The sequence below is a fragment of the Xiphophorus couchianus genome, chromosome 3 (genome assembly GCF_001444195.1).
Source record: "Xiphophorus couchianus chromosome 3, X_couchianus-1.0, whole genome shotgun sequence".
Lineage (NCBI taxonomy): Eukaryota > Metazoa > Chordata > Actinopteri > Cyprinodontiformes > Poeciliidae > Xiphophorus > Xiphophorus couchianus.
This window is the reverse complement of record NC_040230.1, coordinates 5,099,782-5,163,435: the sequence shown is the minus strand read 5'-3', so window position 1 is coordinate 5,163,435 and position 63,654 is coordinate 5,099,782. Positions and strand designations below refer to the sequence as shown.

The following is a 63,654-nucleotide window of genomic DNA, read 5'->3' as shown; positions in this document are numbered from 1 at the left end:
TCAATTTTCTTTGTAGAAGCAGCACAGTTTAACGTCATTTAAATTCAGCCTCCTGACCTGCTTTTCACAATTCACTGAACATGTTTTCTTTTCTGCAAAACAATTCTCCCAAAAGCTAAACAAATAGCTTTCATACACGAGTACACATCTGCATACAAATGTAGTTATGGACGTGCATAAGCAGCATGTTTCATTTATGATTCTTATGAATATGGAAACACACGCACGCCCACACCCACCCCCCCACACACGCCCCCATACCCGCACACACACACACAAACCCCTGCATGGCTGCAACATCCCCTGTTGCACAGCCCCTCTCTCTTCCTTTTAGGTTTTTTGTGTGGAAGAATGCCTGCGACCCCCACTGCGATCATTACCCTGAGGGCCCTTGAGCATTCATCACCATGTGAGCAGACCCCCCATCTCCCTAATAACCCCCTCTGCCTACCCATCCTCTTTGTTTGCTCCTCTCTGAGACACCATTAAGCAAAGCTTATTGTTTTGATGACGTTTTATTCCTCAGATTATTATTATGCACAATATTAAGCAGCTTCCTCCTCCTCAGTTAGTCTAAGGATGAAGAATGATTAATTTTAGACAAAGCAAAATGTAGACTGAGATCCAACGCTTAAATAAATGACAGAAACTTTGGGGGAAATAAGGGAAGAATCTGTAAAAGTAGAAGAAGCTTTGAGGGAAAAAAGGTCAACATAGAGTTTCGGTAGCAACGTTTTTGTTAAATGAGAGGATGGAAATAATCTCAACGATACAAAGAAGTGAAGGGAAATTGAAAAAGTGTGGAGAAAATGTTTCCTGGAATGAAGCAAATAACTGTCTATAGAAAACAGAAAGGATTTTTTTTTTTCCAAAACAAAGAAGGGAGGAAGATTAAAAACAGTCTGAAAATGAAAAACATTTAGGATGTAGAAGTTTGGACACGTGATGAAGAAATACTGGGAGAAAGTTTGTCATCGATCTGAAGTAAGAAGAATTTTCATATGAAAAAGTTTGGAATTTCAAGATTTTTAGATATAGAGCTGCACAGTATGGAACATTGCAATATTATTGCTAAATATTATTATTATACTTTTACCTTCCACACATTCTCTCACTCTAGTCTTATTTCATACCGTCTGACCTGGGTTGGTATAGATTATTTGTGGGTGAAAATGAAAGTAAAAGTCTCTCCAAGTGACGAAATATATCATTTTAGAGATGAAATTGATAAAATGTTGCAGCCAACAAAATCTTGCATCCAAGCAGTTCTTTATAATATTGCACACACTGATATTCTGATGATCACTGAGATTTAATACATGTTGCAGCTCTTTTTAAAGATAAGGAAAACACAAGCAACACAACATCTGTTTAAATGTGTTGTCAGAGAAGGGAGGGGAAATCAGGAAGACATTAACTTCATTTGAAACATTTTAAATTAGTAAAACTGATTTAAAAAATATATATATATATTTGAATTTAACCAATAAAATTATGGGAGCTACTGCTTTCCCCCCTCTAGGTGAGGATTGTCGGCTGGATACCCGTCAGGTCAGCAGTTTTCCCTACGATCATGTCATAACATAATGTTTCTTTAATAACAATACTTTGTATTGATCTTCTTGAATATTCACACTCACTACGCAGCTGAAGACAGAGCTTCAGGAACCACCATATTCAGGACAAAGACTACAAACATCACATTCCTTGTGCTCAGATACAGAGAATCTGGAATATTATCTGGAGGAAGAGAAGGGACAGATAATAACAAACCTTTGAGTTTCCATTATTACAGCAGCTTTTTTGTAAATCTTAACACCTCAGCAGAGCCGCGGGCTGATTACCTCCATTTTGCTTTGATACAGATATTCATGTTATTTGAACTGACTGTATAAATGATACAATAACTTTTCAGTATTTTGAAACATCTAACCTTTTTTATTGGTGTCATGGAATATATTAATTTTTTTACTAACTGTATTGAGTGTTTTCATTAGCTACGAGCGATAATCATCAAAGTTATCATAAATTGTTTTTCCTGTCATTTGTGTTTCTTGGCCAAACTTTTTCCTTCCACTCAATGTTCCCTTGACATTCCTGAAGATGATTATTTTTAAACAGCCATCTTCTTCATCAACATCTTTTGTGAATAACCCTCCTTGTGGAGGTTGTCATTGTCTGTGTACTGGACAACTGTCAAATCGCATTATGTGTCCCAATCATCCCATTAGATCTCACCCTTTTAAAAAATTATTTTTTGTTGACCTAATATAATTGTCTGGCTTTAAGAGAATATAAATTTAGACTACTTACAAGATGTAAGCTATAATCATGAGTATTAACATAAAGAAAAAGCAATCCCTGTTGCACATGTGACCTTTTCTGACACACTTTTTCCTTCCACTCAACTTTCCACCTTCTTTGGGACGTACATCCTTGTGAATGACAGAATATTGCTCTCTATGATTGTGTAAGGCATGAGATGGATATCATAGCATTTTGGTTTAGCAGAAGAAATATCACAAAAAAATCTATATAATATCTAAATTTCTTCTTTTTTTTATTGTGTTGCTGAAACAAATTAACCTTTCATTGAATCATCCATTGATACTCTACCTGCAAACGTAAAAGACTCAACAACTGACTGAACCAGCCTCCTCAGATAAACCACATTCAAAATGTTTACTTAAGTTTTGATTCTGAAATGAAGGAGCTAAGATAAAATGTAATTTCTTTGGCAAGAAATGTACGAACTAATTTGTTTTATTACAAAATTGAAAGGAACTTAATTCCTCATTTTAATTGTAAATCAAAATTTCCTTGTATGCTATAAAAGTATGTAGTCATGTCTTAAAAGATGAGGAAGGTGACAAAGTGTGTAAGAGGAGTGATAAAGTTTAATGAAAGGAATGGATGGAGAGACGATGAGAAGGTGGAAGTCGTCTTGGGAAAAGTAGGGAGGGAAGAAAGGAGGAGGTGGGATGAGGATGGGGGAGATGAAGAGGAGGAAGAGGAGGCGCATCAACAGTCTCTCCCTCCTCGCCCCCCTCCTCAGACGATGAGAAGGTTGCCGAGCGCGCTGCAGACCGCTGTGCGTTTGTCTCCCTCTCAGCCACACAAAGTGCCCCAAAAAAGCACCGATCCGAACCGTGACTTCGTTCTGTGCCACCTCGGAACCAGCAGCCCCCTCCGCCTCCAGCACATTTTGTAGCAATGGAGCCGTAAACGCTGCCACAGAGAGCTGAGCCGAGTGAGCGAAACAGCGGCGGAGATCAAGCGGCTATGGAGGAGAAGCGCGGAGAGGCTGGAGTCTAGACAGAAACCCTCAGATCCATCAGCCCGGAATACTTTCCGCAAGCTTTCCGAACTTTGCTGTCAATAACCTTTTTTTAAAAAAAAAAAAAAAATCCAGGTTTTTATTTCACTTTTGACCGTGTGCGCGTAACATTGCACAAGAAGGATGCAGGGAAAGAAGAAAACGAGCGGCTGCGCGGGATGCTGGAGGCAAATGCTGCTGTCGTGCGTCCTGGCTCTGCACCTGATCCCGCTGAGTGTCCACGGTAAGACGCTGGCCCGTCCACTGCGCGCGGCAATCGTGCTAAAACATTCTCATTAATTAGTTATTTTATTTCTGCTGTGGCAGCACATCCTCTCAGTGGATTCAGGGTACCGTAACATTCTCCCACAGGGCAGACAGAAGGGAGGTCAGTGAGGCTCAGAATGTAGGTTAGGAGGTTCTTTACTCTGATGCTAATATTAATGAACCTCTGCTCGGAACAATCTGTTAAATTCTTGATCAGAGCGTCTTTGAACCGACACTTGATGGAAGAAGATGTATTTAATCACATTCTTCAAAGATTTAGAGAGCACACATTGTCTGTTTTCTTGATTCGTAGAAAGCAAAGGGTGATTTTTTTTTTAAATGTCAGTAAATGCATAAAAAAATCCAATTTGCCACAAATGATAAAGTAGGTCAGGTTAAAGTCTTGAGGCACCCAATCGATATCAGACGAGCAACATATTACTGTATCATTATATGCAAAAGTCACAAAAATAAATACATCAAATCTTCTCAGATGGTTCTTTCACTTTTCTCCGTTCCCAGGTCTGAATCGGATAAATCAGGAAGCTCAGGCAGAGTGGTGGAGAAATTCTGGTATAGGAAAAGAAAGACAGTTAGTGAGGAAGATCTACGTTTATCCAACGTCATGTTTTCCAAATATCACCCAAATAAGGTCAGGACGCGTACAACTGCCTCTCTATCAGCTCATGTTGAGTTAAGCAGATGCTTCTATTGTGTGAGGTCTAAATTTCCGCTAAATTCTCCTAACTGAAGGAATAGGGGATCAAAGCGGTGGCACTTGAAACCAGGTCACTGTTTTAACACTTCCAGCACAATCTCCAGGATCCACACAGGACCCTGAGGTTTGTGTGACAGTGACAGCGTCCAGCAGCAGATGCAGCAAACCGGATCCCCGAAGGCGCGCAGGCACCACGGCTTCACAAAAGGCGAGGATTAGAGCGGAGGGGGAGCTGATGAATTATTCATGAGGGGGGCTGAGAGGACATTCTGATACACACGCAGAAAAAAAAAGAGAAGGAAAAACTCGAGTAAACATGAGAAGAAAAAAAATATATAAAACGACACAGGGGCCGTAGCTCTTTGTCTGAGGGCCGATGCACATGCGTCAGATTAATAATGCAGGAGATGAAATCGGTCTGGCGTTATAATCAAATAAAATCTCGTTGATTCGTCCGAGCGGCTGAAATTCACATGGATGTGGTTTTGCTGTCATTGTCTGGTTCATTTGGCGCAACAAAGAGCTCCACATCCTCTGACTCAACAGGAAAACTTGGTATTTCTTTCAGCTTTTGCATCATTTTATCCAGTAATTTCGTAGATTAGAGTGTATTTCTAAAACAAAACAAACAAAAAATCATTAAATATTGTTAGAAAGGTTTTATAACAGTACAAATAATATTTTGGAATTTTTGAAACTGTTCTATATTCGCTAAAATATATTCGATGACTTGAACAGACCAAATTAAAGATGATCTTCTCAGTTTGAAGGTTGAATATGTTGCATAGCTTCTCAATATCTACATTTGACACAGATGAAAACAGTGACAGTGAAAATCAGAATCACAGTTGAGAAAGAGAGGAGTGAGTGGACTCTATTATCATGTTATTCAACAAACATAATGTAACTGCATGACTTTATAACATGAAGCTCTAGTTTAATCCCGTTTTTGCAAAGAGTTAGCACTCAAGGCAGTATCTGGAACTTGGTGCAAACTTAATTTCACTTATCATTTTGTATAAATATCATGGATTTCTCAGCGCTATAGGCATGTTTTCCTTTCAAGTTTAAGATGAAAGGTTCTTGGAGGCATCCTGTCTTCTGTTGCTACTAAGAACTTTAGAGGGACTTTTCTTCTTAATAGTAGCTCCAAAGCTTTCAATGGACATGCAACATATGTTTAAAGGTAATTTTTATATACTGTGTATTATTTCTGCACATTTGTGTTGTATGTCAGCAGTGCTCCTTAGTCATTGTCATGCTTTATCTGGAAGGTTTGTTGTCATATTTAGACATGCTTTTTGTTGGTCTAGATGAAGTGTGTGTCTCTTTTTTTTCTCCTCTGTTTTGTATTGTTCGTGTTCATTGGAACAAAGGGGAGAAAATTTAGTGTGCTTCAACATTGGGAAGTTACTTTGGCAGAAATGTCTTTATTTTTTCCATATGTGAGAATTGCACATCTGGGCATGAATGTTCAACTCTATATGCAGTCTATGAGTTTGAACAATTGCTGGCAGACGGTTTACTACAAATGCTACAGTATCAGATGTGTATGAGATGTTGAATGTTAAAGTAGCCCATCTTCCTGCTCTATTGAATCACAGCGCAGATGTACAATAATGGAAATGAAAGCATGGGTATACAATTTTCTATTACACTTTAATAGTTCACATAATTGGATACTTCTCAGATTAATGGGATGAGTCACCCTTAAACTCTAATGTTTAATATTTACAGTTAAGCTATATAAAATTATCATTTAGGTATAGAAAATTATAAATTTAAATTATAAATGTAGGTATTTATTTTGACAGTTTTCATAATTAAATGGCACCACAGTGTGTCTAATATTATGCTTGGTGTGTGTGGGATTTGCATCATAGGCAAATCCCACAATGCATTAGATTGGAAACCGCTTGAGGTTGACTTACAACAATAATCTATAAAAGATTAAATAATCATTAAAATGTTCAGTTATTTTAAGTTAATGTTCTTTAAAACTCTAAATGTAAACCATATTTTTATTTCATCTAGAGATAATCAAGGTGTAGCTTTATTAGCAGCCAAGCTCATGTTTCTGTTTGCTTAACTCTGCTGTGGTCCTTTAAAGGATTCTACAAACCAGCAGTTTTACAAATACCACTTTATTAGTTTGGCAGAAGGAGCGGTGCTGCTAAAATTCCCCTTCTTGGCCTCATGAATCTCAGTAAACATGGCAAATGTTTTTGAAATGTTAATGACAGAAAAAAGGCAGACCTAGTTGTCCAAAACCAGGTCAATAAGATGGAGATTCCTTCACTGCTTCAGGGATAGCACAGGATATTAAAATAATACAATTCACCATCATCATCTTAGTGTCAGTTTGAGTAAAAATTTCCTCTCTTTGTCTGGTGTTTTTGTCACTTGTCAGATTTCAGCTCAGGTGCATGTACAGTAGAACAAAAAGAAGCTGGCAGATTTGGTGCAGACATCCACCTTGGGCTAACCCTCCCCTCCCTCAGCTCCCCCTGTTCTCACCCATCAACACGTCTCACTTCACCGGTGAAGTGTAGAGATGGCAGCTTGCCCCACATCTGCGAAGGACAAAAATCCAACCATGCTGAACTGACAATCAGAATCCGCTCGTTCTTTTCCTCCATCCATTATTTCCCCCTCTCCTCTTCTTGTGGCCATTTGTAAGCCCCCTCCCTCTGTATGTTTAGAGCTGATGACATGCAGCCTTCCTCCTCCTCCTCCTCCTCCTCCTCCCCATCCCCCATGAGCGGTCGAGGCGGATGGGTTGATGGCTGGACCGAGGAGGATGTCTGCTGCTTGTGTTTGGACAGAAACTCGTGGATGTGTTCTCCTCTCCTCTCCTCTCCTCCTCTTCTTCTTTGCTGTGTGTTTGCTCCTCTGTCCTGCTGACACACATATCTGGTTAATCTTTAAGCCAAATCCTCCCTCCATCAGCCCACTAACCCACTCTGTCCCTTTTCATCGTAAAGGATATGAAAAAAAAAAACACAGACAGTAATCATAAAATTTACTCATCTTGCAGTTCGTGTTCGTAGTCATGAAGAATAGTGATGCACGCTCCGTCTCGGCTTCTTCCTTGTGGTCTCCATGGAAACCGTGCACATCCCAGCGGCCAGCAACTCGGTGTGTTCATATCGCTGCCATGATGTGTTTGAGCAGTGAATTTCATTAAAGGGAGAATGTTTGGATTTTGGCACATGCTCATATTTCTGGTCAAACTGGGTGGCCTTGTGCCTGTTGGCTCTGCATGGTGTGTGTGTGTGCGTGTGTGTGTGCGTGTTGGGTACACAAACGGTTTCAAATCAGATGGCCTTATGGGTTTTGTCACATTTTTTGTGAGATTTTTTTGTGGTCACACTCAGATTTTTAAGACATGTTGACATTATCATTGCTTCAGATGAAGCGTCACGTTTTCTGATGTTTGCTCCTAACAGATTTCTTTTGTTTTTGCTTTTTTTTTTTTGGTAATGCTTTATATCAAAAAACAGATTTTAATATGAGATAATGCTAATCTAAGTAAGATCAAAAGTAGTATCAAAAGAATAATTTCATTTATTAAGGGAAAAAGCTATTGCGTCCTAAACCTAAAGGGTTTTAAAGTTCCTTTTTGTGCCGACCTGCCAACAACTACCATCGAGCATTTACAAATCTTTCTGCTTCGCTGGAGGAAATTTGGCTCACACTCTGCTTCACAGAATTGCTTTAATTCAACCACAACAGAGCGTGTTTTAGCATGAATGGGATGTTAAAATTCATTCTACAGCATCACAATTGGATTTAGTATGGACTTTGACTGGGCCACTCCAAAACATTTAGTTTTATTTTGAGCCACTCAGAAATGGACTTGCTGTTGTGCTTCGGATCCCATTTTCATACTGACTGCTTTTCTAGACTGTTCTTAAATCTTTCAACTGGAGTCAGATGTTTTTCCTATTGAGATCTTATGACCTACTTTGTGTTGTTATTTGTTATATAAAACTGATTAATGTTTAAGTATTTTCTTTTGACTTGTTGGATTAGTTTGCGTGCTTATATTTTGAAAATAGGAAAGTTCCAGCAGTGAGACTCTTTGACAGATTCATTTGGAAAAACCCACCTTTACTTGACTTTTAATTGAGAGAGAGAATATTTCTGTACTGGTAAAAATACATTGAGTGATGAATTAAAAAAGAAACAATACTCACTCTAGCGACTAAACAACCAAAACAACTGAGCTAGCAGGAAATTTAGATGCTTTTTATTGTGAGATACTTACATGGAAAAAGAAGGAATGATATCTGGATTTACTGTGGACATAATGTGCCTCATTCCAGCACATCTGTTTGTTGGGAAACTTAATGATCCTAAGGCCGCTTTCACTACCTTCCCACCTGGCTCAGCATGCAGGCCAACGTTAGCAGACGTAGGTGGCCACAGGCTCGACTCGAGAAGCTGTAGTGTATTTGTTTGAGTGCATGGAGGTGTGTTAGCCTTTTAGTGCAAAGTAATTACCCAGCTCTGCCAAATTAATAAAATCAAATCACAACACACACTTTAAAATGTTGCACTGATATACTCTATATTGCCAAAAAGAATTCACTTTCATTTACTTGAGTAACGTTTTGGGAAAAATGCACTTTTTTACTTTTACTTGAGTGATTTTCTTATGAAGCATCACTTCTCTGACTTGAGTAAACTCTCTGGTTACTCTATCCGTGTGAGTAACTTCACCGAAAGAAGAAAAAACATGTTTTAACAAAATAATCACCAGACACACACGCATACCTGCGGTTTTTGTGAAAGTTTCATTAGTTTTATATTAAAATAAATTTATTTGGATTTTTTTCTTTTGTCTGATTTTGTCATTTTGTAATTATGTTGTTAATATGAATTATTTTCACTTTGGTCTTTAAAGTACATTTCCATATGGCCTTGGTCCTTCTGATTATGTAAATTTTAAATGAATTACATTTTGATCAGTTACTCAATACTCGAGAAGCCTTTTTACCAAATACTTTTTTACTCTTGAGTAATTTTTCAGACAGGTACCTTTTACTTTATCTAGTCTACCAATGTGTTGTTAATGTGTACCAGGTAAACTTAATGATCAATATGAATATTTTTCCACCAGTTTCATGACTTGCATGGCTGCCTTATTCTAACCTTAAGTACCTCCTTCTATATGCTCCTCTCTTTATACAGGAGAACCACTCAAAACACTGAGATACTGAGTCAATGCTGGAGAACTAACAGAATCCACCTACACTTGTTTTTCATTATCCTGCACCTATGAATTACCACCCACAGCTGGCATTTCTGCAGCGATTCAAGCTGCTAATGTTCATTGATGGCTGCTTATGTAATGCTTTGTATGTAAATGGACAAGGTTGTTGCACAAAACAACCTTTCAGTCAGAGTTTTACAGATTCACAGACCAAGGATTTTGACAACACAGAGATACTGATGACGCAACCTGAAAATAAAACATCATTATCAATGATCTATTCATAAATACTCCAGTTTAAGAGTCCAGTTTTAAATGCTCTTCTGCTTCATTGCATCTCCCGCAGCATGTAGGTGTTATTTGTTTTTGCTGCTTTGATTCTTACTTGTAACTTTTATTTTTGTTGCCTGTCCTTCCTGGTGGTCCTGCAGAACCTTTTTCATTGTGGTTTGGAAAAGGAAAAGGTTATGAAACAACTTTCACAGAGTTTCATGACATCTTGACAGCTGTGTGCTTCCGTCTAACAGATGAAACATTGTGGGTGTGCTTTTTTAGCAGTGCTGAGTTGGCATTGTCCTCAAACTCTCGATGCCCTTGAGTGGTAATTTACATGTTTCTGTCTTATACGGGAAGTGAGTGTATATGGTAATGGGATACAAAAGGTGAAAAAAATATGCAAAATGCAAATCTTATCAGTCTAAATGTTTCAATGCACATTCTTCTCCGTGTTCATGTGCCATCTTTTCCCCTGGTCTACGAAAGAGTTTTATTTAATTCATCAGATGCTGCACTGCCTGTGTGTCCTTGTTGAAGCGAGTCATTGAGTTCATGCTCGTGCACATGCTTCACTCTCCTCGTCTGGCGGCGCCCGCCCGCCCGCTCTCCTCCGCTGCAGACTGTCACATTAGCATTCAGCTCGCTCATCACAGTCGTCTATGAACACAGACACACACACCCCCGCACGCAAACACCTGTCATGGCAACAGACCACATTTAACAGATAAATAATTAGGCAGACGTGTATGTTTGGTTAGTTGAATGCAGAGTTATCCTCATTGAGACAACAACATAGAAACTACTTCTACTCTGGCGTTCAAAGGTTCTCGTTATGTAAATATACCAATTATCAAATACAATTAAAATGAGCTTTTCAAACTCCATTATAGTACTCCTATTACTTTTTTAAATCATAATAGATGACACATGAAATGTTTTTCTATTCTAATGTAGGTAAATGTTTCACAGATGTCCAAAGTTCAACTAATAAAACTTAATGGGATAGCCATACAAGGCTGATCATAACCATGCTCCTCATATTATTATTATTATTATTTTCAACTTATGTAAACTGTTTTCAAGAGTCAAGCAATTATATTGAAGACACCTGTTTGTGTCTTCAAAGACACAAAACAGGAATTGAGTAACATGTTTTTCTCTAATGAATACATGGCCAAAACTATGCATGCAGGGTAAAATATATGGACACAATAGTACTAATGTTGAGTAAAATGGTCCTTACCAAATTGCATATTTCACCACTCTAATTATCCAAACTGTTCATTTAAATTGGTTGTTTTCCTGGCCTATTGGACCAATTTTCCAAGCATATGTTCATTTATTTTCAATACAGCTAAGCTGCCATTCCACAAAAAGTTTCAAATCACTATGAGAACACAACTTAATTCAAAAGCTTCATCTTGAGCTTTTGACTAGTTGAATAAATTTCCCATCTACTTTGTGCAATCCATCTGTGACTGACAGCAAAACAACCCCACAGCATGATCCTACTTCATGTATTATGAAGTAAAAAATCAACACAATATAAATAAACACATGAATGAGTTTTTCTAGATCTTGCTGGGGCATTAGTTCTTTAATCCTAGAAATGTTTTTCAGGTAAAAGAGAGCGGACTTGGTAACTGCCTTCATGTGTCTCTGAAGGTTCAGATCTGAGTTCATCACTACACCCAGATTTCAGACCTACTCAGAAGTTTCTGGTTGTAATAACTGAAGCTGTACACTGAATCGTGACAGTTTCTCTTTAAGACCAAAGGTGATAACTTCAGTTTTGTTTCTGTTGAGCTAGAAAAGTCTGAAAACTGGAATTAGCTGGATGTTTTGGCATCCAGCTAAAAAACAAATAGCATCACTGCTTCAGAATGCATAAACAGGCTAACTTTAAGCATCTGGAATGGTCTTGAAAGTCCCAACCTCAAACCTGCTGAAAATTTGTGGGCTAAGTTTCAAAGCTAGGGCCATGTGAATGAATGAACCATTTTAAATAACGTGACCAGAGAGAATAACACCAGACGCTTGTTGAGTGATAGAAAAAGTACAAGGGTGCAACATTTAGTCATATATGGTGTTGTGTATGCATATATTGTTTGTGTTTAACATGATCAATATTGGGCATGATTCAAATGCATGACCTATTGTAACCAAAGACAGATGGTAGCAACTACAAATGTATGCACTGCCTGACATGCTTGATAAGAGCCGGTTGATCCAGAAAACAAGATGCTGATTCAGATTCTTCAGTATGATCTGCAGAAGAACATTAACAAAACAAAATTATACAAAGCACAACCAAGTTTGGTCTTTTGTACAGTTTATGTTATATCTTATGTCTTTACATTAATTTTAAACGTATATTATAGTTTAGATTGCCCTGTTTTAAAGTAAACACTGTCCTGCAATATGATGAGATTTAGATTTTATTTTCTATTATAGCCAAGTTTTTTATGTACAGCTTCTAGACAGTATTTAGTCATTCAAGCACACAGCTGCAGCAGTAAAGTAGAGAGCAACAAAGATGAGTTTTTTGATGCAATAGAAAGCTGTTTTGCCAGACCACATAAACCACTGTTGTCATGGGGATTGCCATCTATAATGTGAATAGTTACATATAAATTGGCAGAGACAGTATTATCTTTTATGAGCAGACAGAGACCCAAAGACATAGCATTATACTTCCCATTTCACACAAACCACAATTCTTTAAAGGTAAACACATTATTCTTTGGTGCTTGACTCCATCTGTGAGCGTCGTCTGTAGATCTTGTTGAGTTTACAGAGCCGCCCGCATCAGCTCCAATGAGGCCAGCATTGTTTCTATGGCGACACATCCCTTCTCCATCCCACCACCTGTGGAGTCAGAAATGAAAGCTCTTATGTCACAGAGAGTGAGAAAAAAAGCAGATGCTGGAGCATCGGAGAACAAGAGCTGATGGAGGGAGAAACATAGGTAAAGGGAAAAGCAGAAGAATTTTCAAAAATAATGAAGAGGAAAGAGGAGGCACAGAGAACAAATGAAGAGAAGGAAAGAGAGATCTGCATGAGATGGAGAAAATGTGTTAGAGTCAGACTTGCTGCCAAATGCCGACCTGCACATTTCTTCTTTATGTTGAAGTTAATGAGCAGCGTTGAGTAAAGATAAAGCAGCCTCGAGAGCTATTCATTAGACTGAGTGAATGTGGAAGTGAGGAAAAATTATGAGGATGAATGTGTGTTTCTCTTGAGGTTTAGGTGTTTCGAGCTAAAATCCATCTGAATTGGATAAAGAGGTTTTTATTCAGGTCTTTATCATGTTTTCTTGCCCTGTTTGTGGTCTGCTCAAGTTTCCAACCATCAATATAAACATATCTTCGTATGGGCATTAAGCCCAAACATACTGTTAATCTCAATAATGAAGGAAATGTGATCTGGGAAACTGGCTAACTTCTCCTGGGCACCCTTTAAAAGAGGTAAGACAAGGGAACATACCATATACCTGAGGGACATGCATGTTTATCTTTATAAATCGTAAAACAGTCAAATATAATACTTACTCAACTAAGCATGTTGATATCTACATTCAGAGCATCAATTAGCATATTTAAGCTTTCTTGTTTTCTTTAGAAAACAAAGTGTTAGTTATACTACAGCTATTGTAATAAGTGATATACTGTATTTATTTTGAGGTTTTTTGGAAATCATCACAAGGAGTTCTAGTATTTGTATGTGTAAATAAAATATATGCATACAAATGAAATTATTCATTTTCATCTCCAAAGTTATGCGCTATGACTAACAAACTATTCTTCCCACACTGCAAAAATACAAAATCTTAGCAAGTATTTTTCTCTAGTTTCTAGTGGAGATATCTTATAAGACTTGAAATAAGACAAAACTAACCTATAAGTTGCTTTTTATTTAGATATAATAGTTTAAGTCAATAATCCTTAAATATTGATAGTTTCACTGCCACATTCTTTCACCTACAACAAGACATTTTTCCTGTCTTACAAGTGAAATAATCTGCCAGTGGAACTAACACTTATTTTGATCAATGTTGAGGAATGATTGACTTTAGTTCCACAAGTTTTTGTTCCATTATTTTTATTTGGAAATTTAGGTTAAACCAGAATTACTCAACAATTTTGATCAGAAAACACGTTACTGATGGGTTTGCCACGAGCATTTACACATTAAATGGTTCAGAACATTAAAATGTTTCCTCACCTAGAACTGCCATGTTGTTTCTTCATGAGCCTGTGATCTTTTGTTTGTTTGTCGCCAACTGGCTGACCTTTCCCCGTCTCCACGGTCTGGGTCACCAAGCTGGCCGGAGGACCCTAACTGTCACCACCAATCAGCTTCCTCTTTACAGTTTGTCATGACCAATCAGAGTGCCTCGGGTCTGAGAGAGGTTTAGTGGATTCCCTTTCGAAAATGATTTGAGCTAAACAAAAAGCCTGGGGAGGGTCGGCGGCACGCCAGCCCTTGGCCTTGAGAAGCCATTACCCCCAAACAGTCACGCAGACACACACACACACACACACAATTAGGGGCAGCTAAGTTCTTAACATTATGATGATCCACACCCTTCACCAAAGAAGCTGGAAGCCACCCTAATCACCACTGGGTTATGTTGGCAGAAAGACAACACACAGGCTCTTACAAAGCAAACAGAGTGAGGAATCTTCTTATATAACACCGTCCTCTTGTCTCATTCAGGTGGGAGGGGAACAAACAGAGAATCTTTTGTTCAGTCTGCTTTGTCTCTTTTTGGTTCTGATCCGGTCTGTTACAGTCCCAGCCAGAGTCTGAAGTCTGAAATTCAGAATCATTTCAATTCAGGTCAAGTTTGCCTGTTCCAAAGCAACCAATTGGGCAAAAGACCCACAGCATTGCTAGTGTGGGTACGGACTTGTGTTTTTACAGTGTTCCCAAGTCATGTTGCCTCATCTCAGGCTGTAGTTTTTCTAGCAGAAACACATTACAGGTAGTGATGTCCAAAAATATGTTCAAAGTGGGCATTTTCTGCAACCCTAAGAGATGTTTGCGGGTGAAAATCCCAGTTATAAACATCAAACAAGCCCATCTGGCACAAACAACCATGTTACGTTCAAAGTCACCCTTTATTTCCCATTCTGGTGTAGGTTTGAAGTCCTGATTATCACATTCACTCAGTTCCAACCATAAAATTTATATTAAAAAGTAATTAAACAAGTGTATCTAATAAACTGACCTGTAAATATTTTTGCTTCATTCACAGAAACCCAGATTCTCTTGTTCCGTCTTTGTTATCAACAGCGGTAACAAAAATCAACACTCTTGTTAGAAAATACTAAATGTTCTCAAGTTTAGATTTTCAAATTTTAGTTTTTAAAACAGCCAGGGTCAAAATGGGTTTGCTTTTTCTCTGTAAAAGAAAAACAAAAACAAACAAAAAACCCCTCAAAGTTTAGTCTTCTGCCTTCACCTGTCACCTCCACTCATGCTGCCATCACTTAATGCTAAGGGAGTTAGCTTTTAGTTAGCAATTCTGAAGAGTTGTCTAGTTTTTACTGTTTATCTGTGATTGTTTGTCATATTTATTGCAGTGGCATATAGTTCAGAGTCTGCCCACATAAAATGGTATGTTAACTGATATAACTGTGCATCTAACTGAAATCATTTAGTCTGATCTATTTCAGTGTCATTGGTCCGGTTTTGGTCTCAAGGTGTTTCCACACCTGACAGTCCAGTTGACTCGATTTGATTGGGGACCAAAATTGCAGTATTACATTGTCAGACCTCAACTTCTATTAAAATGGACTAATCATGGCCGGTGTAAATGCACCAGTAGTTTTGTCTTTGGTCTTGACTTCATCTAAGGTTAGGTTGTCTTGCCAACCGCAACTTGAACGTTTTACAATAGCACACAAGTCTGTGCTGCATAGTTTATACTTTAACCACAATGTACCATAAGGTCTGAAAGGTAAACCACCCACATGCTGCAGAAAATACCTTAACAGTTGTCAGAGAGCCACCATGCTGCTCTAAAATCGGCCCGTCAAAAAAGTTTCTCTTCGTTAATCCAATTAAGCTAACGAGGTGTTGAAACGGAGACAGCTCCACTTAATTGGAGCTCAGTTCAGTGATGCACTGTGAGGATTCTGGCAGGATGACACCACTGTGTTCTCAAAAAACGTACCTGAGCTCTGAAATTACTTCTATACTGTGAATGGATATTTTTCTGCCTCTGTACTCAACATGTTTCATTTAGTAATGCCAATTAATATTAATAATACATTGTCTCACTGATGAAAGAACTGATGCAAAATTGGTCAATAAAATGCATCATTAAGATTCATTTGCATATTATCTTCGCATGGAAAGATACAGTCGCTCCTTTTTTTGCTAGCTGGTCAGATGTACAGTACAGACCAAAAGTTTGGACACACAGTTGTGTCCAAACTTTTGGTCTGTACTGTAAGTTTAAAAAAGTATGTAAATGGAACAAAAAACAGAGTAGATGTAAAGTAACAGAGATGTAAAGTAATAACCACTGGACGTTTGCCTGCTGAGACTGTGTTCAAGTTATATCTGAAAATTAACACAACAGCGATTGAAATATAATGTCTTGGATTTTGCAATTTCCCATCTCCCCAAAATGAAAAAGAAAAAATGTCCTGGATTCAAGTCAAACTTGCATAAAAACCTGTTTGTTGATATAATAGAGTCTGAGTTGTGTTGTTTTGGGTATCCATATGTGATGAGATATTCCTTATGTGTCTACAAAAGTCAAAGGAGTCCAGACTAAAAGCAGCATCTTTTAGTAACAATTACCCTTTGAACCAGGATGGTGCTCCAATTTAATCAAACTGAGGGAATCTGTCTTCTGAGTGCAGATAAAAGATCTCTGGGGTATGATTCATTCCTGACAGATGACAGACTGTCACAGTGAAAGCTAAAGTCAGAAAGTCTATCAGAGGCCATGAAAGACTCCTCTTCTTTCTGCCTTCTCCAGTCAGTCTCTTTCACCATCTTTTCCCATCAATCACAGCAAATGTCACCTATTCCCTCTCTTTATCTTTCTGTCTCTATTCTTTGCTGTCTCTGTGTCATTATGTTCCTCTTCTCCCCATTGTTCATCTCCACCTCTTCCCATCATAATCTGTCATCACTCTCTAATGTATGGGAAACTTTCCTACACTACCTTACAATCCCTAGTAGTTTTGCACTCATCTAACTGGTTCCAGTTGCAGCATAAGGAGAAGTGAAATTGGTACTTAATTTTTAGTTGCACATTAAGACCAGAACGTTTTTTGGCTTCAACGTTCAGTTCCTGGTGGAGAAGTAAGCATGTTTTGATTGATAAAGTTGTATTTATCCATGTTAGAGTTAAAAAGAATATGTTTTTGTTTTTTATCTCCTGGCTGCTCAGTTGATGCATTAAACAGCAGCGGATTGTGAGACTGATGGATGAATTAACATCAAGTTGAACCCAAAATATTTTCAATAAACTCAAATTTTTCCTGTCATTGTTTTTTGCACAGACATCCCACTGGATGATAGTAACAACAAGAAAATAGTTACATGCTAAGGTAGTGATAAATCTTTTAGACAAGACCTTGACCAAGACCTTCCTTATAAAAGTCTCATCTTAACATTGTTTCTCGTCTATGGAACCGAAACATAAACGTAAACTCCATGCATATATCCAGTTTAAACTGAACTACTGCAGTGCAGTTTTAGTGATGTGCCATAAAAGCCTCCTAAATGTCATAAATAATCCAAAGTAGTTTTCTCCTTTCACTGGCTCAGAGTTTAATGTTCCTCTTAACACCCTGAGATATGAGAACATTTTCAACAGAAGTTAATTTCATTATTACAAATGTTTTATTAGCAGGTTTTAAACACTGGTGATCTTGACATTCTCAAATTAAATATTTATTATTATTTAGAAATCAACCAAATTAGCATTTTTAACAGTTTCAGCATCTTAAAAATGTTTTAAGACATAACTATAAATTCCTAGGATCTTTGTTGAATTTTCTTGATGGCTTTTGATTTTATTTTATTTATTTTTTTCACAGGTTTTTTAAAAAGTACAAAAAAACAAGCACTCAGTAGGACAGAGAAAACATGTGCATACATAGCCAAGAACAAAATAATTCGTTTACCACTACTTTTCTGTTTGAAAAGGAGTAGGAAGAAATGAGCACTTACTTAATCCTCCCCCTTATCTAAATTTAATGAAATATATTACTTGCTGACTCAATATTGATGGTGGACCACATGTTTATTTTAAAGAATCTACATAGAAGATATTTGTCATTGCTTTACCTTTTATGAGTAACATTTTTTTTGGTTATTATGTCTCTTAGCCATCTCAAAATGACATAATGCTTGCCAGCTAGTTCATGTGTATAGGAAATTCATCAAATTTGACAATTTTGATGATGGCATTTGACAAAATATGATGATTATTGCTTTCTTCATAATTGCTGACTGTGTTGTGTTTTTTATGGTACAGCACTTTAATTGCCTTGTTGCTGAAATGGGATATAGAAATAAACTTGGCTATATAGACTGCAACTTGTGACTGGCATGGGAAATGGGAAAATAAACTGCAGTTAAAGAGGCTCAAAAGGTTGTGCTGGTTTGGTTTTTCCACATCATTGTCTCCAGAACATGCATTCATAACTGCAGTGAAGGTTGTGCCCAGTTAGTTGCCCCTGCATTGACAAACATATTAAGACTAAACTTAACAGCAGTCAGCAATGATCCTCACATATGCTATTAGGAGGTTTTCAAACAAAGCTTCTTATGGGACCAGCAGTGCATTTCAGCTCACAGCAGGAGACGATGATGGGCTTGAATCCCCAACCACTGGTTACTTTTTGCCCATCTGAAACAGGAACTCCTGATTTTTACTGTTGCTCATACGTTGGATGTTTAATTTTGTGGGCATAATTATCTTTTTATGTTAAACATCATTTAACAGATTTTATTGCAGACAGAAAGAAAGCTATTTACATAGACATAATAAGTTTTCTGTTTTTTAGACATTGAATAATGAAGTTGGAACTGTTAGTGTAGAAAAATGTTTTTATAGGTTTTTTTGTTCCAGTCTGTCCAGTTTGTTGCCTCAGTTTGATTGAGTCTGTTGTGCCAAGTTAAAAAGTAAGTTGCTGAAGTAATAGCTAACTTTCCCTTCTTTTTTGACCAAATCTGTCTTGACACTATGAGGTAGCCAGACTCACTATAGTGTTTATTCAAGCTGTCGAGTCTACTATGAAACCTTAGTTAAACATCAGTTTACGTCCCTTGATGAACAACAATACAAGCTCTTTTGGTTCTGCTCACCAACACAGAAAAAAACCCTCAAGTTATTAACATGTAGCCTAAAATTAGGCTTACGTTTGCTCAAAGTAAACATTCCTAACAGATCTTTCTGTAGATGTTTATTTTTGCATAAATCCAGCCCCTGAGTGGAAGTGGCAAAAAATAAATAAGTACCTAAAATGAAGGCTGAGCCAGTCATTTACACAAGACAAATTATATGATTTTTTTGGCAGTTTGTCTTTAAAAAGGTTAAATAGAGAAGCATTAACTGCTGAAATTAAATATGGCCTGGTTTTAGGCAGAGAAATTTGGAACTAAATGAGAACAGGAATCAACATCCAGATCAAGGCTGATGTTCACAGGGTTTCTACCCTCTGAGAACCTGATTAGCTCAGCATGATAGAAAAAATCTCTTTAAACCTACAAATTTATGTTTAAAGCCAACTCACAGGAGGTCCTTGATTTTATTTTCTTGCCAGTGTAGGTAAATCATTCCTGCTGAGATGTGTACAGAATGTTCAGAAATAAAGAAAAATGTTCAAAGAGCCTCCAGATGATTAATATGAAACCATAAAATCCAAATAGGTTTATTGGCTGTTAAAGGTGTAGTTTGGTAAATTAGTGTGTCTCAAATACAAAAATTTTTTATGTTTTCATTAGAACAAATGAGGAGGTTCTGCTAACTGAGGCTAACCATGAAGTACAAAAAAAAGAAAAGAATGGAAAGTCAAATAGAGGATCAAAACAATTTCTCTTTCAGACACAAACTACCAGTGATTTATTCCTCATCATCACCCTTGACTAATCTGATTCTGCTGATCTTAATAACAACAACTGCAAGGGATTAGCTCAGTATTCCTTCAGATTGCACCGTCTACGCACACAAAGTGCACCTATGATGGACTGGTGATGGATTGTTTAAGTGACGTCACGTTGGCATTAAGAGTGCATTCACACCAACCCTCTTTAGTCCACTTTAATTGAACTTTAGTTTGTTTGCCTAGAAATCTGTCCAGACATTGTTTTGTCTGAGTCTCTCTGAGATCATCAGCCCCCACCCCTACAGTGAACCCCAAAATCCATTCCCTCTTCAAACCAATAATCCCTAATCCCAGATACACGCCATTGAAGTACATTAGTGAATTATTCCTTTAATCCAGAAGTAGGAGTGACCCTAAAAGCTGCTTTTTTTTTGCATGGGTCCCTGAGCCGCCCTCAGATGAAGTAATCAACTGGAGGATACAGCCAATTGTGTGTCATTTTAATTTGTTTCATCCCCCAGACGCCTTGAGATTGTTCTGCTGATTTTGTAATCCGCAAGAGTTTAAAGCATGAAGTAACAGTGTGGCACACGAGGGGATGCTTGACAAGGAGGTGTTTTAAAGAAAGATTCAGATTGAATGGCATAACATAACAGTTTCCTGTAATGTTTATGTTTTAGTTTTATGTTAAATTACTCTTATTTTTGTTGCTTTCGTTTTCTTTTTCAGATTTTAGACTTGTTTTTAATAGGAGATTATGAAAAAATGCTAATGTTTGGTTTTTTTTACCATTAAAAAAACCCCTAAACTAAACCACCATGAACTTTTCATGATGGTTTAAGAATCAGACTTATGTAGTAAATAATCGATTTAAATTTTGTTTGTAGGTTATTTGAAGATGTTTTTTCATGTTTTCTTTGTTAGAACAGTTTGCATTGGGTATTCAAGTATTTAGTTGATGTTTATATTGAAATCTTTCATTTATTTTAAGCTTCAGGTTCCCGAATTTCATTTTTCACTTCTAATTATTTGTCAGTACCTTTTGTACCTAAAGATGTAAAGACATGTCTGGTGTCACATATGTTAATCCTTCACTTTTTTTAGTTCCTGGGAAAATTTCACTGTGATTTTTTAGATAAAAGTCAGGGGTTTTGATGGTGTAAGGGTTGCATTTGTATTATTATTATTATTATTATTATTATTATTATTGTATAACAACATTTCACATAATTTTGTGACAGATTTTTGCACAGTTTGAGATTTGACATTACACATTTTTGACTAATTCTGGTTTCTTTTTATGCGCAAACAAATACCTTTTTCTGGCTTTTCTGGCAGAAAATAAATAATTAAGCATTATATAAAACAAAAGACAAAATGATTATGGAGTTGGGGTTTTATGATGTCTTTAGTATCTTATATTAGCAGTTTCCACATCCAACCTGGTGCATAACAGACAGAGACTATCTGACAGAGAAAATGTATGAAACATCCTTAAGAATAGAAGCAGACAAAACCCAGACCACCCATTGAGCTGCTGAGATTTTTTATTTGGCAAGAACACAATTGGATTTGTCTCTGAAAACGGCAACAATGTGCCTTTAGTTCCCACACGATTAAAAATAATAAGTGAAAGTAGGGCACGTGTAAGTGTACTGTCCTTCTGTTCACTTTGTCTGTAACCATGTAGTTGAAGTTAAGAACTACATTTTGTTCTGTATTTGACACAAATAACTTTTGTTAGAATAAATCCAAATCAGTGTGAATTTTGTTGCATTTAGAAATCTTCACAAATCTTGCTGTCAAGATTGAATTTATAAGGTGGGATATTTAGAAAACATTAACATGGGATTTGTACAATCTAACTTATTAAAAGCTGTATTTCTTTACAAAACCAAAACAAACAACAGTTACCGTTAATCTGGCGTTAACATTAGAAAATTGTTTAAGACTAAAGAGCAAATTTATAGGTTAAGGAGGGAATTATAGTTTAAAATATACAAATTCAGAACTGGAAAAATGTTTTGTATCAGTAAGTGGAGTCAAACTGTGAAAGAATTTGAATATTGAACATAGACAATGTTCAAACATAAAACTGTTCAAATTATCATATAAACATAGGATTATTGCTGGATATAAAAATAATGATTTTTCATCCAGTGTAATTATAATTAAATGGATACTATATTTTCTATTAAATATGGGTTCAGTAGTTATACGTATAGATTATACAAGTAATAAATGTAAGATTATGTAGGTGGACAAAGAGAGGGAATATTGATAAGTTTATAATTCCAGCCACTCCCTTAAAAATGTAAAACAAAAGTTTTGACATTATGCTTCATAGTATAAGTATTTTTTGTACATATTCAACAAACAATACTAAAAGACTTTTCTCTCTTTGCAGGGATGGTTCTTGGCATAAATGCTACTGAGCCCGACGATAAAGTCAACACCACTTCTACAGTCATCGAGGAGGACGGCCCTGTAAAGGTTAATGATGTCATGGCAACAGTAACCGGGATGAGCACCTCTGCCACTTCTGCTCCGATCGGCTCCGTGACCCAGAGGGCGGGTCGTATGCCTCGCGGCGACAAGGACGACACTGACAGCAGCGGCATGTTTCCTGCTCCCACGGTGGAGAAAGTGAGCGTTGCAGCGACGCCCCAGATCATCCCAGATTCGGCTGAGACAGATCTCCTGTTGCCTAGCAACCCACTCAGAGAGGACGTCGTGAAAGGAGAGGAAGAAGGGGATGAAGAGGAGGAGGGTCTGCCACATACCGACCCACCTTGGATCCATGTCAAGGAAACTGCCATGTTTGACCTGGACCACCTTACCACCACTACTGCCCCGCCAGCAGCTGCCACTAACCCCTCCAACCAGAACGTCCTTCACGTGGACTTCTTTGATCCATCCTCTCGTGGGCGTAACTTAAACCTCGCCCCACCCTCTCCATCCTCTCTGGCCCACGAGCTGCAAGGCGCAGAGGCAACTTCCTGGGCAATGCCAGAAAACTACGACTACCTTACACCCTACGACGATGGCATGACTACCACTGTTGACGAATACAGCTACAGCACCACAACCGATGCCTATGAGACCGAAGAAGACCTCAGAGAGGCTGCAGGGTCTCCTGCTCGCTCCAGGCCTCGGGTCCCTGGGTCTGGTTCCTTCATCCCTGGGGGATCATATCCTGGTGCTGCACCTAACGTTTTGCCTAATGGGTGCAGAGTCGGCTACCAGTTGGTCAATGGAAGCTGCCGCTCTGCCTGTGAGACGCAGCCCAACTATTGCCTCAATGGAGGACAGTGCTACCAGCTGGATGGCGAGGAGATTTTCTGCAGGTACATAACTCCCCTTGTTTAATTTATTCACAAATTTATGCTTTTTTAAAGGGGCACAATTATGTATCTTCCGGGCACAATAAAGAAACTGTTACCTTCAGTTGGTATAAAAATGCTGTACATATCAAACATAACTTCAAAGAAATTAGATTTCTCATTTGATTTCACTCTGACACTCTGCCTTTAGCACATCACCACAAAAATGCTTCTCATTTACAACTTTTCTTAGGAAAGTTGAACTGAGAAGTTTGCATGAGGAGCTCAGCATATGCACACCAGGTGTTTGCTTAATGCTGGTGCCACTAGTTTATAGGGGCTGAGTGGGGAAGGCGTGAAGGAAGCATTTAGGAATCCTAGAAAGGTTGACAAATACGCATGAAAGAATCAAAGCAACACTCCAAGTATGTTTGGGATGAGGGAATATAATTATAGCATGATGTAAAGCTCAAGAACGTTGATTTTAGATATTACCCACCCCCAGTGTCAGCTGGGTTAAGTAAACAGTTGTCAAATTGTCCATGAACAGTCCTATAGGGTTCTTTTATGAACTGTTTTTCCTCAGGGTTCAATCAGATAGAGTACTGCAGTAAAAAGGTACTGTGGAGGTCAAAATAGGGTTAGGGTTAAACTTAAGAGAACAATTTATACAAATATGCTGTGATCAGAGACCCAGCCAACACACCTAGCGGTTTTTATACTTTTATTTGGATCTCAGCTTTTTCTAAAAACAACCCAGGCACTTAAAAAAATACATCCATCCATTTTGGTAATAAGTTAATTGTTTAGATGTCTTGAGAGTGAGGTGTTTATAAAACCTTCCAATTGTTAAGTCACATTTGACGGTCACTGCGCCGTTACCTAGCAACCCTAGCCAAGCCCAGCCCCGTTACGTAGCAACCCAAGCAATGGAGCTCCAGCACTTGCTCAGCTGGTTTCACTGCTGTATTTGCTGTACAATGGCTGCTGGGAAAGAGAAGTGTTTTGTTGTGAGAAACCACTTGCTGCATTCTTGTTGCTTTTCAGAAATATACGTTTGTATAATTTTGTATCTGTTTGCGGCCATTTTCACGTCTGAGTATAAACATTGAGAAGGGGGCGTGGCCAGCAGCAGCTTATTTGGATTTAAAGTGGCAAGAGGCCCTGAAACAGCTCGTTCTGAAAGGAGCTCAAAATAGGCAGAACTGACCAGACTGAAATCTCATTATTGAAGAATTGGTACAAAAAAAATTTAATGAACATGTTTTGTGAAGCCCTTAGACCTATCTTAACCTCTACAAGGAAACAGAATAGGTCACCTTTAACAATGAGAGTGTGTCTGTGGAGTCTTGAGTCAGGATTAGAGCTGCTGCAGATTGGGGGGGAAGGTGATTTCTGCTATGAGTGATTTCTAATACTCTGATCGTGACTATCGAGGGGCTGCTGTCCTGAATTTGCATTTAATGAAAGGACAGTCTGTGCTGGAAGTCTTCCTTTGTCAGCATATGGTTAGAAAATGATTGGTTTAAATGAAAATATTAGAAAATTAGATTGAACCTGAACTGAGAATAATTTAAAAGTATGCAGTTATTCCAACAGAATATATTTGCGTTTAATGTAGCGCCATATACATTTAAACAAAGAAGACAGTGACAGGCCCTATCAGATTAAAAGATTATTTAGAATGCAATTCCCAGAATCATAAAATGGATGGACCAACCAATCATTGAAGGAAGATTTCCAATTAGTGAGCAGCTGCAAAGATTACAGTGCAGATTTATGCAGAATGGCAAACAGCTTCCTGACTGGAACAGATAATACAGATATTAATTAGTTCACATCGTCTATACAGTTTTCTCACAAATTCAAAAAGTATTGAATTAAAAAAATGCTACACAGACAAATATCACTGAGAGGTCAGATCTACCAGCAATAAAAGAACAAAGTCAAAGATTTATGACCTCAGGGGACCTCAAGTCAGGGGACAGCAGGAGATTTACCCCCTGTTGTGGTCATGACCTCCATCCTATTGCTGCCCTTTTAACCCCAAGCTCTGTATGTCAGAAACACAGCATTTCTATCATAAGCTGAGTTGATTTGATGTTATGTGATTATTTTTGCTTTATGCAGTTTCTGAAGGATTATACTGAGTGGCGTTTGCCAGCCTGCCTCCCCTGAGTGTGAGTCCGGCTGTAACTTTCCAGGAGCTTTTATTATGTGCCTAAAGGTTGGAATTTTGTACTTCTAATCTGGAAAATTTGAATTGCTCACACTGGAAAAACACAAAATCTTGGCAAGTACTTTTGATGTAATTTCTAGTGCAAACATCTTAGTACACTTAAAATAAGACAAAACTAACTTACAAGTATAACTTTTCAGCAAGATACAGGAGCTTGTTTTGCATAAATAATTCTATAATATTGATCAGAAAAAGCACTAGATCCACTGGCAGATTATCTCACCTATAACAAGACATTTTCCCATGTTATAAAGGAAAGTGGATTTCTACAGATGGGTTTAAAACTCATATGAACATGAATGGGAGAAAATCCATAATTTGGAGGAACTGACAACTGCATGTTCACTATCATAAGCTGATGTGGGCTTTAAACACATATTTCATGACCTTCAAGCTTATTATAGCTTTTCTATAATGATAATGTAATAATTGGGTTCACAAACCCTACCATAAAGATCCAACACTCTTACATCCACTGTTGTATTAATGCTGGTGTTGAAGATGTAAAAAAAAAAAGACTAAAAAACCCTGAAAACTGTAGCGAGTAAAAAAAAAAGAATGAATATTTTATTCTTAACAGAAAACATACAGTAATTATAAAAAACAAACTAGTGTCCATAATATTTAGAGCATATTTTGGGTGTCTGTCAGCAGTTAGTAGCAGGGATGAGCCTCCTGAGAGTGAGTCAGACAGATACTGAGAGGCATTTGACTTCTGGGCAAGAGCAAGATATGGGTCAATGGAGCGCTGGCACAGATGCTGACCAATATGGTGCTCTGTGGATGAAGCCATGATTGCATGTAGGATTACACGTGACTTGGGTTAGTATGTGAAGCATTGATTTGATTTATTCTTCATTTTCATTTTATTTTGTGCTTGTGTGTGTGTGTGTGTTTGTATTTGTTGGCATTTGCAGCTTAACTTAAGCTGCTTCGTTAGCATGAGATAAATGTTTGAACTGCTGTTTACTGACCTTAGACCAGCTTACTGTAACTCTTTAGTACAGTGTGCTCCACTCTTATATAATAACAAAATATACTCAAACTTGAGCTTTTTTCTCAAATACAGCTTGGAAATTTTGCTGTAGATCTACCAAATTAAACAGAAACACAAATTGTTGTAGATTCAGCACTTTATCTGGTATGTAAAATAATGCAGGGATATAAAACTCATTTTCAAATTTCCGCTATATCAAGATCATGAGTGTTCTCAAAGGGCTGGTTGTGCCAGAATGTATTGAAAAACTGTTAAAATATTAATAAATATCTGTGTCTCCATTTGATAAGTACATCTTAAAATTTAATAATACCTCCAGAATTTAACGATTGTTTTTGTGATTTTTTTTGCAATCAGAATAATTGATTTAGAAATATTTGATCTTTGCGCTGTAAGATGGTAAATGTGACCTTTTGTTATTCGTTACAAAGATTACGGATGTAGAAGTAAGAAATACTGCCACCTGCAGGTGGGAGTTAACAGGTCATAATTTGATAACCTGTTAACAAGTGGGAGTTAACATGACCTGTTATGTTAACAGGTTATCAAATTATCAAATTTTTTTGATCATTTTTGGGAAAAATATTGAATAAACTCACAATTATGCATTAGATTGAAAAAGTGTAGAAATCTATTGATTTCATGTGAATTGCCAGCACACTACTTTCATTTTTTAGTTTCTATAAATGCGTCCTTCTCACTTTTAGAGGTCCACATAAAAAGCTGTGCCGGGCCAGATTTGGCCCCTGGCCCTTGAGTTTAACACATGTTCCTTATTTTCTCTTTCATACATAAAATACAGATGTTGGTTTATTGTAGGAGTGAATTTTATCCAGGTAAATTTGAATTTATAATAAAATGGAGAGACAAATTGAAATGTATGTGTAAGTATCACTGTAGATTGATTTAATATTGTCATAACCTGAAATATAAAATAGAGAGCTGCACAATATACTGTTCCATATACTTTGTCAGCACACAAAGCTTTGAAGGAGAAAAGATTACTCTTAATTTGTAGCCCACCAGACTCGCCTTCATTTCTTCTCTCTTTTCCAATTTATGTCTCAAAGAGTCAGAAGGAAAAAGAAAAGACATGAGGAAAATAAATGGACAAAGGAGAAAGCAGGATGGGAAACAATGCAAGGAGGAAATATTACAAGAGAAAATACATTAATGTTTACATATATAAAAAGTGTGCCAGTAAATAAAAAAATGTTAAATAAATACAGAATATCAAAAAAAGAAACAGTAAATAATGAAATAAAAAAGGAAATAAAAAAACCCCAATAAGATCGTAAGTGAAATTGAAAAGTAAATGATAGTGATAATCTAAAACAGACTGGTGACTTGTCCAGTGTGACCCCGCCTCTCACCCGGAACATTAGCTGGAGATCAGCACCAGCACCCCTCCTAACTCCACTAGGGACAAGGGTGTTAGAAAATGGATGGATGGATGGATGGATGAATGAATGATAGTGATAATATTAAGAGAATACTGTTTTAAGTGATAAATAATTCATGGTTCATGGTACAATCAAATAAGTTGGAAAAGCTCCTATTTTTAGTTTTTTTTTGGATGGAAATTTTGGCAGTAAATATGGAATTTGCCCTCCATGTAAAGCAACTAGGACTAACACACAATGAGGGGGGATGATAATGACCTAACTTTACTTTTAAGGGTGACTCTCATTCCAAAACTCTGCCTTTCAAATTCAAGGACCTTGAACTTCATTAGTTTTGAAGTAGTTACAATTTCTCTAATACACCATTAGCTGTCATTTACGTATTCAAATGCATGTTTATACCAGAAGTAATATATTCTACCATACAGAACACAAGTAAATGAAAACACAACACAAGTAAATGAAAACACATCCTAAACATGCTTAATTTTATGACTATTCTGTTTAATGGGGATTATTTTCCATATATTCCTCTTGCAAAGCACTTGCATATTCCTTTTGTTCTACCCCAGATAGCTGTTGGCATAAATTTGACCAACCTGCAGGGGTAAAGGCTAAATGTTAGGGGTGATGAGCGAAACTGGACTCAGCCTGGCTGTAAGCATTCTCTGTCAAGTGATGCATGATATTCTGCTGCCCTGGAAGGAAGCCAGGACAAACCGCTGCAGGAATTACACGCTACCCAATTTTGATTCGCTCAACATTTTCTAAACTTCAACCTCATGCAATAAAAGTTGCACCATTTTCAAGTATCAGAGCAACTTGAAGTTCAACATTTTATGTCAACATTTAAGTAGTAAGTAAGCAATTAAGAAGATTAATCAAAGTGGGCAAGTTGTCCTTTTTTGTAGAAACACTCATGTGGAAAAAAAGATGTTAGCTCCCAACACAACTTTTAAAACCAACTGGATTCTGCAGCTGGAAATAATACAAATGAATATTGGCAGGAAAACCTGGTCTTTGAAAGGTAAAAATTGCCCTGACATCAATATATTACTTGAAAATAGTCTCAAAATTACAATATTATCACTTATCTCAATAATTAAAGAGACTATTTATTGGACGACTTGTTTTTTTCTTCCTGGTCAATTATCCTAATTTGCTCCATATTGTCCATTTCCAAGCCCACCGCTGTGCATCTTCACTCAGTTTATTCTGTCAACCTTTTGAGCAGTTTGTCATGAAGCTTCTCTTCCATAAGAAAGCCATCTGTCATCTTCATCTCTATTGGACCGAGCGCATGGAGCTAAACGTAAACATAGTTTTTTCTAAAGCCAGAAAGCTGCTTTGAACATGAAAGAAACAATTCATAACCTTTTTAAGAGAAAATTATCAGCCTGTCAATGGGGATTATTTAGAGTTACAAGTTGCCACCTCTGTATGTCAACAAAGATGTACTTTTCTTTTACAGATCATATGCAGACATGGTAAGCTTCACTCAGTGAAAGAAAAATATTTACATTTTGGATCAGTTTTAAGAGCTTATTTTCACATTCTTCATCTTGGAGCAGTTTAGCTCTAAACCTCGGTCAGTTTCTCCAGCTAGACCTTCTTCTTTAAACTATTTGTGGCATCCCCGGCGCTGGCTCCTCTGTCCCTCTCACAGATGTGATCTGACAGTGTCATAAACCACTTCCACCTCAGGCGCTGCAGAATCAGAACCATATTCGGAGAAAGAGATGAGAAAGCAGAGGGAGCGGGTGACTGAGGGTGTGTGGCATGGAAAGAAGCAGGGAGATTTGTGTATTGAGCGGCTTTGTAATCTGTCTTGCATTTCCCTGCAGTGTCCCTCTTAGTTTCCAGCGTCCCACACCTGCTGTCCATCTGTACAACTGTCTGCAGTCAGTTTGGGTAGTTATTTTAAAGTTTTTTGCATCATAAGTGCCTTTTTCTGAATGCAGTCGGGTCATTTTTGACTCCATAATATGTCAGAAAGACAGATGTAGCAAGATAAAGAAACCAAGGCAGGGCAAAAGAGCTTGAGGGATCAAACATTTGTAATGAGAACAACAAATTGTCAACAAGAAGTGGAGAGATGTATTGAAACAGAGTGAGAAGTGGAGAGAAACAGAGGAGGTAGAGGAGAAACTGAGTGAGAGAATGAGTCAGAACCTTATAATGCTTGCCAGCATGGAAACGACTCAGGCGAGCCAGGTCAAATTTACTGGCGTGCGTGTGTGTGTGTTGCAGCTTGATGTAATTAAGAGAAGCTTTGAGCAGCAACAGCCGTTTGTGTCCATTTTCTGGGGGGATTTCATGCTTGCGTCATGAAAACACATGCAAGATTATGAGCGTATCAGAGATCAATTTTAGGTGAAAGAGCATCGAGAGGTGGAGTCAGGTCAGAGGTCTAACACGGGGAAGATTTACGGCTGCTGAGGAGGCTGGGGCTGACACACACAGACTCACACACCCCGACACACACCCCCACATGCAAAGCGACTGTTTTTGCCAAGCTGAATCTTGTGAACTTACTTCATCCCTAACAACGCACAAAAACATTTGCTGAAATTAACTTTTGGGTGTGTGCCTCTCTGCAGGATATCTAAGCTTCGACTCTGAACTTCACAGCTGAGACTGTAAACCTGTTTGCATGTGAAAACAGATTTTCACAGCTTTTCAAATGGTTTTACATCAATATGCTCTAATGAGTTCAGGTCTCCGTTTCTGCTTTTTGCCAACTTTAGATACCTCTGACTGCTTTATGCTCTTATTTTAGAAGAAAAACCAATATGGACTTAATCTACTTTTAATATACTTATATCAAATTTATTTGAGTGTTAATTTTTTTTCCTGCAGAACAAACCAGATGCTGAAGGAATTTATTAGGTCTTGGGTTTGTTCTGTTATAGAGCCATGTCATTCTTTAAAGTTTTAAAATGTTATGTTACTGAGGCTAATAGGCCAAGAAATGTTTTGTAAAGCTTAACATAGATATATGCTTTATTATGATTTCACTCAACTCTCAGTATCTCCAGAGGCCATTTGTTTTTGAGGCAAGATGTCAGCAGATAAAGGCAACATGACAAATGCAAAGTTCACAACGTGGGACCAAAACTCCTTCCAGTGGCTCTCACATGTTTACACACCCCTGTTAAAATGTCAAGTCAGATCATGGTGAATTATTTTAAAACCTTTTCTACATATAGTAGCAAAGAAATCTGTTTACAGATAAGATAAATAAATACAAAATTAACACTTTTGACCTCAGGATTTAGTCTTCTTTAGTTGGAGTTTATCAGCATATTGTTTCTTGAATTGACAACATTTACCAAGTCTGTTTTGTTTACATTGCTAAAGCAGGCAGTTATAAACTTTTTTTAGGGGGAAGATTGAAGTATTCACGGATTTTAGTCATTTTTCTGGTTACTGTGATCTGTAACTACAGTGAATACTGAGATTCCAATGATTGAACCCCAAAGTTTGATGTCATTAGACCATAACTCATTGTCCAACATATTTTGAGAGCTAGGACACAGCCAGCGCTCTTCATAAATTGCTGTTGTTCTTCACAATTACGTTTGGTCTTTTGGCTGCCTCTTTAACCAGTTCGGGAGAACTGTCCTTTATTATTGTGAAGACAATAACGTAAGAACATGTTGTCCTATATTTTCTTCAGTTATCTGTCACTCCCTTCACTGTGACATAGACTATGTGTAATGATGCTCACTTTTAAACCCTTCTCCTGACTAGGATCTAATTGAAACTTTTATTCAATTAGATCCTTTTGATTCTTTGCAACCTCTCTGAAAATTATTTTTGCAAATCTCAGGAGAATCCTATCATGGCTGAACTTCATTTTACTGTAATCAGATTCACTAGAACTTATTGTAGATGTGAAAAGGCATGAATGCTTAAACTGAATCCAAATGTGATTAAACAAATAATCAGTTTAACTCTGTGCATAGTTATGCAGGTAGAGCATTTTTATAGCCTTTTTATAATATATATTTTCCTCTGTTACATTTCTTGTTTTTCCCTTAGAATAAGGGATAAAAGTCATGCTATATGTAATTTTTTTAGCATCACAAAAACCTGGCATTTCAACAAAGGTGTGTACACTTTTAGAAGGCTTTTTAATTTATCAACATATTTATTTATGGTTCAAACTAAAGCTAATTTGAGTCTTTTAAAGTGCAATAATCCTGATAACCATATCCTCATTATCACAGTATCAGTGGCTACAATAATAATATTGTAATGAAATGTTTGCATGATAATTGTTTGTTAAGTCATTCCAAGTATCCTGACTTCACACTTTGCATGCCTACCAGATATTCAGCCTGTTGGATGTATTCTCTCTCCATTGAACGTTGTAAATCCTGGTGAAAATCTATCTCTCCAGCTGATATGGTTCCCAAATATTGTATATTTTTTCCCAGTAATTGCAAAATAAATCATCTCCTGATTGACAAACCCCCTGCAATCACCTTATTTTTTATTGTCTGGTGCAGCAAGAGGTTGTTTATGTCCATATTTAACCTCCTAAGAGCAAACTGAGTTTCTGCAGCGCTGATTTACTGCCTTCTTGTCAGGGTCATGAGCGGAGCAGTTTTGTTGAAAACATCCCTTTCAGCTTCAGCGAGTGGTTGCAGTTAAATGTGACAAGGGACCCATCTGTGAATCAGTAATTAGTTTGCAGTTTATGGTGTCGTGACTGCTCTCCAGGGATCCAGAGGTTTATGCAAATAGGTTTTGGGTACAGTTGGATCTGTAGATCTCCTCTGAATGAGTCGTTTGCGTCGTTAGCAGCCTCGGTGTGTATAAAACAGCAGGAATGATGGGATGTAGCCGAGTCGCGCCGACAGCTCGGCGGGAAACAATATGTAAATGTGACAAGCAAACAGAAATAAGCCAAATTAGGTGTTTATGTTTTGCTAACCAGATGTCACAAGCTGCATGCAAGAACGTACCAAGTTCACTTTCCTGCTCAGAAATGCTCTTTGCTGGAAATACTCTAAATGTTCATTTAGAGGACACTGTTGATAAGCTTGTAAAGCAGGCAAATATAATTTGTTTGTAGATTTTGTGATGCTTTGCTTAGACCTTGAAAAAGAAAGATATCAGCATAGTGAAAACGGATTTATTAGAAATATTTAAGCTGGCTTGTTTTTGCTTCCATGTTGTTGCTAATTTATCTTAATTTAAGATCAATAACTTTGAGTTTAAACGTTTTGTTTGGACTTTCCTGAACTGACAGGTCTTTGTTTGACTCCCCTGAGACGTCTGAGTTGACTTCAGCTTTATGCAAAGTAGGAGCTACAAGCTTAAGCCAGTGTCCTTCAAAGTGCAACCACAGTTGACAGTGAATATGTAAATTTTCCCTAAGGTGTTTTGAACACACACCAAGCTTTAACTGTGAGAGAAAATTGGTGCAAAGCCAAAAGAGTTTCAAGATATTGATCTTGGTTTTCATTTTATGTCTTTCAAACCTTATCCAGACTTCTCCAGCCCTGTGAAGAACAGCTCAGCTTAATCTGCCAAGGTTTTTTTTATGAATTCCAGTAAAATTGTATCATTTAACTAATGTTTACAGGATATTTTTTCCCTTGTCCTCCCCAACCCTGATGCATTGCCCCTTATGAGTGTTCTCCACCCAGTGATGTAAAGACTAAAACAATGAAATTCTGCAATGGCAACCAATGAAGTCATGTAGCTATTTTCCATGAGTTTTACCTTATTCTGACTCAGTGGTGGGCACATCTTTTCCCATATAAATAAATCTAAAAAAGGTCCATCTGTCTTGTTTAAATGTGTAATCGGGTGAGATGAAACTCCAGTCTTTCCTCCTTCTCTCTGTCAACCTTGTAAAATCTTTTCCAGTGTTTTAATCTTTACCTCAGCTTGACCCTTAGTTTCCCTTTCCCTCCCAACGCCCCTAGCGAATGAGAAAGTTCCCAATTATTTGGAAACAGAATGTCAAATGTGGATCTCAGTGCCAGAATCGCAGTTCAAGTTATTGATTTTTTTTTCTTAAGGAGATCCCGAGTCTCTCCTGTCCTCTGCTGGCCTTTTAGCCACACATCCAGCCGCTTCTGGATACTCGACTCAGTTTTTTTCTTCCTCCTCTGCAATCCTGGCATAAAAAAATATCAGCCTTAGGCAGGACATGTTTAAAAATAGTACTATTTTTCATGCAAATCTGGACTTAATGCTAATATATTCAACACTGTTGCATACCCTCTCCTGTCAGTTCAGATGCAGCTTGTTTAGGTCTTACCTTCTGTTAGGTTGTTCCCCTTTAACCTTCCTATGACCTTGTCAAAATGCATTCTGTCTCGTCTTATGTTCTTACTTCATGTTTCCTACAGCTAAGCAACAACCATTCATCTCTCCTACGGGTAAAACAGCAGTGTTTTCCCACTGGACCAGTTCCTATGCTGGATCTGGGTTGTTGCTATAATGGGATATTTAAATAACCATTTTCTTTCTCCACAGCCATAGAGGCAACGTTGAGTCATAGGTCAAAAGTTTTAGGAAACCATTTTGAGTCCAGAACTTTATGAGACGTCAATCTATATTAAAACAAATATTTGAATTTCTATTCCTGTGTAAAACTGCCAGAAGGTACAGGCCCTAAGCATACGAAGAGGCAGATCTGTGCAATGTGTTACATCTAAAAAGAAGAACATGACAGAGAGGGAAATGTTCCCAGAATAACTCTGTCCAACAAAATCAACAAAGACCTAATTTAAGATATTTTATATTAGCTATTAGCTATTAGATATTAGCTAATTTCTTGACTTTTTAAATCAGGTTCCGGAAAACAGTGTTTACTTTGTTTTATTTTTTATAAGATAGAAAATATTTTTCAAGTCTTTATTCAAACTTCAACTAATAATAATGAGTCAATTATGCAATTATTTGAGATCTAAAAAATAATTATATAGTCAATTATATTTGTTTATATAATGACGAATAAGACAGTACCCTCAGCAGTTTCAATAATTTAACAGCAGCAACACAAGCAGTGTGTCTTGGGAGTAGCGCGTACATAAGCGTAATTGACAGCAGTAAGACATTCCTCCTGGCTGTGATTGATTGTTTCTGACCTGGAGCCGTGTGTTTCTCCAGATGCCAGTAGAACCACAGGGAGGCAGCAGTAGGAGGAGCTCGATTTTTTTACTCTCTGCTTATTCCTGTTTGTCACGTTCCATTCTTCCTGAGAAAATCAACCCAGCATAGATCTTATTGTGCTGCAGCACTATTTGTACCCTATACTCCTCTAGAATGAAACACGCCCATCTTCTAACTTAATTAGCTAAACAGTCAGAGGATTTACTATCTTGTATTCTTTTTTTTCTGTCCCAGTGCCAGTTCTTCTGTGGTTCTTTTAGATTTTGACATTACTTCTCATATGGCTGTGGAGAGCCGTGGCAACATAGATAATGATGGGTTGGAAAGTGAATAAAACTGTAATGGGATGTGTGGTGACTTCATAGTGGGAATAACTGTTGTTGGCGTCTCATGTAAACCACAGAAGTGTTGGGAGTTTTTGAACAAGCCTGATTGTAGAAGCTCTTTCATGCCTGTTGAAAAATTTGGCTCCTTTGGTTTCTCTTTGTAGCTGCTTTAGGCTTTAAAGTTTTTCAGGGATTAAGACATTCACAAAGATTGACCTGAGCCAAATTTATTTGAAAATAAAAGATGTTGTCAGCTAGTCTTATAGTGCCCCAACAGTCTTATTAATTAGATCAGAAATCATCTGTTTGTTTTATCTTAATCCCATAGACATCCATGAAAACACAATATGGCTTCATCTCTTTGTACTTTATTTACTGTTTCTGTGTCTCTTAAACTCTTCTTTTTGTTTTCCTAACAATGACAGATATTGTTGACTGCATTCAAATATTCATGATAAATGCATGTTTATAAGCTTTTAGCAAAGATAACTTAATATAATTGATATACTGTATATTACTATAGCAAGAGAGCTTTGCAGTCTGGTTGTCTATTAACCAGATTTGGATAATTTTCAAACTTTATGGAGTCTAAGCTGCGTCTTGCTGGTTCGAAACTCAAAAAAATATTTTTTTTTTGGTCACCTAATCCATCATATGTAATCCATCATATCACACTTACAAACTGTGGTTTCTACAATGCTTTTCTGTGTGAAAGTGGTTAAAATGTGAACAAATCTAAAAGTTAGTAATTGTCTATATAACTGAGGGGTTTAAAATTGAGATCAAAGGAAGCGCAAAGTTAAAAGAAGCTATTTAAAAGAAAGCTGTAGTTATTAAAATATGCTATGACTGAATTCCTTACCAAGTATGTCCATAAAGTCATTGGAAGTTTATCTAACTGGCCAAAGATATTATTTACAAGCAGATTGAAAGGAACCTGAAAGACCTATATTGCCTCCTACTACTTCTTTTGCTACTGCAATACTGTGCAAATAAAAAATGTGATGATTGAATTTCCCTCTGGTTCTAATATCAATATTTAATGACCAGAGGAAGGCTGGACAATTGTGTTTTGAATGCTGTTCATATATTGTTTCAAATTATATGTCTTAAAAGAAAAACAGAACTGGCCAATATTAACACTTTAACTTTCAGCATTTCTTTGCAAATCCACTTTTTACACATAGCCTATCACACTTTCAAATGAACTAATTTAGAGTAAAATGAAAAAAGAACTACTAGCAATAAAACCAACTTATGAATTTTTCTAAAGCATTGGTAAAAGCAAGACAGATTTTCTGTGGGCAAAAACAAAGGAGTTGCCTGAGTCTGCAGGAAACCTTACTTTCTATGTTTATGACGATCAGAAACTTGTTTATTGACATTCTACTTTTCCTCACTGACTCAAATGTCTGCAGGTTGTAACTATTGATTTACTTTGATTTAGTGAATACGTTCATTGATCCTGTCGGCATCACTACTCCATCAGCAGACCACATGTTACTACACTACAGTGAGAGAGAAAATTCTTTTTAGCTTAAAGAAACTTTCATTTTGACAACTAAACAATGTTTATTAGCAGCTCTTTTTCAACAGAAGCACAGTGTGCCATTCACCAAACTCTGTGTGTAGTTTCTAATGTCACAGTTCTGCGGTGCTAATACCTTGTCAGAGAAAATTAAGTTCACTTATGACTTCACCTTCCTCATTTTAATAATAAGCCAAGGTGAAAACAATTTGGCTGCACAACCTAAAAGCAGGAGATGTGCATCAGCTGGAGCTCTTTGGAGGGAAGTAGGACAGCGAAAGAGCGGCAGTGAGTATGAAAATAAATTTTCAAAAAGACAAATAGCAGGAGAGGGATTACAGAAACGTGGCCAGGAATACAGAAGAGGAATGTTGAGCTGGATGCTAAAGAGGATTTTTCCCTCCCTTTTTCGGCTCGCCTGTGAAGGCATGACATGTCAGCTCCATGTCTGCTCCGTTTGCTGCTCAGCTGGGTTGCCATAGAGACCAGCACATAATTTTCCCTCCTCATCCTTTCTGCATCCCTCTATCCTCATTTTATTTTCCTCTCTACCCCCACTCTTCTTCTTGCGCCGACTTACATAAACCTCTTCTTTTGTACAAACACAGAAACACTCAGAGGTTGAGTGCACTGAAGTCTCCTTGAAAATGTGATATCAGTCTCCATCGCTCCCCTCTCTCCTCCTCGCACACATGCCCACACACTCAAAATGTCTCCTGGCTCTTTGGCAGCTCTTCCTCTCAGCTGGCAAATGAAAGAAAGATATTCAGGAAGGATTCAGGAAAACGAGCCGTGAAGGGAACGCACCTACATGTGGAAAAGCGTATAGGATCAGCAAACTTCAAACTCTTCATTCTCTTTACAATGTCTTCATCTCAGTTCCTCTATAGAGACATGTTACAGAGAGGGTGAAAAGACAGCAGTACATGTCTTGCTCAGTTTTCACTTGAAGCTACCCTTTTTCACCCCAGTTTGCTGTGAAAGCCATAAAAATCTTTATAAAAATATATTTTAAGCAGCTATCATAGCCAAGATTGTGAAATCCTGTAACAATGAACATAGTACTGCTCTCCTAAATGATAAAGGTGAATAAAGAGTGTGATATAACGTTATATTTTTAAAATGTAGCTTGAAGAGAGTGGAACAGGTGTTCTATATATATATATATATATATATATATATATATTTTTTTTTTTTTTTTTGTTTGTTTTTTTTTTTTTGTTATTATTATTATTTTTTTTCTTTAAAATCTTTGTTTTTGGATAAGTTTCTTCAACAAATTTCTAAAACTTGAAACATAACCAATCACCTTTTTGATTACAACTTTTTTCTTGTTTATGTCTCCAACATCTCCACGCAATAAAAATGTATAACATAAATCTAGGATAGAAGTTTTAAAAGTACTTTGAAAGCTTTGTTAGGTTTTAAAAATAGGTTTTTCCCCATAATGTATTTTCAAATTTCACAAACATTTTTGTTCGTGCTTGTTTTGTTAGAAAAAATACCATCTTGTAAAATATTCCATTTTCATGACTGCTATCTTTTGCCATTGTCTGTGCCAATCAAAAGATTAATGATAAAATGCATTTTGATCTGTTTGTGCAGCACCCTATGGTCATTTTTATAGTGAAATCAACTAAATAAAAGCGATCATCTTTCTGATTTTTTGCAAGCTTTACAGGAACACATAGTTTGTTTTGACGTCCCTAATGACGAATGGGCCACTTTCTGAACGCCATGTGTAAAGGGTCAGTAGTTTCATGAGGTATTGAGATATGTTTGCTAGTTTCATGATAAACTTTGGGCAGACAAAGTCATCTGCCTCTGTGGTTCTGGTCCCCTCCCCAGGCGAACTCTGCACTTTACCAGACACTTATAAAAGGAGCAAGGGACTCAGATGGTATCTGTGTGTGTCTTGTGTGTGAGTCCACATGTGTGGTTTGTTAAATCTTATAAATGTCTTTTCTGACTTAGTATTTTTGACAGCTGCTGGGTGCGCATTTATGAGCTAAAGCCGCCATCTGTATGGAAAATCACCTCAGGTGTTTTTTCCTTGTTCACGTTCCATTATCAGTGAGGCTAAGTACAGTCTTTATGCTTTCTGAATCAGGCATTAATCAAACTCTGTGGAAAAAAGCTTCAGCAGTAAATAACTTTATAGCCAGGATTATGTAATATTCTTTTAATCTCTCTTACACTTGCTGTACATATATTTACATATACATACTGTTTCTGCATTTTTGAATCCTTGCAAGGACTGCTCTAAGCTACTTTTTATATTGACAGCATGTTATATTTTATTTTTATTTTATCTTGTCTACAATTGCTACTCAGTGGTGGTGGTTGTGTGTCTTGTCTCTATGCTGCTGTAACTGCGAAATAATTTCCCTGCTGGGATGAATAAAGTAATTCTATTCTATTCTATTCTATTCTATTCTATTATTCTATTACTCACGTAGGAATTTCAACTTCTTTTTTAAACTGTTTCAGTTAATTTTGCAGAGTTGGGTTTCCACACAGCTCTTTCTACAGCATTTCATGTTGAGTTCTTCACGATGACTGGGTCATTGTGACATGTTGATTCTTTACTTTTTCCATCAGTCTGTTGTAGATGTCCTGCTGTGTTTGAGACATTGTTCTCTTCATCATCTGTTTTTACTTCAAGCAACAGCCTTTCCAACAGATTCCCTCACATTTGACTCTACAAATGCATTAGTTTGTAAGGAGGTACATGTAGAAGTAAAGCCTGTATGGTCCAGTGGTTGCAGAATAAGCCCTAATCATCATCCTTCCATCTCCATGCTTGACAGTTTCATGTTTTGTATGTTCAGTTTTTACTAAACATGAGCTGGACATTATGATTAAACATCTTTACTTTGGTCTCATTTGTCCAGTGGACTCTTTTACAGATATATTGTGGTTCATAGAAAGAAGGAATTTGTTAGCTTAGGTCATGCTGCAATACAGAAGAGTTTTCTTCTGTTAACTCTTATAAACATGGCTACCTGTTTGGTCTGTTTCTGTCATTTTATCTTTTAATGTGCTAAATGATGCCTGTAGAGTCTAAAAGGAGCTCCTTGATTTTTTTGTACATCCCAAATTGACTGTTTCTCTGTGGTTATTGCTGATGTTGTTCTGTCTTGGTATTCTGTATATATGTATGCTCCAGACCAAAACTCCAGCTTTTACAGAGGTGGTAACAATGATAACAGTCAATTAATAATACTTATTTGAGCTCCAGCACTTGGCTGCTAATTTGTCCCTTGTTGATGTTGTTCATACTAATCCCATGAGTGTATATTAGTAGCAATACAATTTTCCTAATAGCTTAATATATGTAATTACTAATATCAAAATACTTGAATAATCATACCCATAATACTCAAAAAGGTGCAAATGGCAAGTTTAAATCCATTTGACACGTTTTATATTTCTTGTTGTGTTTTGCTCACCTTTTTCTTTCACCTGACTTTTTCACCATGGTCCCCCTTGTCTGTCTTTGTTTCAGATGCAATGTCCAGGACTACATTTGGCACAAAGGTGCGCGTTGCGAGTCGGTGGTGACCGAGTTCCAGGTGATGTGCCTCGCCGTGGGCGCCTTGGCCCTGGTGGTCTTGCTGCTCTTCATGATCATCGTCTGCTTCGCCAAAAAACTCCACGTGCTCAAGACGGAGAACAAGAAGTTGCGCAAGCGCAGGTGAGACAAGACCATAAGGTTTCTAATTAAGGAAAAGTAGAAGATGTGAAGTTTTAGATTCTTTTTTCTTCCCTAAATATTTTTTGGCTAAAGCATCTCACTAAGACCTTTAGACCATTGGCAGAAATTATCTTCAGATGACCGAGGAATTGGCAACCACAAGTTGAAAACAACTTTTCTACTATGCAGAAGGAGACTGCAGCTGCTGCAAGCTTCAACATTTGAAATTTGCAATGTTTGTTGCATTGCATTTGTAATTATAATTAGGGAAAGATTAAATAATTGCAGAAGAAATCAGACAGATCAGGGCTTTTTTAAAATATTAGACATTCACTGAGGACAACAAAACAAAATTCTGAGATTGGGATGTAAAATAAAAAAAAGGCAATAAATGAATGTAACCAAATGCATGTGTTCTTCAAAGAAAGCTTTTCCAGTAGTATATGGTGGGTTTTTTTTTTTTTGGCCTTATCAAAATGGATGTATTTCACAAAAACTGCATAAGAAACTCTGTTTTCACATTACACGAGTCACGTGACCAACACAGCTGGATGTTGCTGCAAAGGTAACCTCTCCCAGATATAAGAGGCTCGCTGCTCCAATGCCTGAATAAGACACCAACGTCTCCTCTGATGGCTGATAGATAATAACAGAGCACTATTGCTGAAATATGAATGTATTTCATTTAACATCCATCGCTGCCATGATTTTTAATGACTTAACATGTGAACAAGCTTATTCACATGATTTTAATTTAATTTTGTATTTAATGGAAAGATTGCAATTGTGAAATTGTGTTTTTTTTATATTAGCAAAGATATATCGACAAAGATTTGGGCATATTTGTAATAGAAACACAGGTTCTGATGTACCTACTGTATATAACAGATACAGCAGCTAGAATCTGGTGACAGTTTATCACACAAGCACTAAATGTTGTTTAGAAATTCAATTATGGATTTCTAGCTGATCAGCAGGTGACAAAAAGTTGGTTTGCTTCAGTATTCAGTCCATCAGCTGTCTAAAATAGCGCTACCATCCTACAGGATAGCAAAAAATTACCATGTTCTTACTTTATTTCAAGATTACTAGAGTATTTGTTTGATAATTTATAGAAATGAATAAAAGGAACAATAGTTTTTCAGGACTGTATGTATCCCAGTATGAATTAAAATGTATCTTGTAGCATATGGTGGCCCCTAATCTCCCTAGAATACTCATTGTTGTAATATTTTGAATGTTGAATATCTTTAATTGGTAATGAGCAAAAGTTGCGAGTGAGGACAGAAAATCCAGATATATACTTATATTAATATATCTATTATAAGTTTAACAAGAAAAGGATCAAGACAAGAACAACAAAGAGGATAGATGCGTTTGAGATTGCTGAGTAGGGGGATGAGCGAGCTTAAAAAGACACTGACAAGGACAGTCAGGAGTGTGGTGGGAAGTTGAAGGGATGGTAGATCGAAGAAAATAAAGAGGGAGGAGGTGAGAAAGGCAGTATAGGCACCTGAGAGCAAGAATCAGCCTGAGAAAAAGGCAGGTGAGGCGATACAACTGGTGTGAATCTTACTAGAAATATAGATACAGTAAATAACCAAGCAAATGCTGTTTAGAAATTATTTCAGTGAATATTGAGACCCAACCATACAAATAAATCATTCTTTCATGCTATTTATTTCCATATAATCTATTTTCCTTTCCTTAATTTATTATTCCCTGAAGTAAAAGTACCACAGTCTTGCAGCATTTACACAATACTTTAAAATAAACAATGATTACAATAACTTCTAGCAGGTCCTATCTTACCAACTCTATTCTTGAAGATTGTGTTATATTAATACAAATGATGACTTGGTGCTGCTTTTGCTTCTCTTTGGCTTTTTAATGACAGGGAACATCAATCTAGCAGATTGGGGAAATTTTAGTCTGCAGTTTTACAGAGTAAAGTGTAGAGGCCTTTGTTCAGCCAGCTGACTAGCAGTGGGCAGCAACCAGTGGGGGAGGGACTACACTGGAAAACTCCAGTCACTCCAGTACTTTCTCTGCTCCCTCTTTAAAATAATTTTAACCTCTTGTACATTGGTGTCAGATGCCTTGAAACAACGTCCAGTTTAAGTTCAGCCAAGGAGGCTTATGTATCTCACCAATCCCTGCTGATTCGCCTACCACATTATTTTCTCCCACCTAGTGGTTGTTATGCCCAAATTTTGCATATTTGTATGCTAACAACCTACATGTATTCCTATATACCTATCTTTCTGTACTCTAATTCATTTATTTATATATGAATGTAAATAAATGTACACAGGGAGAGGTTAAACAGATAAAATAGTATGAGAGCTTTTTAGGACCTTTCAGTATACCTTTCAACCACAAGCTTCTTTTTATTTTCTTTGAATTTTACAAAGTACTGCATGGCTGTTAAAGTAACTGATTTATACACCAATTTCCACCTAATTATTAATACCCTCTTTGCTGCTTCTCTGATTTATGCACTCCTTGAGCGGTCCGACACTTTTGGTAGACGGCCATGTCTTGCTTTGGAGTGACTCATTTCAGTTTTGGATGATGGATTGAACACTGCTCCATTAAATATTCAAAGCTTTGAACGGTTTTCACAACCTTATCCTGCTTGAAACTTCTCCACCACTTTAACCCTGACCTGTCTGGCGTATATAATTAGGATTTACTAGTTGTCATGTTATTGCAGTGATTTTATTTTATTTGCTATGATACTGTTCAGGATTTTGGTTGTAAAAAATTTAGAAAACCATGAATAATCTTTTCCATTTCACAGTTATGAAATTAGTCAGTCTACTGCATAATTATCTCATGAAAGTTTCTGATTATAACTTGACAAAGTGAGAAAAAGTTTAAAAAGTATGAATACTTTTGCAAAAAACTGTACATTTATGATGCAATGCTAATTCAAAAGAGGGACTTGCTGTGTTGCAACCTCAAAACCTCTGCATTAAGCTAAAAATCCTGCAATTTATTTGGTGCACTGTATCCTAAAGAAAATACTGTCGGAAGGCAGCAGCAGCAAAAAAAGAGAGCAACAGACAGAGCGAAGAGTTGGACTGAATGTGAAAAGGAGTAGGAGTAGGTTGGGGTTTTTTGCCCGTGTTTTGATGCTGATCTCCGTGGCAACAAAGCAGTTGCTGTGGATGAGCAACAGCCCAGCGACTGAGCACCGTGGATGCAAATGGGAACCAAAGGACCGAGACCTCATCACAATCTCCCACGCTGCAGGGTTTATTTTTAGGACTGCAGGCGGGGGTATCATGCTAGCTGTGGAGGAGATTAAAGTCAGTAGTAAGGTGGGAAAGTGGTGCAGTGACTAGCATCCATATTGCTAGCTTGCAGAAATAAAAAAATGTAAAGAGAGGGTGATGTCATTGGGATTGTGGATCCAGCTGAAAGTAGGGCAGTCTGAAGAGGAGGAGGGGAGGGGAGCGGGAAACAGATGGAGGAGGTGGGGTTGACCTACATACAGCTGTGCAACCTTAAGGGTGTGAGCTATGGGGTGCTGCATGAAAGAAAAAGCACTGCCTCATCAAGTGTTGGGTTTTAAGAAATCGATCAGAAGTAGGCAGAGGAGATGGAGGATGGCAGATTAGGAGAGGAGAATGGAGGAAAAGATGAGGATGGGGGAGTGACGGCAAAAGTGTTGCATGAAGGAAGGAAACAGAGAGTGAAAGTCGAAGAGGAGAGGGCAGTTTTGGGGAGAAAAACTCAGCATGACACACTCAGAGGAGCGTGTTTGGTGCTGAAAAGGCTCATGAATACTTGAAACTCCCACACTCTCCATCTGCTGTGAGTTTCTGCGGAGTGTCTTGAGATCAGACGACATCCTGGTCAAGAACGGAGAGAGACAAAGGAGACAAAGACCGATGGAGGATTTTAAAATGCTGCTTCCTTTAATCACAAGTAAAAGTAACTAATTAAAAAGTTTTTTTATACTCACATCAAATTGAATCCTGAAACTGAACTCACTATCTGTTATCCCTGATTTAATGAGCATATTTAGCTGTGAGTTCTCTGCTTTGACACACATCATTATTTTCTGGTCAAATGCTTATCGACCAGAAATGCAACAGACACAAAGATAATCCAATAGTCCAGTAGTTAATGATAACCTGGTGAGCTATTCATCTAATATGCAGTGCTTGTAGAGAGTTTATCTGAATCTACCAGGCCACTCAACTGAAATGTAGATTTGGTAATGCTGAATTAAAAGCAGCTAAATGACGATTAAACACCTGCTCTTTAACAAAAACTGAATCATGATGCCTGGAGAGGAATACTCAAATTCATTTTTTAGCTGCACAATCCTTATTGCAATATTTAATTTTGGGTTGGCTATATCATTTTGTGTCTCATACATTCAAACTGTGCTTGCCAACAATACGGTGGCAATTAAAAGTATACACTACCTTGGATGTTTTAGCCTCTTTTTTTTTGCAAATTAATCATGGAGAGCAAAATTTGGCAAAATTAACAACAACAAAAACTCACAGTGAAAACAGATTTTTGCCAAAAAATATGAATAAAAATATGAAACATAAAACATGTAATTACATACATATTCATCACCTCTTCACTCAGTGCACAGAGTCTGTGTGGTTAGGTCACAGTTATGTTTGCACATCTGGACGCTGCAGTTTTCTCCCATTCTTCACTGTAAAACTGTTCAAATTCAATCACACATCTGACAAGTTGTATGTTCATAATTGAGTACTACAGGTTGTGAAAAACTGTTCTCATCACAACTATAAAGCAAGTTTCTAAAGCCAGTAAATCACAACTATATATCCCATTTGTTTAATTGTATCAAGAACCTTAATAACTGTAGAAATTGTGCATTTTATGTACAGGAAGATGAATTGATATTTGTTCAAAGGGAGCCTAGTGTGAGACCAAAGCTGGAAGTGGTGATGGGAAACATACTTCTTTATCTCTTCCTTTCCCACATCACTACTTAATCTTTCACAGTCATGACAGTTCATTCATCAAATCTAATGTGAAAGCTCTGCTTGCAGATCAGAGGAAATGGCTGCGTTTTGATCAGAAAAAAAGACCACAGCCTCTTTAACTCTACACATGATAAGGGAGCAAAAATGATAAAAAGCAAAGTCGCAACTTGACATCAGAAAGCGGGGGGCTGATGTTTCTCTGCACCTTCAAGAGTTCATATAAATAGTTTGAATGAGAGGCCAAATGACAGCCAGAAGAGAAAAATATGCAAAACTGGTGTCACTCTCGACAAAGTTACTGTTTGATTTGGTCTCTGAGACAAACTTCTCTTTGCTGTGATGAAAACAAAGGAGCACTGATCTCAAAGAGTTCAATATGACTCTGTCAAACGGGAATTCCTGAAGCTGTTTCCTCCCAGGTGAGATGAAAGGAAACTCTTTGTGTAGCTGCATCTGATTTATCTATGTACAGCACATTTCAAGTCACAGCATCTCAATGAGATTGTGATATGGGCTTTTACTCTGCCTAGGGCTTTCCCTTTCTTACAGGGATTTTTTTTTACTTCCATTTTGGTCTCAACTGCTTCAGAAATATTAAAAGAATAATTTATACAGATATGCTATGATCAGAAACTACATTAATCTGTACTGTATACCAAATGGTTGTGCAAAATTCCCATTTTGAAAGTTTTTGTACTTCCATTTTGATTTCAACTGCTTCTAAAAACAACCCAAGTGCTTAGGAAAATCACCCAGCCGTTTTTTTGAAAATAAGTTTATGTTTTTTGGTGTCCTCCGGATTGTTAAGTCACATTTGGCGGGCACTGTGTCGTTACCTAGCAACCCCAGGCAAACACAGCCCTACTACCTAGCAAACCAAGCAGAACTCCAGCATGTTTGGTCAGATGTTTTTCCCACTGTATGCATTGTACAATGGCTGCTGGAAAAGTCAACTGTTTCGTTGTTGTCTTACCATCCAGAAACCACTTGCTGCATTCTTGTTAAACTTCAGATATTCCCACAATACTGTTTTTAATTTTTGTTCAGATTATCTCTTCCAGACCTTTTTCTGAGAACAAAGTCTTCCTCCTTCTCAAAATCCCATGAAACTTTAACATTTTTAGTCTATTTCTTATTGTACATGCATTGACCTACATAAGATCATTGCAGGAGCCTGCTGAAGGTCCTGTGATGATAATTTAGGGCTTTTAAAGACTTATTGTGCCATTGTGCAATCTGATCTCACATTCTTCTACCACATCCTAGTACTGCCTTTATTTATTTCTCACCATAAACTGCACTTTGTCAAATGATATTTTGCAGAAAATGATTATTTTCTTTAGTTCCCCCAGTGTTCCTAAAATTGATATTGATCCAAACATGTAAACAAAACAAACAAAAAACAAGTTTGCTTTCATACTGTCTTCTCCTTCAAGGAAGCTTTTGATTTATGTTGCATTGCTAATAGATAGAAGGAATTTATCTTTGAGAGCAATTAATTTAGCTCAATAACTGTGAAATGCTGTTTGATGAATGCTGCTACATTGCTGCTCTGGCTGCTAAGAGTTTCCTGAAAGCTTCTCACTGCAAACAAAATTTTATATGTGTTCATCATAATTATGTGCAGGGCTACAAGATTTTAGAAAATCTTGCAATGGGGATAATAAGTGTAAATATCCTGATGCTATGCAATATGGACTGGTATATTTGCATATTTACTTTTTCCTCTCTTCCTGATCATTTTTTCAATCATTCTGTGACCTTTAACCTTTTGAGTAATGTTATTAGTGTCTGCTGCGAGCACCTGCTTCTCCAAGTAGTCCTTTGCGATATAACTTTTACGGCCGTGGATATTGTGATGATGATATGTGATATATTGCAATATATTGCGATATGTTGTGGCAGCCCTGGTTGCTGCCACAATATATCGCAATATACTAATCAAGATTTGCTAATCTTGAGCAAATATTAGCTCAAGATTAAGGGAACGTAATATCAGATAATGTCCTATTATTTCTTGCCTTGTTTTAATTTAAAATGTAAAAAATAAGCCATTTTTTTCTACTTTTTAAATTTAAAAGCAGGTAACATTTTATTGTCAGTGTGTTGCATCACAGATAAATGTTTATTTCTGTTTTATCATTTCTCATGTTGAGCTGTCTAACTGATGCTGCTTTTGTGCCCCCATTCTTCTTATGCTTTTCTTCCCGTCTTTCTCACTGTATGATCTCTTACCTCTTGTTGCTCCACAACCTGCATATTGTTTTTCTGTTTGAGTCTTTCTTGCCATTTCATTCTTGTATTCGTCCATGTCATCTCTCCTCAATAACAAACCTTCTTCACCGTCCTGTAACTCATTCTGTTTCTTTTCCGAATTTCTTGAGTTTTTCTCTAAAACATCCCACATGCTCCTTTATGTTTATGTTTCTCCTACTGCTTTACCTCAAATCTCTTAAATTTTCCTTTTTCTCTGTTTTTTGGTTTCTCCCTCCATTCGACCCTTTCCACCCCGCTGGCGCCCAGCAGTAAGTACCGGCCTTCATCGGAGCAGCACAATGATAATTTCTCGCTGTCCACCATCGCTGAGGGCTCCCACCCAAATGTAAGGAAACTGTGCGACACCCCTCCTAACGTCCCTCATGCCCGTGCATTGGCTTACTATGATAACATTATCTGTCAGGTAACGTGGTTCTCGCCTCACTCTCTTTCACCCCTCTTCTGCATCTCCCTCCCAACCTGAATCCTGCTCGGGCCCTCGGCTTCCCCGCAAAATGCATGGGCATGAGTATTCTCCGATACTCTGAGGTGTTATAAGCTTAAAGGATAGAGGACTGGCGGGGCCCAAGTGCCAGGATCAATAGTGAGAGATTTCTTTAATGATGCAGGAAATCAAAACTCAAACAGGACCAGAGGGATTGTGATTAGAAGCCCAGTGGTTATCAGTCTCTGAACGCAAATTTTTGTTTCAGTTTTTATGTTTATTTTTTTAATATTTCTGGTTTTGAAAAGCCTAGTTTTTCAAAGGGATGCAATAGTTAGATTTTTTTAACTTGGAGATTTCCCGAGATCTACCAACAGTGATTGAAATCTGAATTTCAATCCTTTACCAACTTAACAAAACATGCCTAACGTTCCTACAGATTGCATCATCTGGATTGCATCATTATTGGCAAAAGGTGTTTTGTTAAGAGGAATCTGGTGTTGAATAGAGAAAGAATGAAAATCAAATTTCTTTTCCAGATATAAAAGTCTGTCCGAAAGGCTGCCATAGCGTGTAAACAAAGAGATAAATACCCACAAAGTTTTAGAGTTATAACATTTTTATCTTGCTTGGTTTTATTTTTAGTTCTCTGCAGCCATGAAAATATTCTCTTCTGAGTTTAGTTTCCACAAAAGACCAAGCACAACGTAGCTTGGTGCTGTGGTTGGATGATGCTACAAACACAGCCAGGGGGTTAGGGCTTAACCCCCCCCCCTGAAACCAAGCTAGCTCAAGTCTTAAAGATTTTTTGTTACAATTTGACCATTTTAGGACAGAAAAAACATCCTTGCAGTGAGCCCTGCCTGTTCTCTGTCCTTCTAACCTGCTCTCTCTCTTATCACCTCTTTGCATCTGTATTTTATGTCATGGCATGTCTGCTCTGTCGCTTATATGCGCCACCTAGTGGCTATGTCAGCCTCCGCAGCTCCTCTTGTTTACTTTTTTTATTTTTAAATGTCTTCATGACTTGTTTATCCTGAAGGTATATAGAGAAAGAGGGAAAGATGAAAAATACTAAAAAAATAATTTATTCTGGGTTTATGGGTCGAAGGAGTCGCATCACAACAGGTAAGCTAAAAGTGTTGGGTTTTTGAGAAAAATAGTGGCGGTTATCAGGATAAACATCTGGGATGCAACACCTCCCTGCTGCCTGAAGGTGGCAGCAGAGCTGACAGGTGTCTCACTAACTTAAGCATGGGTAGTTAGTTTGCGCTAACACCAAAGTTGTAGCAGCATGGGTTGCTGTAGTGCTACAACTGAGATTTTTTATTTTTTTTTTACTTTAGCTAAAATTTAATTTATTTTCAGTATGTGGTACCACCCTCTCACAGCTCTTTCAGTAGTTTGTTCGCCTCTTTAAGTGGCAGGCTGTAGACTTTGAACTTGGCTTCTTTACTAAGTATACATGTAGTTTCTTTTCATGCAGATGAGTCCCACCAATTCATTCTAAATACAAGTGCAAGTCATTTCTTTCTCTCTAATGAACATTAAATGCCAAAACACAAGATAAAAAAACAAAAATCCATCATCACTTTCTAACAATATCTTTAAAATCCCTTGCCATTCACTGGATTGAATAGTACTTGTCGTATACAGATGGGTTTCATTGTGAGCTCCTGAAGGTACACTATGAAGTATTTTTGAGATTCATGCCTTGAATAATTCTGGTGCTTATATAGTAAGCCTTTACAATACAATGTTACTAAAACAAGTATGGCTGTCAACTGCGTACCTTACAAAATTGGACAAACTGCGGTTTGCAACAGTTTACTGAAGAAAGATTTATCTTTTACTAAGCTTTTTTATAGATCTTTCTGCAATTTACCAGCGAGCAACAAGCTGAGTTTTTCTGTCTGTCATTAAGAAATGTGCTGATCTCCTAAAAGCAGTGGATGTGGTGACCAATCCAACACTGACTGCTAACTTGTATTTAATTTGAGATAGTCACATAATATTAATTTTGTGGAGTCTACATAATGTGAAAAGATGTCACATATATTCTAAAGATAGCCTGCTCCATGGAAATCAACTCATTCAGTGTTATTGGTTTCCATTTCTTGCTTTTTATCTGGTTTTCTGTCCATTAACTAATTTTGAGTCTGTGGAATCTGGGGCAAGTATAAATGTGTGATTGTGATAAACAATCACATCATGATGTAGTAGAAATAAAAAAAAATACTGCCACCTGCAGGTGGGAGTTAGCACCCAATGCTTTTAACTATTTTTTGCAGAAAATTTGCAGTAAATTCACAAATATGCATTAGAGAAAAAAAACCCATTGTCTATTGATTTTATGTGAATTTCTGTGTCTCTTCAAAATAAATGTTGATGAGCTAGAAACAGTTTATAGTTTCAAGAGCTAAAGTATATTCAGTAGCACAGCATCACATTCAGATTGACTCCCAACCCTGCTTTTAGATCAGTTTAGTAATCCTGTTATTACTGCAGAAGGCTCTGGCATTACTGATATATTCTAGGGGGAATAAATTCTCTCCAGCTCTACAACAAATTAAGTATCCTCAACTACTATTCAACACAGTTTTAAGCCAAAAATGAGCACTAAACACATCATTTCACAATTAAACCATAAATACTCCCTAAAATCAAATTCACCAAAAACTAACAACTCCATGTCTGTGCATCTATGGTCTAGAACCTCATCGGAAATGACCAAACCTGTGGGTGCTGCGTTAGTTCATACTAACAGCCAAGCAGCACCGCAAAGTCTGTGCAGGAACAATTCTGAATCCAGCTGGGAATAACAGCTGACATCGGACAGGAAGTCCAGTTACTCCTGCTTTTGGTCTCTGTCTCCAACGCTCAAACTCTATTTTATCTCTGTCTCTTCCTGTCTCCTTCTTAATCTCTTTTAATTGTCTCTGATCCTTTGGGTCTCTGACTCTTTTTCCTCCTTTTTACTGTCCACTTCAAACTCTGTCTTTCTCCGTTCTCCCCCTATCTGTCTTTCTTCTGAGGATGGCTTGTATGGTTGTTTTTGAGGAATATAACCCTTTGCCCCGTCCCCCTCCCCTCAGAAAACCATGAGCAGATACACCTGGGAGTGTAAGACCAAAGAGGAGTCCGACTGTGAGGTAAGACCAAATTTCAGACAGTCCCGAACCTCTGTCACCCTCCCAAACAGCTCTCTCATTGTTACTGTGGCCCTGTCAGTCACCCCTCTCAACTGATTAGTCCAAACCTCAGTCCATCTGGACAAATACAGACAAACCAAAGTGTTTTAGACAAAACGTTGAAAGTCTTGAACTGAGAAGAGTATATGAAACAAAACAGCAACCATTAGTTCTACTGCAGAAAGCACAGAAGTACTCACTGGTTTTTTGGTAATGTTATTTGTAACATGTTATTTTGATTTTGATACACAATAAACACCTGCTGAATGTAGTTTTAATTTTCAAGTGAATGTGCAACCGTTTTATCACCATAGTCTGATGCAATTATTACAAGTAAGATAAAAAGACAGAGACAGACAGATAGATACTGTAGATGACATTTAACTTTAACTCAGGCTTAAACATTGGCAAAGAAACATTTGACCTCATCACCGGTCCAATCCAAACACAAAAACACATGCTGATCCTCGATTGGAAGAAAACAGCCTGTCACAAAAAAAACCTGTTTACTGAGAAGGTGAATGCAAGGTCCTTGTTTTCTGTGGCAGTTATTTCTCTGCTGTAATTGAAAGCTTTGTGTTTCATTCATGGTGGTGGATTGAACCCACTTGTCCCCAATCTTCCCCTCGAAGTAATTCAGCCGAGTGCAGCCGTATCCTTCCCCCTGCAGCAAATGGTGGAGGGGAATTGTTTTCTGTCAACAGTAAATAAATTCAGCACAGGAAATACATTTCCCAGGCAGAGTCGGCAGTAATTTCTAAGAGGGTTTCCATCGACTGTATTGGCTTTCGTTGACTTATCACAACTGAGCTGACCTGAGGTTTTCAGCAGAATTAAGCGATTTAAATCATTCTAAACTACTTTGTTACTCTCAAAGACAGGAGTCCATGTAAAGCTACAAACAATAATCAGTCCTGGATCATGTTGTGCCATTCAAACAATCACAAATCCTTTAATAAAGAAAGACAGACCTGCTTAATCTTATACACAGAGAGGCAAACATTTAGTCTGTAAATGCAAATAAGAAACATTATTACAGTGAATTTTAGTACACATACATGGGTTGATTCACATTAGTGACAACCACACAAAAACTTCATCCAGACTTAGCCAACACAGCCTTAAACAGAAGACTACTTTATAAAATATTTATTATCAATTTCAGGAGGTTTTCACATTGTAAATATGGAGCAATATCTTTTCCATCAATCACAGTGTGACTCATAAATTAAAAACACTGACAAAGGTGTTTAGCGAAATCAGTTCTGGTATGACCAACTGGAGAGCACATGCAGTAAATTACACCATAAGCATTTTGTTTGCTTTGAAAAGATAACCAGTTATTGGTGCAAATCCTTCTGTGATGGCAAAGCAAAAGTAAACCTTACCAGAAAAACACGGTTTGTTTTCATAATGCAGCAAATGGAAATGATGACTGCAGAGAGTAAATGTGCAGAGTTTTAGCAAAAATAATATTAACTAAATTAATCCAGTAAGCAATTAATGCTTAAATCAGTCATTAAAATCATGTTTCTATGGGTTTAATTTGAGTCAAATACCAACTGAAAGCAGATATATCATAAATTGTTCTCTATTTTGTAATCAAATATGGACCAATTTGTAATTTGAAGCTACATTTTGCAACAACAAAGTTTTCTTAAATTGAACATGAACTTGATCGCTTTCGTTGGTGTAGAATTGCAAGCAAATAGGAATTATATATGTTATTATATCTTTCTTTAATGAGAAGGACCAAGTAGCATCATAATGGAAATCCATTCCATTTATTTCCAAATTGTTCAACAGTGTGCAGTGTTACTATAAAAATAAAGTCATAACAAATAAAAAAAAACAAATGACAAGTTTTATATATTATTTTATTTTTCTACTAATTCTCGCTTGGTTGCCATGTCCAGTTTTAGCCTTTAGGGGTCACTGTGTCACACAAAAAATCAGAACAACAACAGCAAAACTCAGGACAGTTATTGATCAAATCACACATCAAGAGAAACTATATTGTGATCATAGCTTCCAACTGCTTCTGAACAGTTTTAATAGAAAGGAACTGTAGCCAAACACTTTGAAGTACTTAAGCATTGCTATTTTAAATGTCAAATGTTTGGAACATTAGGATTGGTTAAGATTAAGATTCTACGGGATTCTATGGGAACATTAAGATTCTACTTGTAATATTATTGGATAAATTCGGACAGTCCATAATATCGTAATATGATTATTTGGAAACTGTGCTAGGGATTCTGGGATATCATTTAGACCTATTTGGTAAAGAGCCTTTTGATAACTGTATGTCAGCTGAGGAAACAAACATCTTTCATTTTGTAGCATCTGTTAAATTCACAACCTGGTGGACATTAATCAGTACAAATGTCCTTAAATATTTCATTAACGCCCCAGAAAAAGCAACAGTTGAATAAACCTTAGAAAATACATGAGTAAGTAGTCCAAACTCATACCAACTCAACTAAATAATGCCATCATTAATCAACCTGAAATCTGTCTCCTCTTGCCTATGATGCATTGTACGGGGAACAGAATACCATCCTAGCTAAAAGAAGGACATCAAGAACCGTCCATGTGCCTCCATCATCATCCTCATCATCAGAACCCTGTTTATATCTGTTCCCACTCCCCCCCAAAAGTTTATTCCCACACAAAAGTCCTCGTGACTCTGTGCCCCCACCCACTGCCCGCACCCCTCCACCCATGCACAACAACAATGAAATCCAACAAACACAAACATTTTCCAGTTTCATGCTGACGGGAGGACAGAGGGCCCCTATCCCGTAACCATGGAAGTGACATACCCACACGTCCTGCCTGAAGTTACTATCTAGGCCAACAGCCATCGGGTAAATCCTCTCACTGCTCTTCCTCTCTGAAAGTACCATTGAGTTCAAATGCAAACATTCAATTAGGGAGTGTTTGCAAGTGGCACAGGCCTCCGGGTCTGGACTTTAATGCGTGTGTGAACAAGAGAGCATCTATATCTGGCCATACTCTGCTTGTGTGTATGTTTGCGTGTGCGTGTGTATGTGTGGGCGGGTATTCTTCAGTGTGGTTCCCATTGTGACAAAGAGGTGCAGACTGACACCCTGGGAAGCCTCGGTGCAGCCAAGTCGATAAAGCCATGCAAAATTAATGAGGCTAAGAGGATGGAAAACAGAGCTCCAATGGACTCTATAATCAATTTTTCCCCTCAGACCTTAATTAAATGCAGATGACTTAAACTGAAACAACTGTGGCACAATGTTTGTTTTTTCCTCCTACAGCCACTGCTTGGGTATGTATGATGGTGGTGCACATTGAAAATAAGCTTGGTAGACAGTTTTTATTTTTGAAATGATAAAAGGACAGCAGAGACTGAAGGTGTTCTGCATGAGCGATATTCACTGTTTATGGGAGGTGCATTGTTTTTTTCTTGCATGTGGATGTGCATGTGCTTCCTGGGTTGCCTGGTGGGGGGTAAAGGGAGCTGGGATTGCTGTCACTCATGCAGCTCACCACAGAGTATTTCCACCGATAGACAACATGCCAGCCAAGCATGGTGATTTTTAAACAGTTGATCATTCAGAACAATAAATTTTCTGCTATTGTAAATTATTTCTGACATCTGTTTTTTTTTTGTTTGGGTTCTTTTTTGTCAATTGCTCCATAGCTGCAACATTTAAAAACTCGTTTTTTTGTTTAATATGGTAACAAATTGGAGGCTGTGCATCACCAAAGCAAAATGTTTTGTTCAGATTTCTCTTTATCCTCTGTTGATGAGAATGCATTTAATAATTCATTAAAGAATGACTTCTCCAAACATAATAAAATACCATAAGAAAATGCTCAAATGCTCAGAAATGTCAGTGAAACAAATGTGTGCAGATTTTGTAATGAAAGTGAACTTTTTTCAGTAAGTGTTTTAAATCTAAAATAATTTGATTTTGACTTGAATCAAGAGGTTAAATAGAAGTGGTATTGATGATGTCATTAATAGGTTTCCATTTACATCTTAATTTGATTTAGCTGACTGTACCTTAAATGTGTAATTCTTTACTAAATTGTGTAGTCTCAATATCTTTTTGGATTTGTTATATAAGGAAAGAGTGTTATTTATAACATTAACACTGCAGGCCACATTTATTTTTATAAAAATACATAGATATCTTTTTAAAATTCAAATAAAAGAGTTGACGCCACATGAGTGCTCAGATTGTACATCAATTTTTATGCCGTGTTGTAAGTGGGATTTTCTGGTCCATGCATCCTTATCTGTTTTTAAATCTTAATTTTATGTAATTATTACAGTAGTTTGAACAACTAAAAATATAAATAGCTAATAATAGTAATTGAAGCATCTAAGTCTTAAAAATAAGACTTGGCTTAAACTTGTTTCCCAAATACTTGGGTACTTTAGAATACCTTTAAGGCTGTGTAAGTTAAATTTAAGTTGGTTTTCAGCACATTCTTTTTTATTTTGCTTTTCAGATTTTACATTTTCTCATCTCAGTTATTTCCTTTATCAATGTTTCTTTCCAACTTGAGCTCTCTAAGTTTAAAGTGAATTTGGTTTATTGGGTCAGTTCTGAATAGAGCAAGAAGCTGGTTCAAGAACTGCAACCTTACAAAAGGTGTAAAATCTCCAAAAGAGAAAGTTACTACAAACAACCAGGGTCAGAGTCCCAGCTGAACATGAATGCTTATTCAGTTTAAGCCATCCTAACGGTGCTTTTATCCCCCATCCCTCCACTACTACCCATTCTTGTGTAGGATGATCCTCATTCCCAGAACAAGCTGGAAGACCCGGTGAAGGCTCCGCCCAAAGAGGACGACTCCCTCAACATCCACAACTCTCTGACCCCCAAACACGAGAACCACAAGGTCCTGGGCGAGGAGAACTCCTCGGAGGTAAACTCACTGCAGAACAACATGATGTGAATCAAAACAAAACGCAAAACAGCCCCCAGCAACTTGACAACAAAACACAGAAAACGACACAATGTGTCGGCAACGGGAAGATGCAAATCCCCTCTCCCGCTCCCCTGCTTTCGGGTCGCCCGCTGCCGAACGCGCCTAACTGGTCAACCAACCAACCAACCAGCCAACACACCAGCCAACCAACTCAGTCTACAACTGTCTCCGACACGGCACCACTGCCACGAGCAGCCTTCAGTTGCTGCAAATAATAATAAAAAAAAACATACACCAACTCTGCCGCCGTCACTGCCCCAGCTGAAAAATGCCCCCATTCCAATCTGCTTCACCCAAAGCCCCTCTATCCTCTACATTCAGCCAAGCCCCTGTTTCGCAGCCCCTCCCCTTCTTGTTGCTTTCACTTTCTCCTCTGTATCATATCTGCACACATGCGCACACAGACATTAGAAGCATACATACTGTGAAAAGCTCCGAGACATAGACACGCTTTCATGTGAACACCGTCACACTCACCTTCCCTTTTCTCTGCCTGCATTGGTGTATTTTGTAAAAAGAAAGAAATCATACAGAAGTTTAAAACGTGCAGAAAAAGTTGTTGTAAAAAAAAAATTAACTACTGAGAGGTTTTGATGTTTGTCTGACTAATCCAGTGAGTATGTATAAATATTGGAAAAAAAAATATTGCTCGGATTGATTTAAAAAAAAAAAAACAACACAATGTGTCTTGGTTTTCATTGATGTGATTTCTAATCCTTTGATGTACTTGTTTTTTTTTTGTACTTTTTTGGGACTTCAAACAGAGAATAAACAAATGAAACTCAGACAGTTGTTGAAATAAACCTTTTTAACATGACCTCTCTGAATCCTGTGTTTTCCTCCGTGTCGCCTCCCCTTTTCTCCTTCCCTTTAAATCCAACGCTTTCTGCATGGCTTTGAACACAGCTTCTTAAGTCCTTGTCCTACGTTTGCTTTAGTGTCTGCACAAAAACAGCCAGAGTTAAACCTTTCATTACCAAAGATACAGCTTATTGTGTTTTTATTCAGACTTCAACACAAGCAAAATATTCCTGTTTATTTCTAGGTTATATTTTACCACAGTCGTCATGTTTTTGTAATTCCTATACAAATAATTATTTTAGTATCGATTATTATATCGATTATTCAGATGGTTAATCAGATAAAAATATTGGCACATTGTCCAGATTTTTCATTTAACCTCTTAAACCTTTTCAAACTTTATTAGAGATGCAAATAAAAAATTCCAAACCTTTTTTAAAATAAGAAAAATAAACTCAACTGGGTGTTTTGGGTAAGACGTATTTACACACAAAGGTGTTTTTATCTTAAACGCAAAATGTAGATATATTTTGTTCAGGTTTGGCATCACGAAGACCAAAGTACACATCAAATAGACATTTTTTATATTTGTTTGTCACGTAAAATCACAATCAAATACAATGAATTGTCTAATTAGAATACGACAGAATGAGAGAAAGTTAAAGTGGCACGATTAGATTTGCAAGGCACTGTAAGGGCAAAATAGAGTGGCCAAAGTGGAGTACCAAGAGAAAACCCAGATTTTGACATTTCCACATTTTAAAGTAACTAAAATGTGGAATTGGGCTCAACTCCACCTGTCTCTTTAGCATTCCTGTGACTGTCAGATATCATGTAAATGTAACTTTGGGCACAAATAGTGAAATTCCTTAAGCAGTGACAAACACTGGTTACACACCAAAGTGCTAGAAAAAAAAATTTCAGCAGTTTTCTGTGTATATAGAATGTGACTTTGTTGTTGGAAAAAAGAAAATTAAATGTTTCAATGAAATATCTAAAGGTTTAGCTTATAGGTAATGTAACCTGATTTGGAAAGTATTTGGCTTACTGATCATTTCTTGTCCTTGGTGGAATTAAAATGTGATATCACTCTATAAATCTGACTGCCTTACCAATTTGTTCATTTTCCACAAAGGTTATCTTGGTCAAAGTTGTAGAATTTGGTAATATTGAGAACTTGAACTGTTCCAAACAACAGGGGGTTAAATGTGACACCAGCTCTAGTATTATAGTCTGCTAGTTATGCACTGTAAAGATACATAGCTCACATGGAAAGGGTAAAAATGAAGATGCGTTCTGTGAGGTAAGAATCTTAAGATCCATTCATAGGGCTAATGTTTTTTAATACTACAAAATGGACCAGCAATTCCAATAAAATTGGAGCAGTGTGCCATAAAAACAGTCCTCTAAAAGGTGAATTGTTTTAGACTGAGACAGCAGAAAGTTTTAAAAAACTATTCAAATTGATCCTAAGAAAGTTTTGATGTCTTGTCAGTGTTAATACAAACTCTGTGCTGATAGTCCCTCAGAAAAATATGAAAATAAAAGGTCAGTTAGCTGATGCTGTGATTGTGAGATCTACCATTGGCAAAGTCTTTACTCTTCAAGAAATTCTCCTCACTGCTCATAAATCATGACAAGAAACACCAGGAACCAGTCTGCTGCTTCTGCATGCTTCATGCCTCTGGAGACGCTTTCGCTGTTTCCAGCTGGATACACTCTGGCTGACACACTTGTGCTTGCAAATAAAAGCTATTTCAGGTGCAAATTTGATGTATAAACAGAATTAGATGAAAAATACATTTATGACTGACACATTTTTGCAATCTTGTAAAGTCACTATATGGTACACTGCAGTTTTTATAGACGTAAGTTACGAACTTGAGTACCAGTTCCAGTTATTTCAAGTGAAAAATATGACTGATCATGTTTAGACAATAAATAATTTATTGTGGAATATCAAATCAAATTCCCCGTATGTCTTATTTTGTAAATCTTGTATTTTTGATCTAATTTTTTACTGATCAACCATAAGATGCTTCTTCAACTTGATTTGAGTCTAGCTCTACTTGTGTGGTTGTCTAAACATGATTTGGAATAAAATACCTAAAAGAATTTCTAAACCAAGTCTTAAATATTGATTAAAAACAGTCAAATCCAGTCTAAATCCTGGCTGAGTTCATTCAAGTCTCAAATCCAAGATAAGCTGAGGTCAGCCATCAAGAACTTCAAGTTATTTTAATATAAATTCTTATTTAACAGCTTTTTATTTGGACATTATTTTTTAAGGCACATTGTTTTAGCACCATGGTCACCAGACTTACCAATGTACCAAGTAATTTTGAGTCAGAGCTATTTTAGGCTGAATTGCCTCCAATGTGCTAATTTCCAGAGGCTAAGTTTCAAGTTTATGTTTCAACTTCAAAGACAATTCCCTGTCCCTTTAAAAATGCTCCTTAACTCACAAATTGGCTCCCACAAACACATGCACATTCTTCCAGAGCTGATAAACAGTAATGAATGTGTCTCGCCTGAAGCCTTTTGTTGGATTTCTCCTTTGGTTCTGCGTGAAAGTAACGGCTTGAACAACAGCATTGTGGCGGATTCTTCCCAGGGTGGAGGAGTAATGGGTGAAGGGTGGGGGAAGGTCCGGGTGCCCTTCCTTTTCTTCAGATAAATAGACAGGGGGTTCAGAGAGCATTTCAGCCTCCAAAAGGTAAAATAAAAGACTTTTTATGAATAAAGAATAGCAAACAGCAGTATGCTGGTTTCAGAAACAGCAACAGCAGTGATTATCATCCTCTTTATTCCTTGCAGCCTGTTACTCAAACACATACACACAAAAATACATATTTGTGAAGCTGGGACATGACTGCCCACGTTGAAATACACACATAACAACACTAAAAGAGAGTTGACTGAATTGAAATGAGCGACGCTAGACGTACCGCAGGACACCATGACAACAAGTGGGCATTATGTTACCAACAGAGAGAAGTGAAGCAGCGTGAGGGTGGCACTGTCGTCTCTCTGAAAGCAACAAAGAGAGACTGAATCCCTGTGTGCTTTTAGTCTTTTAGTTTTCATCTAGAATATTATAAAAGTGTTTCAAACCATCTTATCACAAATTATGAAATATTGAAACAAACCAACCAACAACTTTGGGAAAGAAGTGAGTTATAGAGGTGACCAAGAATATAATGGCCACTTATAGGCAGAACTCCGGTGTTCCCTTGTGGAAATAGGACAACCATCAATAATTGCTAATCAAATTCATCAATTAGGTCTTTATTTTAGTATGACCAGATGAAAGTCACTTCTCACAACAGGAGCTATAACACATAGCAGCCCACTAGACTTTAAGCAAACCCTTGGAGAGCTTCAGACCAGAATAAATAAAATGTTCTGGTTTAATGGAGAATCCACACCAAATTTTGCATCATGTTAAACACTGTTAAACACAGTGGTGGGGGAATCAATCAGGTTGTAGGGATGTTTTTTTGTAATTGGGACTGAGCAGCTGGTCTGCATAGATGTTGACATGAAGACTGCCAAATACTGTATGTAGAGACTCTTAAAGGAAACCTACTGTAGAGTGCTCTATAGTAGTAGACAAAAGCAATGATTCATTCTCCAACATGAAGATGAATCAAAACCCACAATCAAGATTGTTGTTTACAGGGCATGCAATTTCCAGTAAGCTTTATCGCCTCCAACTGATTCATTACATACTGTACATCATGAACAAATGTTAGCGATTAGGTAAAGGTTTATAACTTCAACAAAGTCGAACCTCCAGTATGAACCTCCAGCAAACAAGTTTTTCTCAGTAGCCAAGGGTGCGAACCCTCTGTACAAAGCAAAGCATAGAATAAGGGCCTGGCTTTTACTAGGCTACAGCCAAGATAACAAAGAGTGGTTTCAGGAGTAGCTTCATCCAATAAACTTGAAAACTAACTTAGAGCTTATCTGCTTAGCTTGTTTCTCTCCTAGATGAACCAAATGAAGCCCGATAAAGTCCTCGTCCAGGAGGAATGAATGCTGAAAGCCACTGACTCAATGAAACCTGCCGGGTTTCCTCGGCTGAAAACTTTTGGATCAATTTGAATAATAATCTGAATTTGAGTTGACAGAAAACTTCCAAAGCTTTCACACTCTTCATCCCTCTCCTCTTGTTTTCTCTTTCACTTTTCAGCTATCTGTAGGTACTTGAATGCATTTTTAGACATTGGACATCATCACCATGGAAACACAGTGTGAAGCTATAATTTTAAATCCAAACTCTACAACCTCTCTAGTCCTGTGCCTTCAGACACACACAGCCACTCAATTACAAACAGACCGACCAAGCAGATTAAAAGTCTCACAGAGCTTTAGTGCCATCTAGTAATATACTGGAGGCTATCAGAGAATTAAAACCGCTCTCAGCTCCACTTCAGGCTCAACATGGCATCATGCGATCTCCACAGACAGCCTTAATCCGGCTTATCACATACGACTGCCCTCATCATGACTCGGGTTACATTTTAGTTTTTAGTCTCTATGAGAAATATTATCTCATGTAAACCAAATGTTTTTCTTATATTTTCACAGGAACCCACATCTTAAAATGCATCTATCTGGGGCAAAACTGTGCTGAAATGTTCAGAATGTCCTGAATTGTGTCTGGGTTCTGAAATCCATTTTGGGTCACTATACTCTTGTAAATGTGAGAAACTACAACCTCTGATCAAATCATTTTTCAGGAGGGATTAAAGGACAAAATGTCAAAGGGACAGTATTCTCAGCACTTAAATAAACAAATACGTAAATGCCCATTTCTCAAGTGTTTTGAACAGATGTATCCTGTTATTTCTGTAATTCATTTTTTTTCCCCTCAGTTGACTCTTAAATTGCCACATTGACCTCAAGTGTCATTCAGTTTAGTTTTGTTTCCATGCCTATCCATTGCAACACCATTTTTAAAAATAAAAGATGCGGTGTTGGACCAAAGTGTGTAAGAGGGAAACAGGAAAAGAAACAGACATGTTGAAGGCGTGTGAAGATTACATTTTTCTCTGATGCTCAGAGTCGAGCCAGATGGGACCTGGGATTCGGCAGCAGCCAGTGATTGGCTGACGGTGTGGTGGAATGATGCCGTAAGGATGCCAAAGTAGCTGTCGTGATTGGCTAATTCACATAGTAGTCCACACAGGATGAACACACACACACACTCACCCCCACACACCCCTTCATGCATGCAAAATATACACATGTGGGAATTAACCCAAAATGTACAGCATGAAATTGATGTGTGTTTCTGAGTAACCACAGTTATGGTGGAACAGGCCTGTATGTGTGTGTGGTGTGCTTTGCAGATTTGGAGAAAAAAGGCATAAATTGAAACCAAAAGGAACCAGATAAAGCAGTGAAGGGGGCAGCTGGAGAGGATTTTTCTTTTCTGGAACTACCCCCACCTTCACTCCCACGTGATTCTAAATGAATCAGTCTGGCACCGTCTAGTTTACTAATGAGGCTCCTAGGAATGCTGCTGATCAGAACAGGAGCCTCTGGCTTCCATTCTGATGGAAATTTGGTGATATGGTACCAGTTCAGGGCAGAGTAGCCCCAGTTCTCCCAACCTCCTGTATTACATGTCTGCAAGTAACTGGTTTAACTGGTTTAGTAGTAGGGCAGTGATGGCAAAGACTTCAAAAAGCTGAAAGTAACACTATACTGCTCACTTCAGCAGAGATTATTTGCGCTCTTAATTAAGATGATAAAGCTCCTCATAACCACATTCTGTCCTGATATTTTTAGATAAGGATTTTATTATTAATATTCTCCCATCTATGGCTGTAATTCTAAACCTAAAATGTCTTTGTAGAGTATTTTTTTGTGTGTTTTGGACCCATATTGCAACCAAATTAAGCTTACTGAAACATGTAAACAGAAAATCAAGCACTGTATGTGTGGTTACATGACTTAAAATTGTAAATTTTTATACCTTAAATGCTTGAATTAAACCACATTATACAAATTTTTTTTGTTTTGGTACTAATCAGATGATCTGTTCTCTAAAATGCTATTCAGGTATATGAAAATGTGTGCTACTAGACTCCCAAGGCTCTGTTACCTTATAGACTCAAAGTTGCTATGTGTTCTTTTTTATTTGTTCAGTTTTATTTTAGTAAGTGTAGAAGATGTCACAGAAGTGTAACTGACACTCAGCATCATCTTTCAGCTGGAAAATTGAGCCATGGCAGCTTTCAATCAAGTGTAAAATTGACTCTGCAGGTTTAAAATGTGACCCACTAAAACAAAATATCAACAGAAACTACCTGCAATTTCCTCATAATAAAGAATTTAGTACTGAGTCGAGAAATTAATTATCAAAAATAAAAACAAATACAGAACATAAAGGTTTAAAAATATCATGACACTGATCAATTTAAAAAGGGAGAGTGAAAATGTAGTATTTTAGTAGCATTTCATTTAC

The 63,654-nt window shown here is 37.4% G+C and overlaps 1 protein-coding gene across 8 annotated transcripts; it reads left to right on the top strand.

The window, feature by feature from the left end:
- The first annotated feature begins 3,031 nt into the window (after positions 1-3,031).
- Positions 3,032-57,192, top strand: cspg5a (chondroitin sulfate proteoglycan 5a). 8 transcript variants are annotated; one of them, XM_028011690.1, is made up of 7 exons: positions 3,032-3,560; positions 22,282-23,221; positions 40,336-40,524; positions 48,030-48,108; positions 51,303-51,359; positions 54,167-54,268; positions 56,175-56,327. In XM_028011690.1, exons 1-6 carry the CDS (start codon positions 3,461-3,463, stop codon positions 54,251-54,253), a joined length of 1,452 nt encoding a protein of 483 aa, XP_027867491.1. In that variant the 5' UTR covers positions 3,032-3,460; the 3' UTR covers positions 54,254-54,268; positions 56,175-56,327. The 8 variants fall into 8 exon arrangements, with proteins under 8 accessions (XP_027867491.1, XP_027867498.1, XP_027867467.1 ...); XM_028011697.1 differs by lacking the exon at positions 54,167-54,268 and having other exon boundaries at positions 3,033-3,560; positions 48,030-48,186; positions 56,175-57,192; XM_028011666.1 differs by lacking the exon at positions 54,167-54,268 and having other exon boundaries at positions 3,034-3,560; positions 56,175-57,192.
- Positions 57,193-63,654: the final 6,462 nt, after the last annotated feature.

Coding starts and splice junctions, on each gene's coding strand:
- cspg5a (XM_028011697.1), top strand. CDS start 3,461: ATGCAGGGAAAGAAGAAAACGAGCGGCTGCGCGGGATGCTGGAGGCAA. Junction 23,222..40,335: donor GGCGAGGAGATTTTCTGCAG/GTACATAACTCC, acceptor TCTTTGTTTCAG/ATGCAATGTCCAGGACTACA. Junction 51,360..56,174: donor AAGAGGAGTCCGACTGTGAG/GTAAGACCAAAT, acceptor ATTCTTGTGTAG/GATGATCCTCATTCCCAGAA.